Genomic DNA, 71745 nt, shown 5'->3' on the forward strand with positions numbered 1-71745 from the left:
CTCCGGGTGGAACAGTGCCAGGGACACTGGGTCTGTGGTGTAGGATGCTGAGTGTCAGTGGCGTATGCAACCACATCTGCTTGCCGGCCCAAGACCAAGGTAAGAGCGCAAGTCCTGCCTTGCGAATCCTAGACCAACTGAGACTTAGCCCGCCCAGACAATGGCTATCAGGCTCACCTCACAGAGAGAGAGAGAGAGAGAGAGAGAGGGAGAGAAGGCAAGTACAGATGGGGCCAGTGTTAGTCTCTGCTAAAATTAGAAAAGATGCCCCACCTCCCAGGTCCAGGAGACTATGAAGAAACAGAAAAATAGTATCTTGTTTTAGAAGGATTTGTAAAACTTGAAAAAGCTGGAAATAGGGGCACCTGGGTGGCTCAGTTGGTTAAGTGTCTGACTCTTGATTTCACCTCAGGTCATAATCTCACGGTCCATGAGATCCAGTCCCATGTTGGGCTCTGCACTGACAGCACAGAGCCTGCTTGGTATTATCTCTCTCCCTGTCTCTCTGCCCCTCCCCTGCTCACACCCTCTCTTTCAAAATAAATTAAAAACTTAAAAAAAAATAAAAAGCTGAAAACAGTCTTAAAATAAAAATTAAAAATCCTTAAGCTACCAAATTATTCCTCAGCAAGGGCTGGAAAGAACATAAATATGAACGAGTTAGCCTATATCTCACACCCAAACACATGTCCACACTGGTGTGAAACACACAGGTCTATTCATTCACTCCACAAAACCTTTTTTTTTTAATTTCTAATTTGTGGCGCACCTGGGTGGTTCAGTCAGTTAAGGTCTGACTTTGGCTCAGCTCATGATCTCACGGTCAGAAAGTTCGAGCCCCACGTGGGGCTCTATGCTAACAGCTCAGAGCCGGGAGCCTGCTTTGGATTCTGTGTCTCCTTCTCTCTCTGCCCCACCCCCACTTGTGCTCTGTCTCTCTCTGACTCTCAAAAATGAATAAATGTTAAAAAAAATTGATCTTTAATTTGAGGGGAAGGTAGAGAATCCCAACGACACAGGGCTTGATCTCACGAACCATGCGATCGTGACCTGAGCCAAAACTAAGTCGGATGCTTAACCAATTGAGCCACCCAGGTGCCCCTCCACCAATCTTTACACCTGCCCACCTGATTCTTGCCAGCAGTGGCTGAAAGTTGCAATTTTACCACAGAACCTTCAGGCCATGTGTGTGGCCTGAACATTGCCTCACCCTGGAGACCTCTGAGCAGGTCACAGGGAAAAAAAGCTAGCACACCCCAACACGAATGATCTCAGGAGCTAGTAGAGAGGCTGAGGGAGTAGTAGTCTGGAGGATAATGCCCGAGGTACTGACAAATGGATTGTGGTTCTATTCACCATACTGGAGCTCCACAGAGACTGTAAAGAATAGCCTCTTAGTGGGGGACCTGGATGGCCCAGTCAGTTAAGTGTTTGACTCTTGGTTTTGGCTCAGGTCATGATCTCGCGGTTTCATGAATCCAAGCCCCACATTGAGCTCTGCACTGGATGCCCAGAGCTGCTTGGGATTCTCTCTCTCTCCCTCTCTCTCTGCCCCTCCCCCACTTGCACTGTCTCTGTCTCTCTCAAAATAAATAAATAAACATTAAAAATTAAAAAAAAATGAATAGCCTCCTAGCTTTGGGAGTTTAAAACCCAACTGAGGATAAGAAATACATTTAGAAGAGAAGGAAAACATTTTCTATAATATATTATTAGATGTTCGATATTTTCTCTACATTATTTCCTTATCCTTACAATAGCCTCATGAGTGGAGTATTCTGAGCCTCTAATTCTTGATGAAGAAACCTACTCAGCTTAAACTGTCAAGGTCACAGCACCTTGGTAGAGCCTGCTTTTAGAGACAGATCTTTGTGGCTTTAAAACCCCCTTTTTTGCCCTCTACTATACTCCCTCCAAAAATAAAAATTAGCATGTGTATTATCTGGCAATTTAATTCTAGTCAACCACTTTGAAATCAGGTGTGCCATCCACATTCCCATAGAGGGAAGCACTTACAGAATCGGAGCCTTGGGAACAAACCCTGGCGGATTTCCTAACACTTGGTTAGTGACTTGTTACAGGATCTTGATTAACATTTGGGAGGCCAAGAGCTTGAAAGACATGGATCAATTATGCAGTCTCTTTCTGTGCCAAGTTGATTAAACAGTCCCTAAAAGAAAGGCTATGGGTCTTGGGTCTTCCTGACACTTTGAGAGATGAAAAGGGGACTCTAAGTTTGGGTTGTGAGAATAGTACCATCTCACCTGACAGCAGCTTGCAATGTCCCTGAGGTCTAAATGCCACATGATGCTGTCCAGGGAAGCAGCTATTCCTGACTGGTACACTGGGATCTGTGCTATAGAAAATCGCTGATGGCCCAGAAATCCGTGCGTATTTCAAGCTGGTCCAACTCCAAAATATTTGTCACCCTACCCTTCCGCTCTTCTTCACTGAGCTTCACTTTATTAGTCTCATGAAATCCCAGGGCTCACAAATATTCCCTCTGTTACACCAATGCAATGCACAATATTATAGCCCCAAAGTCCTCAAGTCCCACCAGCCTGCAATTAATTAGCTGCTGCAACAAATAAATCCCCAGATCTTACTGGCTTAACTCACTTGAGGTCTATTCCAATCCAGTGTGAAATCCAAAATTGGTATTCTTTTTTTTCAATGTTTATTTATTTTTGAGAGGTGGGGGAGAGTGAGAGAAAGCAGGGGGAGGGGCAGGGGGGGGGGATGGAGGATCCAAAGCTGGCTCTGTGCTGAAAGCAATAAGCCTGATGTGGGGCTTGAACCCACGAACGATGAAATCATGACCTGAACTGAAGTTGGACGCTCAACCAACTGAGACACTCAGGTACCCCCGCCCTCCTAAAATGGGTATTCTTGAACAACAGACAGCTTTCCTCCAAGTAGTAATTTGGGGACCAGGCGCCTCCCATCTTGAGTCACCATTTTCAATACTTGGCTTCCAGGATCATTTATCTATGTGCTTTAGGCTAGCAATTGGAGGGTTGTATGAGGTGGGGAGGGGGTGATTAGGGGCCTCACCCCAGAAGTGGAGCATATCACTTCTGTTCACATTCCATTGCCTAGAACTCCGTCACATGGCCATAGGTAACTGCAGGAGAGGCTGGAAACTGCAATGTACTATTCTCAAGAAGTCCACCTGCTGCTCACATGAAGGCTGGCCTTCTCGATTGTGGCCAAGGTTACATAGGTCCATACCAGCAGTCAAACATTCCACAGAGCCATGCTTGCAAGATGCATGTTCTTCCAAACAGCTTTGCAAAAGGAAACATTAAAACTTATACATAAAAACTGGATCAACATTTCTGAGAACCTATAATAAAAGAAGGCTGGAGGATTAGGTGGAAGAAGGAAAAAAGTTGTAATGCTCAGATGTGGGTTTTTTGTTTTTTTCCTGTGCCTGAACATGGCAAGAGGCTTATTTACCCAAGGAAATCTCTACCTGTTAGTATTTCAGGTAATGTGACTGGATGAGGAATTCTAGGTAGTTCTGTGGAGACTGGGGGGAGAAGTCGAGAAGATGCCAGTCCCATTTCTAGACCAGACCCTGAGCCCTGTAACTTGGATATAAAATCTGGTGAATGGGAGTATGTAAGGAAAAGGCATAGACTGTGTGTGCAGAGTAGAGAGCTTGGGATTTGGATCAGAAGAACCTGAGTAGGAAGTTACTGGGGAGTAACTTCTTTTCATGTGTGTAATGGAGATAACGTTTGAGAGTACTTTTTATTTTTAAAGGGGGTGGAGATAGTGTGTGTGTGTGTGTGTGTGTGTGTATATATATATATATATATATGTTATTTTAAAGATCAATTTATGGGACACCTGGGTGGCTCAGTCCATTAAGTGTCCAACTCTTGATTTCAGCTCAGGTCATGATCTCACCGTTCATGGGATCGAGACCCATGCTGGGCTCTGCAATGGAAATGGAGTCTGCTTGGGATTCTCTCTCTCTTTCTCTCTCTCTCTCTCTCTGACCCTCCTCCCTCACACTCTCTCTTTCTGTAAAAAAATATTAAATTTTTTAATTAAAAAAAGCTCAATTATATATACTATTTAAAGTGTATATATATATACATATATATATAATATCCAATTTTTCTATGTAGTAGAGGTAAAATCTGGTAGTAGAGGTGCTTAATAAATGCTGATTCCTTTTCACCCCACCCCATTTCCCTCTGCCATTCAAAGTGCCCTCTGTTCTTTAGGCAGTCTTGATTATTAGACGGAAGAAACTATTTCACTTGGGCTTGGAGAGCTTATGTGAAGATACACCATTACTCAATATTAAACACGGATCTCTCTAATCCAGAAAGGTCAACTGCCCATCAGGGCTTAAGCTTCCAAATACTTGTGACTTGACCAGGTTCCACACCCCAGCCCAGCTCAGTGGGAGGAAGGGTTTAAACCTCGGCCCATCTCTGCCCATCTGCCTGGTCATCACAGGAGACTCCACACAGCAGCGTGGCATGGGGGTGTCCTCCTCCTTGCTGCCCCCCCCCACTCTCAGCACAGAGTGCAGACTCTCACTTTCAGACTCTCAAGGAGATTGGCAAGTCCAGTCAGCTGCTGCTTGCTAGAGTCAGTGTAAGGAACTAGGTAGAAGGATGTGTGTGCAAAGATGAGGAGGAAGGAGAGAGAATGGGGAAGGCAGGGGCATAAGACATCGCATCTGAAGAGGAAGCATAGGGTGGCATCTAACCCTCCACCTGCACTGTGCTCAGCCCTCCACCTGCACTCCCCTCCCTTCCCATGGTCCTCCTCTATTCCTGCATTCACTGCTGTATCACTGGCGCTCAGTGATACAGAATTCACTTCATGTAAAGGAGAAGCATGAGCCCATGTCTGTGTAAAGGAGAAGTGCTCACATCCGTGGGGTTTCAAAAAAGGTGGAGGAGGGGGGACTTGTGGGCTTCCCACCCTAGCAGCAATCATTAGAGATGAGGAAACCAGTGTCCTGTAAAGACAGCATGACTTATCCAACGTCACACAGTCATGACTCTGAGGCTTAAACTTGGGTGCACTTAGTTGTGAGCAATAATTCCTTTTTATTTTCTTTTACGTTTATTTATATATTTTGAGACAGAGACAGCAGTGAGCAGGAGAGGGGCAGAGAGAGAGGGAAACAGAAGATCCCATGCAGGCTCTGTACTGACAGCATGGAGTCCAAAGTGGGGCTCAAAGTTACAAAAACATGAGACAATGACTGGAGCTGAAACCAAGAGTCTGACACTTAACCAACTGAGCCACCCAGGTGCTCCAAGAATTCCTTTAAAAGATTTTTTTAATGTTTACTTTTATTTTTGAGAGAGAGAGAGAGAGAGAGAGAGAGAGACAGCTTATGAGTGGGGGAGGAGCAGAGAGAGAGGGAGACACAGAATCCCAAGCAGGCTCCAGGCTCTGAGCTGTCAGCACAGAGCCCGATGAGGGGCTGGAACCCACGAACCATGAGATCATGACCTGAGCCCAAGTCAAACGCTCGACTGACTGAACCACCCAGACATCCCAAGAATTCCTTTTTAAATAATACCATCACTGATCCTGAAAACAGCAACCTTTATTGGGTGCTTGCTGTCTTCCAGACATTGTGCTGAATTATGGACATAATTATCTCACCAAATTCTCACCCGACACCATGGGGGCAGGTACTATTCTCATGCTCATTTTACAGGGGAGGAAACCGAGCCTCACAGGGGTTTGGTAACTTGTCCATGGTCACACCGCTACTGAGTGGGAGTCAGGATCTGACCCAGGTGATCCGGCTCCTGAACTCAGACTCTTGCCTGTTGCACGATCTAGATTTGGCACAGCACAGAGAGGTCTATGTGGGAAGGGACATGCTTAACATTCTCCTGGAGACCAGATGTTATCCTCAACCTTGGTCCCACGCTCTAATTTCAGAGCATAGGGAGCAGCAGAGCTGGTATTTGGAGCAGCTGAGTGTTCACTCTTCATTGCTGACCATGGGCTCTTTGTAAGCAAAGGCTCTCATTTGGAGGGGGGACTCTTAGGATGGGGATAGCCCCTTGTAGACAATGGCTATCCTCTTTACTACCTTGTAGAGAAATGATGTAAGATTGTGACTTCGTTGATCCTCCTCTGGCAAATGTCTGTTTAGGCAAAACTTGGTCACATGCTAAGTTTCCTGACCTCTAGACGGGCATCATGAACCCACATACAGTTGTTGAGCCAACAGTAATACCTGCTTAAGCCCTAGAAGTCTCTTCATGGTTCAGCTTATATTTTGCAGCAGAGTAGAATATGGGCAGATTCTGACTTCCCTTTCTTTTGTGATATTTCCTTAATGAACTGATACATTTTTGCATGGACTGTGTATAAGTGCTCTGTTCTAGGGAATAGAAAGGCATACATTCCCTTTCATAGAAATTAATAATGATAGTAGCTGCCAGTTTTGAGGACTCTGCCAGGAATAGATGTGTGTACATATATGTTCATTTAATCTGCCCAACAGGCCATTGAGGTAGGAATTATAATGCCTGCTTTGCAGATGAGGAAGTGAGGCTCAGAAAGGGAAATTAATTTCCCCAAGTTTACACAGCTACCAAGTAGTGGAGCCAGATACAAACCAGATCTGTTGCACCCCAGAGTCCTCACTCTCATGCACTGGGCTATACTCACGTCGGCCTTTGTGAACAGCCAGAAATAAGGGCCATATTGCTCTTCCTCAGCTCTTTTAAAGCCAAAGTTACAGTTTTAGGTGGATGAGCCCTACCTTTAAACTGGTTGGACATCAGAGTCCTCCATAGCAAGCAGCTTAGTACAAAGCAATTGTGTTCTGCTGATGAAATGGTAATACCATGCCTGTTGCTGTGTCCTTAAAAGCCCATTTACCTGTGTCTCAGAGAGAAGTCAAGAACTTGGACCTAGCCTGACAGGAATGTGCACCAGTTAAGAGCAGCCTTTGAGGTTTGATCCTAGTTCTGCCATATTATTTTGGGTTTGTTACTAAACCTCTCTGTGATTTTGTTTTCTCGTCTGTAAAATGGCAATAATAGTGCCTGTCTGTATTGGAAACCATATGGGATGTCTTCCTAATTACAATGGCTCCCTGAATGCCACCCCCACCTCTCTCTCTCTCTCTCTCTCTCTCTCTCTGACACACACACACACACACACACACACACACACACACACACATACCTCAGCAGCTTTGTATTATAGGGTGGGGGGCAGGGAGCATTTGACAATCAAATTCTCTCCTGGAGCATTCCAAATTTGAGGTTGAGAAAATCTAATACTTTCTGGATTGAACTTAAATTTAGGGTTCCAGAATGGTCACATTCCCTCCAACATATGGTTTGAGAAACAGCAAGATCTACAACTGGGAACACTTTGAAGGTTGCCGATTTGGGGGGGGGGGCAGATTAGGAGTACAATCAAGTTTAAATGCAAATGGAACTCCCCTTGGTAGGCCCAGGGTGATGGGGGGGGGGGGCAGATGACATTTGCTTAAAGTTTGTTTGTATGAACAGAATATTTTCTTTGTCTCAGACCAGCAGGGGTGCCATAGAATGTTTACTTCCTCCTTTGTAAGGGCAAGCCCACCTTGTTCATGCCACAGCCCCAGCATTTAGCACAGGGCGTGGTACATAGTCAGAGATCAATAAGGATTTTCCTAAAACCTGAATGCGATTTTTTAATATACTAATGTTAGTACTGGCCCACTCACATCCCCAGGAAGTGACCACATGGAAGGATTCAAACAGAAGTTTATCCAGCTCCAAAGCCGTGTCCTTCCTGTCATTAGTGCCCTTATGGGGCTTCCAATTTGGCAAATAAAGGACACTCTATGGGTCCTGTTCACACCCAATCTCAACCCCATGTCCCCTCTCTCCTGCCCTTCTCTCTGTCCCCACCCATTAGCCAAAACTCCCATTCATTTATCACTGTCTCTACTGTGGGTTCACTTAATAGTTATTGAGCACAATAAATACTTATCATTGAAGCACAGAAGACAAGAGATAAAGAAGACCACTCACCCACCCTAGCCATCAGGATATTCACAGGAGAGAAATGTAAAAATAATAATAATTGCAACACAGTGTGCTAAGTGCTATGACCAGACAAGTATACAGACAACGTTACCTCTCCCAAGGGTGGGGATTGAGGAAAGTTTTGGCGGTGACATTTGTGCTAAGCCTTGTGAGATGTGGTAGAGAAAGAAAGGGAAATGGTGTTCCAAGTTCAAGGAACAGCTTGAACTGAGCATGAAGTACCTGGCAAGGAGCAGCAGCCAGAGCATCCCAGAGTGCCTGAGGGTGAGGAGGAAGACAGGAGGCAGGGAGGCAGGCTAGGGCCCCACTGCCAAGGCTCTGAAGGCCCCACTCAGTTTGGAGTAGCCCAAAGGACAAACAAAGCAGGTTTTTGGGGCACCAGCAAAACAGGGCACCCAAAATAAAATCAGAAAAGAGGACATCTAAAAAGAAACAAGTTTAATTTCAACACACCTTTGAGGTTTGTTGAAATTTCAAAATTATTTCAAAATATGTTTTTATTTCATGGTTAAGCACTTTCTTAAAGTTTGCGGTTACATATAGAGAACATCTCTATCATTTGTTCAGTGTTTAGGGCCTCTTTAAGGTTTCTTTCTGGCTCTGACTCTGTTTCAGAAATTGGACAGCCTCAGCTGTCCCAGCCTCAGCTTTGGGATAGGCAGGGTTGTGTTGAGGCAGTTTTGCAGAATTGCTTCATGAATAACCTATAGTTATTCGTGCACCCCCTAACCTACCCAGGAGTACTAGCAATTTATGAGGTCAGTTGTTGTCCAAAGGACCTCTCCTGGTGGCATTTCAGAAACTGTGAGAAATGAAACAAGGTAGGGAGGGTCTCTTCCTGTATCCCTAGGATTAGAACCCAGGCCCCTGGCGAAATGACAAGGACTCTACTACTCTCTAAAGAGAAGTCAACCATATTGCTAAAGCCATAAGAATCTGCAAACTGGTCCTGCCATGCCCAAGCAGCTGAGTCATCCTTATCCCATGTTAAGTAAGACATCTTATGGGATACGATGTTCATGGCCAGAATGAACACACACCTCTGCCTTCGCCTACTGCCACTGGGGAGGGAAGGAGGACATATTCCTCCAAAAAGCCGAGGGGAGTACAGATTTCAGAAAATCACTTATCTAGCTGAGGAGTGCTTACAAGAAGGGGGAAATGAACTCTCACTCCCCACCTGGTTGGTTACTGCAGCTACCCGGCATCCCCCAATCCCACCGCAGTGCTGTCTGATGAGAGACATCCTGGAAGAGCCTAACACATATATTGAGAGTTAGGGTTCTTGGAAAAGAAGGTGGACAAGATGAAGTGAAACTCTACACCAAGAGAATGACATATATCGTGTCGGCAAAGACCACCACAAGTGCCTAAATCAGACCAAGCCAGGAGACTAAGGTGGCCTCCTTCCCACCAGCAGGTGACCTAGGAGCACCCCTGCTGGTTCTTCTGACTCTCCCTGTCCTCAATACCAAAGGCCCTAGGCCCAGAGCAGACAAGGGAGATGTCAAAGAAGGGGCTGCGCCCTTGCAAACACCAAGTTCCTAGATTGTGATTTCTACAGGGATGTATTCCATGCCTGGCATGTGTCTGGCCCAGAGGAGATGTTTCTTTGTGTTTAAAAAAAAAAAAGGAATGAGTGGATAAAGTACATAATAAAGGCCAGGGCCCACCCCCCACCCCACTCCACCCCTTTCTCTGTCACTCATAGCTTACCTGCTTCAGGAGACTCTTGTCTGCCAGAGGAGGGTGTTCCTTTGGGTCAGAGACTTGCCTAGGCAACAAGGAGGAGTTACCCAGGATACCTACTGGTGTGAGTTCTTCAGAAGTAGTTTCTGGGCAGGGCTTAAGGCTCTCACCTCCCTAGTCCCACCCCTGCCCTTGCATTCTAATTCGGGGGTGGGGGTGGAAGAGTATAAATTTCAGCCGTTCTCTGCCTTGCTGCCTTTCTGCCAGACTTTCTACAGCAACATGAAGGTGGGGGGCTTCCTCCTCCTGGTGATGCTCATCACCCTCAGCTTGGAGGTGCAGGAGCTCCAGGCTGCGGTGAGGCCACTGAAATTGTTGGGTGAGTCCAGGCAGAAGACAGCCCTGTTCTCTGAATGAGGGAGCTGGAAAGTGGGCCAGCAGGGACCGGTGTGTGCAGGGGGAGGAGGGAAGAAAGGAGAAAAGGAAAGATGTTCTAGTCAAGGAGCCATCTTGACCACATAAATCTCTCTCCCTCTGCTTCCACTCTTCCCCCTCCTTTCCTCGGGTCATCCCTTCATCCGGACTCTCCACTCTTCCCTTTTTGCTGCCCCATCATCTCTTCCATCTCCCCCAGCATCTCTCTTCCCATGGGTTTCTTGGCCTTTTGCAACAAATAAATCAGATCACTAGAGAACACATTGTCTTAGTCACATTACACACAAATCATCTCGATCTCGCTTTTCCCTTTACCACCAACATTCTCAAAGGAGCCATCTTAACTCTCTGCCCCTACTTCCCCACAACTCATTCCTTCACACCCTGAAGACTGACTGTCGCCCTTTCTGTCCTTATCAGTCTCCAGAAACTTTGCTCCCAGGATCTGCTGGCAAATCTCTTGACGCTCCTCAGCAGCGAAAGCCTGTAACCTCTGCATCTGACATGGTTTGCTGCCCTGTCAATCCTCAAACTTTCTTCTCTCTTGGATTCTCTTCACTGTAGCTCCTGCTTCTCCCTAAATATTCCTGGGTTCTCACTTACTCCCCTCTCTTCTTTGCTGTCCTCCTCCCCCCTCCATTAAACCAGTTGCCAAATACCGTCCATTCTTTGAAATTGTTTCTTGCATGTGTTCCTTCCTTTCCCCTCCCCATTGCCACACAGCACTTCCAGCCTTGACTACCCCATGCTTGGGCCAGTGCCCAAGTTTCCTGACCGCACCCCCTGGCCCTCTTTCCCTTCTGAGGTTTGCTTGCTCACTGAATCCTGGTCCATTTTATGCCCTCACACCAGAATAATCTTTGTAAGCAAACTGCAGTCATATCCCTCCCTTGGCCTACCAAATGGAATCCAAACTCATCAGGTCCTCAAGATCTGACCCCAGTAACTTTGTCCCCTACCTGTTTGTCCTGCTTGACTTCCAGCTGCTCCCGTGTACTTCTCCAGCCTCACATTTGCCAGTCCTCCTGTATTCCTTGCATTCCAGGCCGAGCAGTGAGGAGAGGAGATGCCTAGAGTGCAATATTGAAGGAGACGTTCACTCTCAGGTTGTGCAAGTGGCTCCTTAAACTTTGTGCCCTGGATGCCTCACATGCCTGCATTTCCCCTTGTGAACTTTTGCTAGTAATTCTTTTCTCTTCTCACAAGACTCCACCACCACCACCGCCCCCCCCCCATGCCCCCGCCCCGTCAAGTCTGTCTTAAAAAGATTCCTGTACTTCAAGACTCACCTTTTGTGGCTAATCTAACTGGAAATAATGTCCTCCCTCCTCTGAGCCCCTTTTCCTTTGGATATACCTCTCTCAGGACACCTGTCACATACTGCTATGTTTTTAGTACTTCATTTTTTAAAAATATTTTAATGTTTGCTTATTTTTGAGAGAAAGAGAGTGGGGAGGGGCAGAGAGAGAGAGGGACAGGGGATCCAAAGTGGGCTCTGTGCTGACAGCACAGCCCAATGTGGGGCTCGAACCCATGAACCAAATTTGGACACTTAACTGACTGAGCCACCCAGGCACCTTGTTGTTAGTACTTTAAACACAAGTCTTATCTCTGTTGTTAGATTCTAAGCTGCTTTAAGATAGTGACTCTACCTGACATCTTTTCTTTTAACTGTTTTTTTTAATGTTTATTTATTTTTGAGAGAGAGAGAGAGAGAGAGGGAGAGAGAGAGGGAGCATGAGGTGGGGAGAAGCAGAGAGAGAGGGAGACACAGAATCTGAAACAGGTTCCAGGCTCTGAGCTGTCAGCACAGAGCCCAACGCAGGGCCCAAACTCACAAACCACGAGATCATGACCTGAGCCAAAGTTGGATGCTCAACCCACTGAGCCACCCAGGCACCCCTTAAATCTTTATATTTTCTGAATAACTTAGCTCTATGCTTCATACATAGCAAAGATCAACAGATTTAAGGAGTGGGGCAAAGTCTTCAACCATCTCACCATATATCAACAACAGCAAACAGAAGCAGGGAGGGATCGTACTGACTTTCTCTGAGGTCTGCAAGTATATTATAGACATCCCACCAGGCTCCCTTCTTATACTCTTAAACATTGCTAGTCATCACAGGATTCTTTTCCTGTTGAGCCTGGACAAGATGCCCCAGCCTTCTCAACGCAGCATTAAGTAGTCATCTCTGTTGATCAGACTTGACACTGGAGAATGAACTTCATTTCCCCTGCTAGATCTAAGAGCTCCATTTTACATATGAGGAAACAAGAGCCCAGAGAAGTCCAGACACAGAATCAGGTAGAGAAACCCCTGAGTAGAAGCAAAAGCACAGCACACATTCGTCCAGAGCTCTGCATACATTTAGCTAGAAGTTCCTGTGGGGTCTTAACCGGCTTCTTGGACCTATTTCATTGGTTCTCAAAGACTGTGAGGCTCTGGGAACCTAGGGGGCCTCCACTCAGGTCAGGAGTGACTCCTTGACATTTGGCAATGTGCACTTCATCTCAGAGTCTGTTTCACCATGTGGGACGGCAGAGGGAACTTGGCCTAGGGGCCAGGCTGGTCTGGGTTCAATTCCATTTCTGTACCTACAGAGGTGGGCAATTCACCTCTGTGCACACCAGTCACCACACTTTTAAGTGAGGTTAATCAGATTCACTGCGCAGGGTGACAGCAAGGCACCCTGGATGGCATTTGCTTAATGTGAGTCTCCTCTTTTCTGCCCTTTTCCCTGCAAAGTAGGGAAGTGAGGACATTTGAGTGGGCTTCTTTGCACTTCCCTTCTGCAAATACAATGATTCTCTTATTTAAAGTAGGCCTTACTTTATTGTGATTATGTGAATGTATTGTCTTTAACTGAAATATATAAGATGTTAAAGAGTATTATTCTGTAATTATTTTAAAATTCCATATTTATTGAATTGAAAGAAGAAAGTGGAACTAGCCGCTTCAGTCAAGGGCTGTCCTCTCTGATACCTGGGCTTAAAACAAGGTGGTCTGTTCTAACATAGGTAGCTGCATTGAGGAATGCAGTGGTGACTGGGATTGTGATCCAGATGAACGCTGTGACAGCAATGGGTGTGGCCACGTCTGTGTTCCAGCCTAAGGACAGGTGAAAACATCAGGCCCTTCCCTGCTTCCTCAAACCTTGTCCAACCTAAGGAGACTGGCTCTGGTGGGACTTTCCAGAGCTGGGTGGAACAGAAGCCTATCATTCTGTGGCCTCTCCCTCTTTACACCCTTCTCAAGAAAAAGAAGCATCCATCACAGGATGGTAGCTTCCAAACCTTTAAAATAATTTCATTATCCAATATATCCAGAAGAGAAATCAGACTATTTATTTGAACAAAAAGAACATTAAAATCAGTCACATTATGCCCCATCCCCAAATGATATCTGCTTAATACTTTGGTGCATATTTTAAACACACACATGCAAATACATAATATACATACATATATATTATATATATATGTACATGTTATATATATTAATATATGTATATATTATATATATATTGAAATGAGATAATTTGTGTCTATTTTTATTTCTTAATTATTTCACTTAGAAAATAGCTATTTTCTAATACAACTTTTAACAATACCAACGTTTCTATACCATCGTCAACAGGCATAAGGCTGTTATACCTTTAACAGCCTTATAAAAAAGTTCATCATATATGTTCATATACTTAGTAACCCCCATTAATACACACTTGATATATTTATTATTCATTTTATTAATACAGTTGTAATGAATACTAAATTGGTATACATGCCCTTATTAACTTCCTTGGGATAAATTCTAAGAATTATAATTTATGGCCCAAGAGTATGTTCATTTTATTTATTTATTTTTCAATATATGAAGTTTATTGTCAAATTGGTTTCCATACAACACCCAGTGCTCATCCCAAAAGGTGCCCTCCTCAATACCCATCACCCACCCTCCCCTCCCTCCCACCCCCCATCAACCCTCAGTTTGTTCTCAGTTTTTAAGAGTCTCTTATGCTTTGGCTCTCTTCCACTCTAACCTCTTTTTTTTTTCCTTCCCCTCCCCCATGTGTTTTTGTTAAGTTTCTTGGGATCCACATAAGAGTGAAACCATATGATATCTGTCTTTCTCTGTATGGCTTATTTCACTTAGCATCACACTCTCCAGTTCCATCCATGTTGCTACAAAGGGCCATATTTCATTTTTTCTCATTGCCACATAGTATTCCATTGTGTATATAAACCACAATTTCTTTATCCATTCATCAGTTGATGGACATTTAGGCTCTTTCCATAATTTGGCTATTGTTGAGAGTGCTGCTATAAACATTGGGGTACAAGTGCCCCTATGCATCAGCACTCCTGTATCCCTTGGGTAAATTCCTAGCAGTGCTATTGCTGGGTCATAGGGTAGGTCTATTTTTAATTTTTTGAGGAACCTCCACACTGTTTTCCAGAGTGGCTGCACCAATTTGTATTCCCACCAACAGTGCAAGAGGGTTCCCGTTTCTCCACATCCTCACCAGAATCTATAGTCTCCTGATTTGTTCATTTTGGCCACGCTGACTCAGAGTATGTTCATTTTAAACCTCTGATGCACATTGCCAGATTAACCCATGAGAACCCCTTTCCTGTAGAAAAATTTCAGGGTCCTCATGTGATATTTTTAGTAGCCATCAAATGAAAAAAAATGCATAATGGAAAGCTACCATGATTCAGTCTTGATTATAAATTAGGTTGTATTTATTAATTAACGTAATAACTAACACAACAGAATCAACATAAACTTCAGAAGTAAGCCATTTGTGTTCAGAGGTTACTATTTGTCCAATCCACCCACAATCCTTGGGATGCTTTTAGCCTTGCTCGCTCTTTTCAGGTGCTTGTTGATTCCCAGAACTGGGAACTGTCACCTCTCAATTGCAGTCTGCAACCCTAGGTCACAAAAACAGCAGGTCTCATGCATAATTTTTTTTGTACATTTTTCAGATGAAGATTTATCTTAAGGGTCATCCTTCTCTAATAATTTCTCATCACTTCCTATCTTCAAAGATGTGACTGGAACTCCTTGCCCTGGAAGACAGATGAAAATGGGGACCTGTGGATGGAGATTACATGTGGTGGGGAAGGAAAAAGAGTCACTTCTTTCAATAAATCATCATTGTTAAAAGTACCCACACTGCTTGAGTTATTTGGTTAGGGGTGATGATGAGGTGGGGGAAACATTTGCTCAGGACTTGGTATGCCACTGTGTTATAGTCTCCACAAGAATCATCTAATTTATCCTTACAACCACCTTGTGACTGCTTATTACCACTACCATTTTACATATAAGGGGGCTGAGGTTTGGAGAGATTAAATAATTTACTCAAACTCATATAGTAGATAAGTGTCAGGACCTTATCGCTAATCTCATGTCAAGCTCCAGGGCCTATGCATTATAGCATTGTAGTTAGGAGCTCTGATTCTGAATTCCAAACCCAGTTCCACCACACAACTGTGTGACCTTCAGCAAGTGTCCTAACCTTTCTGTGCTTTAGTTTTCTGATCTGATTATCAATATATACTTCCTAGAGCTACAAGGATAAAAGAAGTTAGTTCATGTAAAGTGCTTGGCATGCTTGGCATAGTGCCTGACACAGAAAACATTCAATAAATGTTGACTATGATTATGATTATTACCAAATAGATGGGCTGATGGCCCTTAGTCCTAATTTTCTAAGATTCTAGAAGAGAAGCCAAGGCCAATCCTCCTTCCTAGCCTATCCTAGTTGATCTCAATTCTTAGGACCAGCCTCTCTCTTCCGGTTTTCCCCATTACAAAACATGGGTAAAAACAGACTTATAGTTTCTTGTCTCTAGTCTTCACAATCACAACTGGCCTGGGTTGTAGTCTGATTTTGGCCAACTTACTGCCTGTGTGGCCCTTGACAAATCATTTAAACTCTTTATACTTTCTTTTTTTAAGCCATTTAAACTTTTCTTATCTGTAAAAAGGGGGAAGTAACAGTGTCTCCCTCATTTGGATGCTAAGATTTATGGAACTTTATAGTTTACAAAGTATTTTCACAAAGATCCCATTTGATTTTCACAACAAGTAACAAATGGCAAATTGGGGGCTCCAAATAAATAGTGAGTCCATTAATTCTGTCAGCAAGTATTGGTGAGTGTCTTCCATGGTGCAGTTGCTGTGCTAGCATTGATGAACAGCGATAGATGATGCAGACATTGAACAACAGGGAACCAGACAGATGGGATGTGTGCTTTCACAAAGCTCACATTCTAGAAGAGGAAACAGATAAAACCAAGTAAACAAATAACTACACATTATGGTAAAGGTTTTGAAGGAAATAAACAAGGACGTGAATTACAAGGAGAAGGGGGCAAGGTAAAGCCTACTTTAGTTAGGATGATCCACACTCTAATGAGGTAATAAAAATGAAGTCTTGACAGAGTTCCAAAATATGAAAGAGGTGATATTCCAGAGTAAGGCTCCAGACCACTTTATGCAGAACTTACAAAAGGAAATAGCTATGAATATGCTAGCATCCCTTAAAGTCCCAATGCCACTGTAGGATTAAAAAAGATTGAGAGTGAGGAGGAATAAGGATATGTGAGGAGATTTTCTTGGGAGAGATTTTTGCCAAGCTAGGAATTCCACAGTTTGGGGGTTATCATCTAAACACAAGCCAATGAAGTGGGCCTTCAAGTCCTCCCTGAAAGCTTGATATATGTTTCTTCAGTTGGTGATCAGCAAAGGGTAGGAATGTTCATTTCCTTGGAGAAACCACATTGTCATTTGCTAGGGTACATTCCATCAGAACTCAACAGACTGGTATCAGTATACTTTACAATATCTGGGTCATTCAGTCTTGAATAACAGTATGCGTGGGCCACTCAGGTTGCAACCTAAGATGAGCCACACCAAACCCTGATCCTTTCCACAGTCTCTATCACACCACCTCCACTGTGATGATGATCCTTCTAGCCCAGTGTATTGGATATCCCTTGTGCACTGCTTTGAATTCTCTTGGCCTTACACTCTTATTCTTAGTCTAATCATTGCTACAGCAACCAGCTTCTATCCGGCATCTCCTAGCTTAGCACAAGTTAAGGCTTTTATCAGAGCCTTGTCTTGGACTGTATCCCAGTACCCTCCACCTCTCACTTTTGCCTCAGGGCTTCTCTGTGCATCTAGAAACTCCCATAAGAGCCACCACCCACTGATGCATGCTCAGATGAAAAGCACTGGAGAACTGATGCTTGGTGGGGCAATGCTTGAAAACAGAATTCAAAGGCTGGCAGATATATGCTTCCATCTTCCATTCCTCAGGAAGGGGGTTCTGACAGCATTCCATAAAGCTTCTCAGAAAATCTTGAGGATTGAGCAAATACCACCCCTTGCAATGGTTAATTCAATAGCCCATATGCATATTGATTCCCCTTTCTTCCCTGTTCATTCCTGAATAAATCACTCATATAACAACCTCATCTAAGGCTCTGCTTTGGAAGAACTCAGACTAAGACATCTGTGACTCGGCCTCAGCTCCTGATCTTCTCTGAGCAAGTGCTTGAACATCACAAATACACATACATAACATACACATACACACATCACAAGAATAAGCAATAATATACAAGCATAATGAAATCTAAAGTCAAACAAAAAACATTCCTCCCCCAAAAGCCCAAAGTCTTTAGAAAACTAGCTCTTCTAAACCATGCCCCCAATTGCCATTGCTAAACAGAAGTGTTTGTCTCAAGATAAAACATGTATATTCAGGTGCCTTCAAGGTTTTCCCTAAGAACCATTGATGATAATTTGTTTTACATTTGCATAACTCAAAAGGCTTGAGATGACCAAATGTAAATTTCATGCCTTCACTTCTTGGGTGGCTAAAAACTGTTTATAGCATTTCAAATGGCTATTTTCTTTTCCTGTTTCTTGCTTTTAAGGTTACAGGAAATCTTGGGGTGTCCAATCTCAACTAGGTCACCCTCGGGCAGGTTATATTTCACATGGCTTGAGTTTGAACTCCCAAATTACTTTTCTCGTGTGAAGTGCCTCAAGATTCACAAAAGGATGCACAGCTAGCTGCAAGGAATACTGGTTACTATATCCTTTATGAAGGGTGGTTTTGTGCCTGGGAAAAAAGGTAAGAGCCCAAGATGTCGCAGACCTAGCAGTTTCTGCCATTGCCATCTACAACGGCCCCTCCCCAACTCCAGTCCGATTTTGAAACGCTAGTACTAAATAGGCATGTCAGCCCTGCCCAGGAACAAACTTTCTAGGAGGACAAATAAAGTCCCAATTTCAGCCAGGGCTCAAAGCGAAGTGGGCGGCAAGTAAAGCCTCCAAGCCGTTTCTGAAACCCATTCACACAGCAGTGCAAGCAGATGCCAACGTCTAGGAACGCCAGCTCTGGTCTAAAGAAGTTATTTCCGGAGCTGGCCCCCGGAGCCGGGAATGCCCCGGAAGTATTTCCCTGTGGTCCTACGTGGGAAAGATGGCGGCGATGCAAGTGGCCGAGTCGCTGCCGGGCGGGCAGGCGCGAGACGTTCCACGAGAGCCACCGCCCGAGCAGGGCAGTGGGTTCCGCTGCTTATCGGCCAGGCTCTGCGCCCTCCGTCCTGACGACAGCAGCTCCGCCCGCACCGAGATCCACCTGCTCTTCGACCAGCTCATCTCTGAGAACTACGGCGAGGTCGGCGGCGTGGCCCCGGAGGTAGGCGGCCTGCTGGGTCGGGAGGACTCGGGCCACGCCTGCTCGCTCCGGCCCCACCCTCAGAGACCCGGGCTGGCAGCTCTCGCCGGCCTCTCCTGGCCTCTCCTGGCTTCTCTCGGTACCGCTTCGCATTACTTAGTTCCAGGCATGCTTGCTCCCTCCGACTGTGGCAGTCTCTGCCCTCCTCTGTCTGGAAGACCCCGCAATGCTTGGCAAACTCGGCATCTTTCAAAACGCCACTGATGACTTCTGCTCTGGTAACACCGCAGGTGTCATTTGGTCCGCCCCTCGCCTCCGCTCCACTCTGCATACAAAAACACTTTGTATATAAAATTCACGATTACCATTTACTAAGTAATGGAACTCGGACCGTCACGTACTATATACCGCGCACGGTTCTAGGAATCTTACAACGTCGGTAATATTAGGTCTGTTTTACTGTTAAAAATACGGAGGCACATAAAGGTCCAGTGTCATATTGCTGGCGAACGGCAGCGCTAGAATTGGAGCCTAAGTCTGTCACATGGTCCCTGCCATTTTCTGTTCCTCCGTGCTAGCTTTTCCCTCTTTGCCTCCTCTTTAGAAGTACTTTGACTCTGAATAATAATAATATTCACGCACATCGGGCCTTGGAGACTACTTAATGAACTCCTAGAACTCTTGACCCAGTCATGCCACTGCCTACGGTGCTCAGAGGCACCTCAAACCTGACAGTTCTAAAAATGAGTTACATTATCTCGACAGAGACCACTGTATCCCCATCCCGTCCCCTCCCCCCACTCAGGGAAACATGAACAGTCTGCCAAATCACACTGGCACAAACACTGGTGCTTTCCCTTTTCCTCCTCCCGGATCTATCCACTCTGGATTCTTCAGACTCTATTTCATAAATGTTTCTCATCTCGTTTTCTGTGTTCCCTTGCCAGTGCCTTAAGCCTTCGGGGCAAGATGACTTTTTCCTGAACTCTCCTTAAACTTCTGCCTCCAGTCCCGCCCTTCTCCATACCATTCTTTGCTTTGCTGCTAGAGTGCTCTTTTCTTCTGTGGGAAAAAAATCTGACTAGAAAGCAAAGCTCTGATTTGGGATGATCTTCACTACATACTGTAAGTGATCAGAGCAAGTTACAGAACAGTTCATGCATGCAGTGTGACACCAGTATAGGGTGAGGAGCGTGTTTAACAGACTGTGTATATTTATAGATGTAAAGCGTTCACAACAACAAATGGAAGAGTTGACAACAACAAAATAGTGTGTATCACTAGGGAGTGGAGTGGAATTCGGGGAGTACTTGGGAACTTTTGCTCTATTGATGTAATTTGATATTTTTACGTCAAAAATAATGTGCTTTTCCAGTCTCCCATCACTTCTTTTGTGCCCTGTGTGCAGTCATTTAAAACCTGCTCTTCCTCAAGCTTCTACTAGTGTTTCACACCTACTGGTGTTCCAGGTTTTGCACACTCCATTCCCTTTGCTTGCGGTGTCTTTCGTTGCTTTGTATGTCTGGCAGATTTTTAAGTCATCCTTCAGATCATTCCAGGTTATGCTTAAACATCACCTCTGTAAGACCTCCTTAATTACCATTTCCCCATAGAGTTTGTACTTAATTCTTTCAACATTTAATTCACTTTAATGTTTTGTGAGTATTTCTAGATAATGAGCTCTTTGAAGTTCAGGAATATGTTTGTTCACCTTTGGATCCCAAAGATCTAACACATAATAGGTGCTCCAGACTTTTAATTCAGTAAACATCTATAGAGGAATGAATGGTGTGATTTGCAAATAGATTCCCCGCTTTTTTTTTTAGAATTACCTAATTTTACATTAAACTTATACACGTGTCACTCCTGATTTTCCCAGTGGCCTTGAAAATATGGTTTGCTTGCTTTCTGTTTTCTTTTTCAAGATGGGAATGAATGAGTTTTATTTTTTAATTAAAAAAATTAATTCCAGTATGTTAATATACAGTGTTGTATTAGTTTCAGGTGTACAATATAGTGATTCAACAATTCCGTACATCACCCAGTGCTCATCATAACAAGTGCACTCCTTAATCCCCATCACCTATTTCACCCATCCCACCTATTTGCACCTCCCTTCTGGTAACCATTAGTCTATTCTCTATAGTTAAGAATCTGTTTCTTGGTTTGTCTCTCTCTTTTTTTCCCCCTTTGCTTGTTTGTTTTGTTTCTTCAATTCCACAGATGAGTGAAATCATATATTTGTCTTTCTATTATTTTGCTTAGCATTATACTCTGTAGCTCCATCCATCCAGGTCATTGCAAATGGCAAGATTTCATTCTTTTTTATGGCTGAGTAATATTCCACTGTGTGTGTGTGTGTGTGTGTGTGTGTGTGTGTGTGTGTATACACACCACATCTTCTTTATCCATTCATCTGTTGATGGACATGGGCTGCTTTCATACTTTGGCTATTGTAAATAACGCTGCTGTAAACATAGGGGTGCATGTATCCCTTTGAATTAGTGTTTTTGTATCCTTTGGGTAAATACCCACTAGTGCAGTTGCTGGATCTTAGGGTAGTTCTATTTTTAACTTTCTGAAGAGCCTCCATACTGTTTTCCACAGTGGCTGCACCAGTTTGCATTCCCACCAACAGTGCATGAGGGTTCCTTTTCCTTCATATCCTTGCCAACACCTGTTGTTTCTGGTGTTTTTTATTTTAACCATTCTGACAGGTGTGACATGATATCTCATTGTAGTTTTGGTTTGCATTTCCCTGATGGTAAGTGTTGTTGAGCATCTTTTCATGTGTCTGTTTGCTTACTTTTTGGTATTTTTAACTTCGGTGTGTGTTTTTATATTCTGGAAGCCTCTCTTTGGCTATTTAATTGCACTCTCTACATATGTAGAGACTCTGGAGTTTTTAGACTGACAAAAACCATATTGTGTCTTTTCCTTCTTTTTAGCACATCCCATTTCTGTGCTATCATTTAATTTTCTTCCTACTTCCTGCCTCACATTGCATCTTTCCTCATTTTGAGTGTGAACATTGCCTTTCATTTTTCTGTTTGGCTGTGTTTGGGGGACAGAGGTTGCTTCTTTACTTGACTAATAAATAGGCATATCACCTTTCATTGTTTTTTGTTTTTTTGTTTTTTTGTTTTTTTTGGTAGGATGTCAGTGCTCTTCTTGTCCAAGCTTGCCGACTGGTGCCTCTTAATCAGAATCATCTTGTCAGCAAAGTGTCTCAACTTATCCACCATTTACTTAACAGATTACAGGTAATCATGTGCATAACTTTAGAATTTATCATGAATTAAATAAGTACCTTTGAAATGCTACACCTGTGCTAGGTGCAATAGGCTGATCTTTTGAGAAATTAGAAGAAGCACTTCCTTACTAGGGATGATATTAAATATAATTCTGACCAAAAAAATTATTCTGCACAATTCTAGAAGTTTGTCCATTAGAATTACCCCTTTCTGGGGCGCCTGGGTGGCACAGTCGGTTAAGCGTCCGACTTCAGCCAGGTCACGATCTCACGGTCCGTGAGTTCGAGCCCCGCGTCGGGCTCTGGGCTGATGGCTCAGAGCCTGGAGCCTGTTTCCGATTCTGTGTCTCCCTTTCTCTCTGCTCCTCCCCCGTTCATGCTCTGTATCTCTCTGTCCCAAAAATAAAAATAAACATTGAAAAAAAAATTAAAAAAAAAAAAAAAAAGAATTACTCCTTTCTGTTTGGTTCAAGAAAGCAATATCATTGAGTCCCCCAGGTCTTAGAATTTTTCATGGAAGATGTATTTGACCAAGATATATCTAAGAATAAGTTGAAACAATCTACTACTCCTTTCCTACCAATATGTTTTCCCCTTTCCCATTTTTGTGGTCCGCTTTTGATCTTCATAAACATAAGTAGCTTGGGAGCAAGAGGACACTAGATAGAAAGACCCTTGGGGCGCCTGGGTGGCTCAGTCGGTTAGGCATCCGGCTTCGGCTCAGGTCATAATCTCGCAGTCCGTGAGTTCAAGCCCCGCGTCGGGCTCTGTGCTGACCGCTCAGAGCCTGGAGCCTGTTTCAGATTCTGTGTCTCCCTCTCTCTCTGACCCTCCCCTGTTCATGCTCTGTCTCTCCCTGTCTCAAAAATAAATAAACATTAAAAAAAAAATTTTTTTTTAAAAAAGACAGAAAGACCCTTGTTATTTATAACAAGGTCCGTGCTGTAGCTCTCCTTTCTCCAGAATGTTTTCAGTTTGCTAAATAAATCTCATATCTTTTTAGGAACAGTTCAGACATTGAGGCTGTTACCATAAGATGCCACATGAGGATGTGAATGTAGTTAGCACAAAATTTACAATTAGCACCATGTAACCTTTTGGCTGCTTTTGGCTGCAAGAAACAAAAGTCAACCTAGAACAGCTTAAAAACAATTTTTTTTTTTAAAATTATATCATACCACAACCCCCAAGAGAGGCACTCCAGGGGCACTTTATGAGAAACTTCCTGACATTTTTCCATTCTGCTATCGATGTATGGGCTGTCCTCAGCTAGCATCTCTCCTAGTCAAGATGGCTGCCTCAGTTCAGGCATTGCATGCGAAATAAATAAATAACCCCCAGCAGAAGCAAAAAAATGATTTATTTTGTGTCTCTGTAAGAATGAGGCATGTTGTTGGGGCACCTGGGTGGCTCAGTCGGTTGAGCGTCTGATTTCAGCTCAGGTCGTGATCTCACAGTCTGTGAGTTTGAGCCCCGCGTCAGGCTCTGTGCTGACAGCTCAGAGCCCGGGGCCTGCTTCAGATTCTGTGTCTCCCTCTCTCTCTGACCCTCCCCCATTCATGCTCTGTCTCTCTCTGTCTCAAAAATAAATAAACGTTAAAAAAATTAAAAAAAAAAAAGAATGAGGCATGTTGGGGTACCTGGGTGGCTCAGTCGGTTGAGTGTCCAACTTCAGCTCAGGTCATGATCTCACAGTCTGTGAGTTCGAGCCCCACGTCAGGCTTTGTGCTGACAGCTTGGAGCCTGGAGCCTGCTTCAGATTCTGTGTCTCCCTGTCTCTCTGCCCCTCCGCCTTCATGCTCTGTCTCTCTCTCTCTCTCTGTCAAAAATAAATAAACATTAAAAAAAAATTAAAAAAAAAAGAATGAAGCATGTTGTCCCCTCACTCTCCATCAGACCTCCCCTCATATCTGGCTGGGGAGACCTAGGTCTGATCAAGGGAATAGTATTACCATGGGTGACTGAAACCAGGGGTTGACCTTGACTGCACATTAGAATCAACTGCAGGGCTTAAGCTCCCTAGATGATTACACTGTGCAGCTCAACTTTTATATCAGGGTTTCCCAATCTCGACACTTACTGATATTTTGGATTGGGTGATTCTTAGTTGTAGGGCGGCTCTCCTGTGCATTGTAGGATTTTAGCAGCATCCTTGGCTTCTACCTTAGAAGGCAATAGCATCCCTCTGATTGTGACAGTCAAAACTGTCTACAGACATTCCCATTTCCTTGGGAAATAAGATTTCCCCTGGTAGAGAACCAGTATCTTAGCTAATTAGGATTTACTCTCAGGTCCCATGTGCAAGAGGTGAGTACCCAAATAAAATCAATACTCTGCCAGCAGGAGAGAGGAGATGAGTGCTGATAAGTAAGCAGTGTCTGCTACCTGTGACGTCCTAAATGAAATGAGGCTGTTTTCAAGTTCAGAATTTTTCACACTGGTACCATAGCTTCTGAAGGTTTACTGTTCTCAGATGTGTTACCTTTGTAGCACTGGCAATTGGAAAAGTTCCTGATCACAGATGGCACCTACAGCCCTTAATCAACTTTCTAGCTTTTGATGACAGTTTATCTCAGTTATTCATGAATTGTTACTTCGATTAACCTCCTTTGTCCCAACACGATTATAAAGTTGATGACAAGGATATGCAGTCTCTTCCCATTGTGTGCTCCACATCATAGTGAGACATAGCTATTTAACAGGCATTTATATTCATAGTGTGTTTGTTGAGCATTTATGATGTAGAGAAGCCCATTTCAGTGGCTTGAGTCTTACATATCTGTGTATTTACAGCTACCAGTATCTGGTTGGCTCCAGGAAAAGCTGCAGGGACTTTGCCAGGCTCTATTTTGAGTGGAGGGAGTAAAGGGGAGGAAGTGAGCAAGGCCCTGGGACAAGGAGAAGGCCCTGTCTTGATCAGACGTTCAAGGCCTTTAAAGCTGATCTTTCTTGGGGCGCCTGGGTGGCGCAGTCGGTTGGGCGTCCGACTTCAGCCAGGTCACGATCTCGCGGTCCGGGAGTTCGAGCCCCGCGTCGGGCTCTGGGCTGATGATGGCTCAGAGCCTGGAGCCTGTTTCCGATTCTGTGTCTCCCTCTCTCTCTGCCCCTCCCCCGTTCATGCTCTGTCTCTCTCTGTCCCAAAAATAAAATAAACGTTGAAAAAAAAAATTAAAAAAAAAAAACAAAATAAAGCTGATCTTTCTGACACTAAAAAGATGGACACATGTGCCCTTTCTTTCATAGCCTGGTTCAGATGAGCATACATGTCTGAAAAAGATAAAAGTATTTTTTCTTACAAGTTAGATGATGCATATTTTTTCCTGTATTGATAGGTGATTGTTGATGAACAAAACCTGGATTTCCTGTTGGCATATACTATTTCTGCTATTCAGCAGTGTAGTTCCTGGACACACATGGAGATTCTCCAAGCCCTGGCAGCTCTGGTTTACTGCAATGGCTCAAAATGTCAAAAGGTAGTTTAAACTGTGTTCTGCCTTTCCTTCCAAAGGTTAGGAACACAGGCTCTGAACCAATAGACTCGTGCTCAGGTTTCCATCCTGTCATTAATGAGATGTGTGACCTTGGTCAACCCTTACTCAACCCTGAATCTCATTTCTTCGTGTATACGGTAGATCCTTTGAGGATGAGGTGAGACAGTCCTTGTAAAGTGCTTGGCACTTGCTAAACATGAACCTCTATTGTTATCGTCATCCTTCAGTGTGCACCCAAGACTGAAGAGCTTCAGCAGCTACCTGGGCTGAGAGTGATGATCGCTACTGGTATTTCAGGACACATCTTTGCATGCCCATTTGAAAGATTTAGCTAGCAGCTAGTCTTTTGGGACTTAACCACCCATTAGTTAAAAAAAATGACACCCACCTAAAGAGTAATAATTTTCCAAGAAGCCTTTTCTGACGCACGTTAGCTGTTATTTTGTTCTAGTACCTCCCAGACTTGCTCGGCAAGAGCGGGATTTTGATGAAGTTGAGTGACTCGGCTCAGCCCGACCCTGAAGCTAGGAGAGCTGCAGTGCACTGCATGGCAAACTTGTGTCTCAGGTATGTGAGTCTGGCCGCATCTCCTGGCTGTGATGAGACAGGGGCTCTCATGTCTGAAGCCAGAGCCAACTTAGAAAAATAACCTACTTTGTGTTTCCCATGTTCCTTGCTAATAAGATCATCGTATATTGTTTATTTTAGTAGTATTTGTTTAAAAAGGTAAAGTAAAGGAAAAAATAGACTAGGATCTTATCCCTAAAATAGGGAAAGAGCAGTACATATGCAATATGTCAAGGTTTTGTTTTCTGTTGATACAAATTCTAACCATATTAAGTCTTCTAGAAGGATATAGTCATGAATTTAAGCTTTGTTGAGGCCTCTATCAAAGCCAATTTCTTCTAAGAAAATGCAACCAATCCCATCCACCAAATTGTAGATTCGTGCAATGGAAACTGAGGAGCACAGACTTGAACCGATGTATCTTGTCTCCCCATTGCGGTGTTGTCCAGTGGGGAGGAGTCGGGCTCAGCTGTGTGATTCTAGCCAGACAAGACCTGTGTGCATTGTTTCCCTCTACACATTGAAAAGTAGAGTTAAAAAAAGATTTCTTTCTCCATACTTCTTCCACTACAAACTTCTGTAACTTTTCCCTGTGGAAACCCCTCTTCCTTCTTGGTATTCATTCCAGCCATGTGGTATTCCACAGCCGTAGTTACTTACCCAAAGGGCAGTCTTCCTTAATATAGTTTCATCTGAAGGTACATTCCAACTAGTCTGTATTACTGCTATTTTTAATTCTTATTCTTTTGCAAGCCCCATTTCAAAGGAGACTGAGTTTGAGTTACTTTCTCTGTATGTGTTTTAGTGTACCAGGACAGCCATACTTGGAGGAACCCTACCCAAATATCTGCTTCCAGGCTTTCTTGACCACTTTACAGTCTCCAAAATCATCTGATATGGATGATATCACGTTTTGCATGGTAGGTGGGGCTACCACTAATCTTGTGAATGTTACAGATGTGTCTAGAAGCAGTAGTCGAACAGAAGCTGTGACTAAAGAATATAATTTGGTTGTTGAATCAGTTTTGTCTGGAGATAAAGGCATAAGTGAGATATTTATAACCTGCAAAGATGGAAATCATATCTTTCAGGTTTAAATTACAAAACAGTTTCTGTTTGTTTTGTGGTTCTAGATTTTTGAAGAAAAGTATTTTTTCCCCTCCTGACTATAAAAGCAATACAGTTTCAGACTAGTAACAGTCTTTTAGATGGAAGGGAAAGGAGATTTCAACAATATCTGCAGTATAACTTCTTTTTAAAAACTCTGATGCAGATATGGCAATTTGTTAACATGCTTTAAATTCAGAGTGACACATTTCAAAACTTACAGATCTGAGGTAGTGAAAGTTCCCTGTAGTTCCCTGCTCAGATATAACCACCTGGAACAATTTGTTCTACATGCCCCTAGACATTTTTTTCTGTATATAAATGACTATATTTTATAATTTTTCAGTGAGATCATATTAAATATGCTGTTTTTTACCACTGTATCTCTTTTTTAAAGTTAATATTTCTTGGGCATCTTTTCAGTACCTATTAATGTACCTCATGCATTTCTAACTGCTGTAGCTGGGAGACGTTGGGCAAGTTACTTAACTTCTTGAGTCTCCATATACTTTTTCTCTCAAATGAGACGAATGATACAGTTACATGAGCGGTATATGAAATACATCATTTAAAGTGCTTGGCAGATGCTTCCTGTTATCATGATTGAGTTTCCCATGTAGCAGAGGGCTAGCTTCTTACATAATGATTGTCATAACAGATGGACATTGAAGTTTCTTCAGTGTTTCCACTATTTCAGAAAAAGGCTATGTTCCACATCCTCTCTGTGTGGGGAGTGTTTTTTAAGGACAGTATCTTTTTTTTTTAAGTTTTATTTATTTACGTGATCTCTACACACAACATGAGGCTTGAACTCACAATCCTGAGATCAAGGGTTGGATGCTCTACTGACTAAGCCAGCCAGGCACCCAAGGACTATTTCTTAATGAGAATGCTGAGTCAAAAGATCAATCTCGATCAGAATTGCCCTCTAGAAACCTGTTCCCACATACATTCCTTTGACTTTAAGAACTAGTGAGGCTGCTGTATCATAGAGATTCCCCGCTTCCAATCTCTGCTGCCACTTTTCCATCCCTGTCACCTCCTTCCCACTACACACCTCCTGTTTTTTTTTTCCTCCTTGCTCACCATTTGTACATGCTAGCTTATAAACATGTACAGTAAGACCACTCTTTTCAGTGAGAACACTCTGTTTTCTGGAAAATAATTAGTAGTTCATCACATCTCTCCTCTAGATCTTCTTTCTTTTCCCCTGTTGCATGATTTTTTTCATCATTGAGAGACTTCTTCATCCTAGGTGGTGCTAGGAAGCTGACCCCTGGATAACCAAATTTTCTGTACCTTTTAACTTGGCCTCTTTTCTCCCCCAGTTGTTACAAAATGCATTGAAAGGTATACAGTCTCTTCTCAATGGGGGTAAGATGAAACTGACACAGACCGAGGAACTTGGAGCTCTTCTGGCTGTGCTAAAGGTAAGTGCTCATCGCGATGAGTGTCTTCCCTGCTCAGACCCCAGGCATAGGGACCACTTTATGTCATTTCTCTAAAGCTAGCTTTTGGGCAGTATATATTAGGAGATCGTTCAAATGTTCATATGTAGGCATATGTCAAATTAAGAACTGAAAACAGTAAGCTGTGCTTTAAGTAAATTCATCAAAATTCTAAAACTTTACGTATGAATCTTCACTTAGGAAGGGAATAGCTTATGATCTGTAGACAATTTAATTGTAGATCCTCTTAAACCTGTTTGTACTTGAAAGAGGAACCAGGGCTTCTCTTTGGCTCTTGGCCCACATAAGTAGACAGGCCAGTCAGATGGCAATTAGTAGGTTGCCTCCTTTCGTTTCTGAGCCTGCTAGTCGGTGGGAAGGTACCTCTCTGGGGACCCACCTTTCAGGTCAGCCAGGAAGCGGCCTCGGGTCAAAGCCATTTTTAACTTACCTTGATCGTGACTAAAACTTTAAATCTTTCCCTGTCCCATCTCCCATATAGACAGCTAGATGTGGACATGGATAAGTGAAATAAAAATGATAGATTGTTTAAAAAAATCATAGATAAAATAATCGGATAAAACAGGTTGGATAAATTTTTAAACTTAATAAAAATGGTAAGTAAATAAAGTAAAATCAAACTTAAACTCATCTGACCAGACCAGATCCACCCAGATGGGATTAAACTCTTCTGTAAGCCCTAAACCTTCAAGATACCAATTTTCTGTCCCTTTGAATTTCCTCAATAAGATTCTAGACATTAATCGGTTCATCGATGTGATTCAGAACATGGCAAATCATTCTGTTTTATGATTTGTTTTTGTGTGTGCGCTTCCTTCATCATCATCATCAGAAATCTATGTTTCACGGACTCCCGGGACTAAACATAGAGCTGCCCACGGTGTTATATCCCACTCCGCTTCCTCAGTATGACGGGCGGCCACCTGTCAAACCGCAGCAATCCGAATCCAACACTTCTCGACCAACTGTGGTATGCTTGTGTTTACTTAGCACGAAGTTGTGGATTGTTTTTAATATATATTTTCTGTGATTTGCATCCCTACTTGCGCCAAAGGCTGACCTTAAATTTGATTTCAGTTTTGGGTTTTTAGCATAGTAAATGTAAATTCATCAGACTGCTGAAAACACTGGTTAGAGCATCTTATAGTTCTAAGAGGTCTAGGCAGTGTAAGAGCTATAGCAGTGGACATTCACTTTATGCCTGAAGCCGCACATCCTCGTTCCCCAAATGCTCGAGACCACAGGTCAACCCACTTTTTCTACAAAAGGCTAATTGGTAAATATTGTAGGTCTCTGTTACAACTGCCAGGTTTCCCAGCCTGTTCATATAGTTGCCATCTCCCTCATGTTTCCATTGGAGAACCTAGAGCATACAGATATATGGGCCACTGTATTATATCTGGACGTGTATCCGGTATTACTTATAAAATGTTTATAATTCAAAATTCTTCTACTCATTGAGTTACTCAACATTTACTGAATACTTGCTACATCCCAGACATTATGCTAAACATTAAGGATATAGATTCTGTTTTTAGGAGTTTAGGGGAGAAACTCAGAGCCTACTTGGGATTTTCTCTCTCCCTCTGTCTCTGTCCCTCCCCTGCTTGCTCTCTCTCTCTCGCTCTCAAAATAAATAAATAAACTTTTTTTTTTTTTTAAAGAATGAGTAGAGTACAAAAAGGAAGGAAAGTGTTGGTTATTTTTTTCCGCCAGAGGAAACAGAAGGTGCCTAGGCATAGAGGATGAGCATGTGTGCAGCCTATTTGTTAACCAGTAGTCTAGAGTGTCAGGTGTGTGCAGAAGGCTGGGACAAGTAGGTAGCAGAGGCCAAATCATAAGGGTCTTTTATAGTATGCTAAGGAGTTAGTTTTTATCTTACAGGTGGCAGAGATGAAGACTCTTATATAGGGGAGTGATATGATCAGATACACATCTAGGAAACATCACTGTGGTAGCAAGTAAAAGGTGTGAGTCTGGGGCCATGTTAATAATACAAAATAGAAGTGATGAGGACCTTCCTTTCTTAAATTCAGGGGACCTTGAGAATGCAGAGGGAGGCCTAGATTCCAAAGATATTTGGATGTCAGAAAGGAAGCAGGAGAAAAGAAAGAAACTGGCTCTTACTTACTATCTACAAAGCCTCAGTGACCTAAACCGTGCATTGTATATAGTGGATTAACGTCTCTCTTCTACATCTAGAGTGGTGCTAGCTATGGGTCTTATCTGGAAGAACTGAGAAAATTGTCACTCTAATCATTTTCTATAGACTTGAAATCTGTTGCTGCTGAATGCTTTCACAACTGTGCAAGGAAAGTGGCATTAGCCTTATACTCACAGATCAGGAACTTCAAGCTAAGTGGAAGGTGAAATGATTTGCCCACAGTCACAGAGGTAGAATTTAAACCCAGGCTACCAGTATGGCTCTGTTGTACATACGTCATGCCTTGTTTCCTGTAGTCCAGTAGGGTGTGTGTAAGCACTTAGCACAGCACCTGACACACAGAGTATTAAGTAAGTGCCTTTTTTTTCTCCTCTCCTCTTTTCTTCTTTCTTCAGACTACGTGTTGGGGACATATTTAGTAACTATCAAATGAGAAAGTACCAATAGCTCTCATATGTATGTTTTCATTTGCTCCTAAAATCAGAATAAAAAGAAGAAATCAAAAGTAAAATCAAGGAAAATCCAGCAAGAAGAGGAAGAGGAAGAATCCAGTGGTGAAAGAGAAGCAGCCCCCATCACTGGCTCAGGCAAAGAGAACCTGCGTGAGGGGAGCACTCCCTGCTCCTCCTCCCTGGGAGTCCGAAGTTTGCCTGTAGAGGGAAGCAGCATGGCAGGAAGAGACCGAGTCTCCACCCCCTTCCGTTCTGCCAGTTGGAAAAAGGTCAGCAGTAGTGAGTCTGACTATTCGGATGCTGAAGGAGGCATGCAGAGTAAAATGAGGTAGTAGTATTTTGTTATGTTGTTACGCCTTCTAATCTCAGGTGCACATAAGTTAATAACTTTGCTTAAAAACCTGACTGCTACACAAGATTTAATTTGAAGATTCATTTATGCTGGGCTTTGTGTCACTCTACATCTGCCTTGTCCCCTTCATCTGCCTTTGTACATGTTGTTCCTCTGCCTGGAATTTTCTTCCACTTTGTGTGCCTTCTTATTAACCACTACTCCACTTTGGTATGAGCTCAGCAATCATGTCCTCTGAGAAGCCTTTTCTTACTAGCACCCCTGCTCCCCAATTCTGGCTTTGGTGCCTTCTTTGTGACCCTTTGATGTATCTCCACCTTAGCATCGATCAAAATGCCCTGCAGTTATCTCTTTAACTGTCCGTCTGTCTCTGCCCCTCGCAGGCTCCTTGGGGGCAGGGCGGGCTTTATGTCTGCCAGCCTCAGCACAGTGCCTGGCACATACTCACTACTCCTGATGCCAAGCTGTTGCCCTCTTATTTTCTGTCTAGTTGTGTTTTATATTGTTTACTGTATTAACTTGTTATGTAAACAAATTGCTTTAGCATGTTTTGATTGCATTTTGAAAACTATTTTTTCAACTATCACGTTGGCATATTTACTTTTGGGTTTATTCAGAAAGTTGAGTTTCTTAGTGCATCATGTGAGTTGGCTGGAATAAATAGAATTTCATGTTTGTATTTTTTAAAGACTTTTTTTCTTCCTTCTCTTGGATAGGTCTTACCAAGCCAAAGTTCGCCAAGGAGCATTAGCTTGTTTTCTTTCTACTATAAAATCAATAGAAAAAAAAGTTCTTTATGGCTACTGGTCAGCCTTTGTTCCTGATACACCCGAGCTTGGAAGCCCTCAGTCAGTGTCCCTGATGACTCTTACGTTAAAAGATCCTTCTCCAAAGGTAAAAGCACTTAAATTCTGAGCATAATACCAGGAAAGTCTTTTTTGTTTTCCCTGCCTTATCTGGTCTCATCTGAACACAGCTCTCATTACTAACAATCCAACTCCTGACTCGAGAACCACAGGACAGGCAGGAGGACAGAACACGGGCATATGTGAGTAGCAGGCTGAGAACGCTCACACTAGGGGCCCTGCTGCCTAGGGCTTGCTTGGAGCCTGAGCTCACTGACTTGTAGCCTCTGTATCCCTTTGGAGCTGCACTGAGACAGCCGTGGTTCTTTCCCTTTTATGGGAATGTTGATTGCCATGGGATTTATAATAGGAAAAAATCAAAAGCAGTTTAAACACTCAGTGGAATATCTTTGTCCATAATGGTTATGAAGAATACGTAAAGCTTAGAAAAATGTCTATGATAAGAACACATAAGAAAACTTGTGGGTGACCCTTCAAAAGCTCTTACAGGGTGAAAAAAATAAACAGGCCTCAGTTAAGCACAAAAATTTCAAACATCCAATATCCTGAGTAGTTATACCAGCAGGAAATTTTCAGATTAACTGAATCAGTAGCAAATGAGAACCTGCAAGAAAAATGGAAAATAAGGGGTGACAAATAAGTCAGTACTGAAGCCATTCTTGTAAGTGAAAGGAAAAATACTATAAAGGTTAAAAAGTACATATATTTGAAAAGCCTCCCCAAAAAATAAATAAATAAATAAAAAAGAAAAAAGAAAAAAAGAAAAGAAAAGCCTCCGGCTGCGGGGAGCTGCCGGCAGGAGCTGAGGAGATCGTCCTGTGGAGCCAGTGGCAGGCTAGGTAAACCACCCGCACTGCAGCTGCCCAGCCAAGGGGACAGCGAACGTATGAGTTTGGGATATGAGTACAGAGAGGTTATGGAGTCGGATTTCATGAAAGTGGATTGAAATCTGTGTCATGGTGTTTATGTCTTTATAGTTTTTAATGTTTACATTTGCCTTAGAGTGCCATGAGAAATTTTACATGCTGCAAAGTGGTCCTCCTTGATTTGGGTACCTTTTAGATATGGTCTTGCTCTTTAACTTTGATGAATGCAATGCAAGAAATGTGATGAAAAGGAAATGTATAGAACTTCTTTCTGGAGATGTCCTAGCTCCAGGACATGAAGGTCCTGGAGAAATGGAAAAGCAATCATCATTTGTAGGATTTAGAAAGATCAAAGTAATGAGTAGAACTTGTCAGTTCCATGTAATGGCAAGTGAAATGATTGTAGCCAGAAGCTTTGTCACAGATTTTAGGTTAGAAAGGTGTAAAGAAGTGTGATCATGGTCCACGGTGAGCCTTAGTACACACCTCTGCAAACTGTCCCTGTGCACCAAGACACATGCTAGAAGCAAGTGTTGTGGTCGGTGATGTCAGTGAGAGAGACTTTTTTACAAAGACTCCTAGAAAGTTGTGTGCAAAACTTAAAAGTTCACATAAATGCAGTGGAGCAGCAATCGTTGATCAGAGCTAGATTAAAAGGTATAGTCATGTGTAAAAGCTGAGTGGTCAGCTGCTCAAAGGCTTGTTGTAAGTATAGAGTTGGATGCCTGAAGTTTCTCTTAGGATGAAACATGACAGTAGTGCATCTTGCTGAAGTGCACAGTGATGACAGTTTCAAGTTCATGGCAGCTCTGGTATGACCTAGGGTAGATTCAACTGGAAGCACAGTTTTTACTGATATGCTGAGAAACTTTCCAAAGAAAAACGGACAGAAGGAAGGGGACTGGACTCTTCATTCAGAACACTAGCAATAGATTACTTTCGGGAAGTTGCAGTATGAAATGTTAGAGTGATTAATTCCAAAGGAGAAAACTTAGAAATTTCCTTTAGGATTTGGCAGTGGGCAGTACTTGGGAAATGGTCATGTTTTTACATGTTGGAAATGTGCTTCAGAAAGCACATCCTGTATGTTTCCAGATGGCACAGAGCAAATTACCAATAAAAATACCATGACTAATTTATGAATTTCTTCTATAAGATTTCTTTGGGTGTTAAAAAGGTAGATTATGTGGCTATAGCAAGACTTGATCTAGGGAACAAACTATGGGACAAACTTTCTTGGTACCTTGAGAACTATCCCAATTTTAAAATTTCATGATTTTTTATTTCTTTTTTTGGAGAGCTATGAAATGTGGAAACAAATCAAAATCTAGAGTAATAGCCCTATAAGGAAAGAGAGTAAAGCAGGTTTGTAACTATCATGAACTGGTAGGTAGTCGGGTTTTCCCTTATATGGCTGACCAAGAACAGATGGCTTTGGCTTGGATATCTCCAAATCTAGAGACCCCGACACAGTGTTCAAATGCCCCCACCCTAAAGGCAACCAACTTTAGGAGTGTGATCAAATAAAGTTAACCTTGAACATGTGTGCAGAATAATCAGTCCTGGGACAAAGCTAAAGAAGGGAACAACCAAGTACATTGAAACCTCACTGCTACCCACTCCCAGCCATGACTTCTTTATCATCCTCCCAGGAAGATTGAGACCAAACATAAAAAAAGGAAAAACTAAGGACTAACTGAGCTACCTCTGCAAACATTTCTGCCACATCCATAAGTAGAAAAAGGGGAAAGTGTTTTCCTGTTTCATTACCTTTGAACAAGTCTTCATGTCCAAGGAAGTGAAACTACCCCCTGGTGAAACAGAGCACACTGATGTTTATCAGATTGGAAAGTCTTCATCCATCATTGTAAATATTCAGACAATAAAAACTTAACAAAATGAGTTCTCTGGAGAGCTGCCCCTCTTAAGATTTGCTTGCACATCAGTAATTTCTGCTGAAAGTGCTGATCAGAACTGGTAAATAGTATATTAAATATTGATGTAAGAATCAGTGAAGCAGAACTTGAATGATTCAGTGTCATAAGTAGCTTTTTTTTTTTTTTTTAGCAACAGAGATCTATTAAACAAGGTTTAAAGGAAATTAAATCGGACCTATGAGAAATATCATGTGATATAGTAGTATATTTTTCATAGATTTCCTACCTTGGTGATATATTTCAGTGACTTTCCTTTTGTTTTCATTTGTGATGGTCATGGATACTTTTACCTCTTAGGGTACCAAAGTTAATGAGGCTAAAAACTTTTGGCTTCTGAGTATCAGTTCATTTCTTTCCACAAGTTGGTTTTAAATTGCAATTGCTTTGTCACCTGTGGGAATCATGATTTTTTAACTGCCTTATAAAGAAATGGAGGTTCAGCATAGCATACCTTTATTCAGACCCGCCATGTAATCAGGGGTTGGCAAACTATGTTTCTGTATGACCCATGAGCTAAGAATACTTTTATACTTTTAAATTGTTGTTAAAAAAAAAAACTTTTTAAAATGGTATTTCATGCCATGTGAAAATTATATGAAATTCAGATTTCATTGTCCATAAGTAAAATTTTATTGGAATATAATCATATTTATTCTTTATTTAGCATCTGTCTTGTCATGGCTGAGTGGTTGCAACAGAGGCTGTGGCCTACAAAGTCTAAAATATAAAGTAGGTGCTACTGGTCCTTTGCAGAAAAAGTTTGGCAGCCCCTTATCTAAGTTTTTGTTGGGTCAGCTGACTTGTGACTTGAGTTCTTTCTCGCTTGCTGTCTCTCTCACTCTCTCTCTCTCTCTCTCACACCCTCTCACCCATACACACACACACACACACACACACACACACACACAAAATTTCCTAATACATTGTCAGCTTCCTAACCTAAATGATTATGCTTGATTCTGAAGACTTATATTGTCATACTACAAATTTATTCTCAGAGCGGTAAATCTTTAGTTTTTTGTTTGTGAGCCCACTCTACAAAAGATGCGCAAAAATGATTTATTCCTTAGTTACTTGGAGATGATATAGTTGAAGATTTTCTGGAGAACCTTTTTCACACCAAACTCAGATATGCTTCATGGTGAGCAAATATTTAGATTAGAATTATAATGTTGATTCCCCACTTTTAAAATATCTGGAAGTATTTAGTTGGTATTTTGGGGGGCTGGCCAAAGAGGGTACAGTATTATATAACTGGTCCTACATTTATCACCTGCATTCCATTATGGTTAAATTGGCTTTCTTTTTATTTTTTTCTTACCTGATTTTTTGTTTGCTTGCTTTTAATGTTTATTTAATCATTTTGAGAGAGAGTATGTGCAAGCAGGACAGGGGCAGAGAGAAAGGGAGAGAGATGTGGGACTCAGTCCCACAACGGCGAAATCATGACCTGAGCCGAAACCAAGATACGAATGCTTAACTGACTGAGCCACCCAGGCTCCCCTCTTTCCTGATTTTTAATACCACGGAATCACCAGAGTACCAATTGAAAGTAATGCTTTAATCTTATAAACAAAATTTTGCTTCGTTGACACTTTTCCTGACAAGTACAGCAGACCATTGACAAAGGTGCACATATTTTCCTTTCCTTCCATAAGGTTATAGTTAATAGTTTTCCTTTCTTTGATTATCAAAGACTCTCACTACAGGCAGTATTACTTTCTGTACCTAAGACTGTTTCTGAAAAGTTGGATCACTAATGATGCCTGCCAACTTGAATGTGCACAAAGTTCCTAATATACTGTTTAATTAACTTCGAGCACTCATGGACGCTTCAGTGTCGCATGTTTAGTGTGAAACAGACTCTAGACTTGGGTATTTTTTTTCCTACCCCACGAGCTATTTAGTTCTCTCTTTTTACTTGGCCTTATGTTTGAATAAACTAGACTTCTAATCTTTTAAGTTATTCTCATGTTCATGATTTCAGGGTTTTATATTATCATGTAGCTTAGACTTACTCCTTCCTGTAAGAAAACCTAACAGCAATGTGATAGAAGTTTTTTTAAAGTGAGGGTGCAAGTGGCCTAGTTCATGGCTACTTTTAGGACCTGATAGATAATCTTATTGCCTCTAATTTTCTAATTAAAATGATCCTAAATACTTCAAAAATTAAAAACAAAAATAGGAAGAAGGGGATTTGACTCCTGATTATTAACTAATAAAGGTGAATCATTCTGAAATTTCAGACACGTGCGTGTGCTCTGCAAGTTTTATCCGCCATCTTGGAAGGCTCAAAGCAGTTTCTTTCTGTTGCTGAAGACACCAGTGACCACAGAAGGGCTTTTACTCCCTTCTCCGTGATGATCGCATCCAGCATTAGAGAGTTACACAGATGTCTTTTGTTAGCTTTGGTGGCGGAGTCATCCTCACAGACCCTCACTCAGATAATTAAGGTAAGCATGCCAAGTTATCAACGGGTTCTGGATGGGTTTTCTCTGTTTTGATCTTGTATAATGTTTTACATTGTCCAAAAGTAATTTGACTTAAGAATAGAAGTAACAATTTTATTTAAAGTTATCCTATTTGTTTTATTTAAAGCTATTCTATTAAAAAAAAAAAAGCTATCCTATTGTGCCTCCTCGCTTGATCTTACCTATACTCTTTGTATATCCAAATAAATGATTTACTAAAAATACTCCCATATTTTTAGTATTAAGTTGTACCAGTGAGAACACAAGTGCAAGTCCCCTAAAAAAAGGACAAAAAAGAAAAAAACTGATTTTCAAATGAGTCTTCATAGACTTTTCTTTTTTAATTAAATGCTATAACATTTTGTGTCTGTGCTGTGGCTTAATCAGGCCTATTGATGGGCTATTCTTGTCTTTTGCAGTGCCTTGCAAATTTAGTATCAAATTCACCTTACAACCGTCTGAAACTCAGCCTGTTGACCAAAGTCTGGAACCAGATAAAGCCTTATATCCGCCACAAAGGTTGGTGGTAGTTTAAAATCGATTGCTCTTTTGTATCAATCAAATCTAGATTATTAGTTTTAAAAATATTGAGAGCATTTTTACAGCTCTAAGGTATCTCTACTCATTCTCAAGTTTTCAGGGAAAGCAGCTATTGGTAGAAGCCTGCTTTTGACCCCAGAAGCCCCAGTGGACACCTGGAAGAAGTGAGCTGGAGAATTAATTGTAAAGATTAGTGGTTCTTTGCTGCTGCAGTGTAGTGACTTTAGAATTCTTGTTGAGCCAAGTGCAGGGGGCTGGCGCTGGGGGGATAGGGGGGGCAGTGCTCTGGCACACAATACGTAGTTTCTATCCTTAAGGCAGAAGTAAGGATGGGTGGACAATCACATAGACATCATCCTCTTTTTGGAAAGAAAAACTGGAATATAAAACATAACTGCTGTAAGATTATCTCCTCTGCAGTTTAGATAAAATTCCAGAACCTCAACTCCCCCACTTACTACAGAGTCTTATTTCTTGTTATTTCCTGACTTACTCCCACACGTGATATATCTGTGCTATAAACATTTGCCTAGAGAACATTTGTTTTTCTTTTGCTAGCAAGCAGGCAATGAAAGTACTATGTGGTCTGTTATCCAGACCACATTCTGATAAGTTTTTCAGTCAGAGTTCTTGAAGGAGGCAGTGATGTTTCTGTGATGTCATGGGAGGGGTACTAGACCTGGAGTCAGGCTGAGGGTCTGCAGCCCATTCCCATTTCCTCCATCTCATAACTGTGGCTCTGTCAGAACCGTCATTTCCTCCTAACAGGAAGACGTTGACCTACCTCGGAAGATTTTTATAAGGCTTAAAGGAGATGATGATGTATCACTGGACATCACGGTCCAGTTCACTTGTTTCACCAATGTGTAAAATGGGAAAGATAAATCTTGCCTTTGACGTCTCTCATGTCAGTGGCAGAAGTAAGATTGAAACAACTCAAGTCTTTGGGCTCAGTCCCCTGCTCATTCCGCTGCACCAGCTTTTCTTCATCTGTAAACTGAGGAGTGGACCATGTCTCACGTCCCTCCCAAGTGTCTGGCTTTGTCTTTCAGCATTTTCATGAATAAAATGGTCAAACCCTCAGGAACTTGAAAGAATAGTACAGTGAACATGCGCATATCTCTACCTAGACTTAACAGTTATTAACATTTGTCATATTTGTTTTGTCTCTGCATGTATGTATCTGTGTACGTGTGTATACATATGTGTGTATAAATAGGTATATTTTTGAACCATTTGAAAGTAAACTTCTGGGGCACCTGGGTGGCTCAGTCGGTTAAGTGTCAGACTTCGGCTCAGGTCACGATCTCGCCGTTTGTGAATTCGAGCCCCGCATCGGGCTCCGGGCTCACAGCTCACAGCCTGGAGCCTGCTTCAGATTCTCTGTCTCCCTCTCTCTCTGCCCCTCTCCTGCTTGTGCTCTGTCTCTGTCTCTCAAAAATAAATAAATGTTAAAGAAATTTTTTTGTTTTAATAAATTTAAAAAAAGAAAGTAAACTCCAGACATGATATTTCATCCTGAATACCTCAGCATGCATCTTACAAGAACAAAGACAATTTCCTAAAAAACACATCCCCATTGTCACACCTAAGAAATCCACATCAATTCCATAATATTGTTTCATATCTACTCCACATTCACATTTCACCATATGTCTCAAAAAGTCTTCCCTCCCTTTTTGTGAGGACTTGGATTCATTCCTGGTTCATGCATTTCATGTCATTATTATGTCAGTTTAGTCTCTTCTAATCTAGAGTAGTCCCATCACCCTTTTGTTCTTTCACCACGCTGATTTGGGGAAGAGTCCAAGACTGTTGTCTTAAAGCCTGTTTTACCTTCTCAGTTTGCCAGATAGGTTCTTTACAGTGTTGTTTAAATTCTGTTTCTGTGCCATGTATTTCTATAAACTAGAAGTTGGGTCTGGAGGTTTCATTGGATTCAGGTTACACAAGGGCGCCATCATTCTTCATTGTCTGCGGGAATAATTGTGATCCTTGCGATAGCTGTTCCCACAGTGATAGTGATTCCCATCAACTTTGACAGATGTGAATGTTCGAGTGTCAAGCCTCACTCTCTTGGGAGCCATAGTGTCCACTCACGCGCCTCTACCTGAAGTCCAGCTCCTTTTACAACAGCCCTGCTCTTCCGGACTCAGCAATAGCAATTCAGCAACTCCTCACCTCAGCGCTCCTGATTGGTGGAAGAAAGCCCCCTCAGGACCCTTTTTGGAAGAGGCTTCAGTTAGCTCCCCTAAGGGGTCTTCAGAGCCTTGCTGGCTCATCCGACTTTGCATTTCCACTGTTGTATTGCCCAAGGAGGAGTCCTGTTCCAGTAGCGATGCTGGCTGTGCAGCGGGGAGCATCTATGAACCATCCCCCATGCGATTGGAGGCCTTACAGGTAGGAGGTTTCGTTTCCTCATTTCTAGAATGGAAGTAATCAATCTTCTTTCAAAGCATTGATTGATTGTGAGGAGTGAGTCTATGAAAATAACATATAACTGAGCCGCAGGTCAGTGGTGTTAGAGACCTGTGTTTTAGGTGTGAGTGCTTTGTTGTTTTGGTTTTGGCGGCGGTTAGGAGAAGACTTGGTTGTAAATGTCACATTTATTCCTTTTTGTTGCAAGTCACTTTAGTGACCATAGTTTTTATGTGACAGGTTGGGTATGCTGGATTATACAGTAATTCTGAAAGACGTTGTACAGTTAAGCTTTGATTTCTGAGACATTAAATATTTAATTCTCCATAACTTCTCTTCCATCTTCTGTCTGCTTAGAGACAACAGGAAGAAAACAACCCCAGATTAATTTATTCGCTTCTTTGGTACTCAGCTGTGATCTGAGACATGGGTTTGGTCCTGGGCTCTGCTGCTGATTGTGCGGTTGATATTAAACATGTCCTTTAACCTTTAACTTTTTTAGCCTTAGCTTCTTTAGCTGAAATATTCAGTTAGTACCTGCCTCAGAAAATTGTTCCCAGGCTTGAATAGTATTGACAACCTTAATGAAACACATTTCAAAAATTATAAAGCACCGTGAAGTTACATGATAGAGTTAACTGATTTCAGTCATAAAATAAAGATTATGGTTGTTCATTTCATTCAACATCAGATTCCTGCCTACCCCTTGTTAAATGTGAGTGGTTTCTGAAATATGAAAACACTTTTCTGGATATTGCAGCCCTGCATTTAGGTCTTGAGGTTATTCCTCTGTTCTCTTTGCAGGTGTTAGCTCATCTGGCCAAGGGCTACTTTTCAATGGCTCAAGTGTACTTAATGGAGCTTGGAGAGGTGATTTGCAAGTGCATGGGGGAAGCAGATCCGTCTATTCAGCTTCATGGAGCAAAGGTAACTTTGATGAAAAGCCACCTGCTATTTTCTTCTCTTCCTTTATGTTCTTCTCTTCCTCAGTTCTGAGGTTTCTTAAAGGGGTATCAGGTAGGGAAAGTCATACATTCCTTCATTTTCAGCTCGCCAGAGAAACCCAAAGAATTCATTTGGTAATAAATAAACAATCTGTTTCTGGTGGTTTTGCTCCAATGCCTCTGATGTCAGAGTTACTGAAAGAAGAAAGAAAATTCGGTTGGAAACTGTTTTTCCCTTTGATTTGAGGTCGTCTCCAAACAAGTGAGGTTTTCTGCCTCCGTAATTCGGATTATCAAATCTGCTTTGATAATCTATATTTCTTTTGCCTTGGCAGCTTCTGGAAGAACTGGGGACAGGCTTAATACAGCAGTATAAACCAGATTCTACCATAGCTCCTGACCAGAGAGTGCCAGTCACCATGGTAAGTACACGTTGTTCAGTGCTCTCCTAGTGCTGCAGTCAGTTGTGAGGCTTCAGTGATGAAGTGAAGTAAACTGTGTAGTTTCTTCCAGTGTCAAAAACTACAGCTAATGGGGGCGCCTGGGTGGCGCAGTCAGTTAAGCGTCCGACTTCAGCCAGGTCACGATCTCGCGGTCCGTGAGTTCGAGCCCCGCGTCAGGCTCTGGGCTGATGGCTTGGAGCCTGGAGCCTGTTTCCGATTCTGTGTCTCCCTCTCTCTCTGCCCCTCCCCCGTTCATGCTCTGTCTCTCTCTGTCCCAAAAATAAATAAAAACGTTGGAAAAAAAAAATTAAAAAAAAAAAAAAAAAAAACTACAGCTAATGATATGTGATGACAGGAGACTAGCATGAATAAGATTTATTTGCATTTCTGTTTATTTGCAGTTCAGTATGTGGTCGGATTGTGTGTAACGTACAGCCAGCAATTGAAAAACCAGTATTTCTTTCGCATAAAACCTCGTGTGGTTCCTCATCCTGCCCAAGAGGTAGAGTAGAATGGTGGGAAGAGCCAAGGATTTGGAATCCGAAGACATGAGAGCAAATGTAGGGAGCACATTAATGGATGTGTGAGCACAGTTTCCTCATAAAGAGGAATAATAATCTGTAACTAGATTGAATAAAATGTAAGGCTGCTGGCAAATAGTAGGTGCTTGATAGATGTTGATTCCCTTAACTCCCTCACCACCCCGCTCCAGGATTCCTAGTAAATTCCTGTGACCTTAGGTTGTTTCTGTTGTCTCCATACTGCGCCAGTTCTTTGGAGGAGGAACACGTGACCCTACCAAAAAGGGCTTCTACTTGGTGCCAAAAGCAAAGTCAACTCAACATTAGTGGTGTTTTTTACCTTCTGCCCTCCTCATCCTGCCCATTCTTTTCCCTTTGCAATTTCCATCATCCGTGCAAGCAATTAAGAATATCTAGCCCTAGTCCTTTCCTGAGACTGCCACTCAAGCTGAAACATCACCATTCACAGGGAGAGGAGTTGAGCTTTGCTCAGACAAACCTGGGTTTGCACCTGGACTTCTCCCCCTGCTGGTCAAATGACTGTAAGCATCACGTTCAGGTTTTTTCATTTGTAAAAAAGAGATACACTTTCTATATTACTTGTCAGTTGCTGAGTAGTAAATTAGCCAAAACACTTAGCAGGTTACAACAATATGTATTCTCTCACATAGTTTCTGTGGCTCAGAAATTGGGAGTAGCTTAGCTTTGTCCTTCTGAGGCTGCAGTCAAGATGCTGGCAGGGGCTGCAGTCAACTGAACTTGACAGGGGTTTGAGGATCTTCTTCCAACACGGCTCACTCACTTACCTAGCAAGTTAGTGCTGGCTTTTAGCAGTAGGCCTCTCTTACTTCCTTCCCACACGGAACTCTCCAGAGGGCTGCTTGAGTGTCCTTGGATATGGCAGCTGGCTTCCCCCATAGCAAGAGAATCAAGACAGAGCAAGACAGATGCTGTGGTGTTCTTTTTTTTTTTAAAAAAATGTTTATTTATTTTTGACAGAGAGAGAGAGACACAGTGTGAGGGAGGGGAGGGGCCGAGAGAGAGGGAGACACAGAATCCGAAGCAGGCTCCTGGCTCTGAGCTGTCAGCATAGAACCTGACGTGGGGCTCAAACCCACAAACCATGAGATCATGACCTGAGCTGAAATCAGACGCTTAACCGACTGAGCCACCCAGGCACCCCTGTGTTCTTATAACCTCGTTTTGGGTTTTTTTTTTTTAAGTTTATTTATTTATTTTGAGAGAGAGAACACATAAGCAGGGGAGGGGCAGAGAGAGGGGGAGAGAAAATCTCAGGCAAGCTGCACATTATCAATGCGGAGCCTGACTTGGGGCGCGAACTCATGAACTGTGAGATCATGACCTGAACTGAAATCAAGAATTGAACACTTAACCAGCTGAGCCACCCAGGCATCCCACCCTCACTTTGGAAGTTTCACACTGTCATTTCCACAGCACCCTACTGGTTACACAGGTCGGCCTGTACAGGGGCTAGGTGGTGGGCCACCTCCTTAACATTAGGAGGCAAGAATCCGTATGGGCCATCTTGGAGGCTGGCGAGCATACCTGTCTAAAGTCTTCTGGTTTGGGGTGGGGAAGGCCCAGATTGGGTTTCTAGAAACTAGGATTTAGGGGAGGACAGAATTGATGTGTGGGACACATGGCAAAACTTGGGACTAACTTCGTGGGGCAGAAAGTAGAGACTCCAAAACCACAGACAGTTGCAAATGCACCTGAAATCCTAGGATTTTTAGAAAGCATGGGAAGGAAACGGTTCAAGGTACTCTTCAGATGCCTGCCTTGAGAGCTTTAATAAAAGTGAGGTAGGGGCGCCTGGCTGGCCCAGTTGGTTGAGCGTCTGACTTCAGCTAAGGTCATGATCTCACAGTTTGTGAGTTCGAGCCCCACATCAGGTTCTGTGCTGACAGCTCAGAGCCTGGAGCCTGCCTCGGATTCTGTGTCTCCCTCTCTCTCTGCTCCTCCCCTGCTCACACTCTGTCTCTCTCTCTCTCAAAAATAAATAAAGATTTAAAAAAAAAAAGGTAAATCTTCATAGTACCCACAAGAGAGCCCAGTGCTCAATTTAAGAGTCTCCACTGTGCACCTGACACTGTGCAAGGAACTTGACACACAGTGTTACATTTTATTGTCACCAAGACTCTGCCAAGTAGACATCTTCACCCTGTGTTATTGAAGAGGAATCAACACTTAGGTTCAGGGACTTGCCCAAGGTTGCAGAGATGGGAAGCAGCCACTGAAGGATTCAGCCCCAGCTCTGCCTCTGGATCCGGTGCTCTTTAGACTCTGGCACATGGCCTCTGGGCTGTGCAGGGCCCTAATGCCCACTAGCAAGTTACACCATATGTTTGTGCCTCAGTTTCCTTGTGTGAAAATGGAGATAATGACACATACTTCATTTAGTTGTACTGAGGATTGAAATGGGTAGATATGTGTAAAGCTTAGAGTAGTGCCTGGCGTGTGAGAGGCTTTCTGGAAAACACGAGCCATGGCCGCCGTTACCACCATCACCCCCTGCCCCTCCTCATGATCATCATCACTCCCATCACTCCGGCCACCTAGCTGTAGCCAGCTGTTTCCTAGTCCATAAAGTGGAAGGATGCAGTCGTTGTTTTCTTTTTTTTTCTTTTAATTTTTTTAATGTTTACTTATTTTTGAGAGGAGAGAGACAGAGCACAAGCAGGGGAGGGGCAGAGAGAGAGGGAGACACAAAATCCAAAGCAGTCTCCAGGCTCTGAGCTGTCAGCACAGAGCCCGATGTGGGGCTTGAACTCGGGAAAGACAAGATGGTGACCTGAGGCAAAGTTGGCAGCTTAACTGACTGAGCCACCCAGGCCACCCAGGCGCCCCTGCAGTTGTTTTCTAAAGCTCCTTCCCCTGCTGTGCAAGGACTAGCAGAAGCATTGACAAAAGGCTACTGCTTTAAATTTTTTTTTTAACGTTTATTTATTTTTGAGACAGAGACAGAGCATGAACAGGGGAGGGGCAGAGAGAGAGGGAGACACAGAATCCGAAGCCGGCTCCAGGCTCTGAGCCATCAGCCCAGAGCCCGACGCGGGGCTCGAACTCACAGACCACGAGATCGTGACCTGAGTTGAAGTCAGACGCTTAACCAACTGAGCCACCCAGGCACCCCGAAGGCTACTGCTTTAAAGAACGTTGCATTACTAGGGCCACCTGAGGTAGTCTTAGCGGCAAGTTGGTTCTGCTATAGTGTCTGGGGCCACAGCTGTAACTGTGCCCCTGATCCAGGTGGTGATGTTCTGGACAATGATGCTAAACGGCCCTCTGCCCAGAGCCCTGCAGAACTCAGAGCACCCGACCCTGCAGGCGAGCACCTGTGACGCCCTGTCTTCCATCCTGCCCGAAGCCTTCAGCAGCCTGCCGGTAACTCCAGGAGTGTTTTCTCACCTTACGTGGTGCCCCCGAGCAGCAGAGCTTGAGTTTGATTCAGATTCGTTGTCATCTTGAGCCGGTATTCAGCATCATCCCTGGCTTGAGTGTGGGGTGAGGGCGGTGGAAACACTTCAAATCTTAATGTCTCAGGGGACCCTTTCTTCCCTGTCCTCGGAGGGCAGGTGAGGGAGGAGGCTTGGAAGAGACGTTTCAGAAAGACTTCAAAACCAAGAGTTAGGAGGACCTGGGTTTATCTCTTCCACTCCACTCCCTGATTTTCTTAACATCTCTAACCCTGAGTGTTCTCATCTATAAAATGGGCACAATGTGAGTAATAACACAAAGTGTGAGCAGTACTTGGCCATTGCCCACCACATGTATATTCAGGCTGCTCCCCTTCTTTAGTCCTCAGTGGCATTTGCATGAAGTAGCTTTTATAAAGAGGCTGCTTTCAGGAAGTAGGAGAACACGGTGACCTAACTCACACAGTGGGAAAGGTTAATGGTCACAGGTGCTGTGTGTGCCCAGCACCAAGCAGGCACTCACCCAATACCTGGATCCGCGTTGCCCCTCTGCTCTCTGCTAAGGTAGCCTCAAGGTCTCCCTTGTGTTCAGATGCAGACATGTCCCAGTCGCGTGTTGAGGACAGTGGCTCGTGGTTCTTTCTTTCTCACTTTCCCTCCACCCACCTTTCTCACTACAGAGCGACAGGCAGATCCTGTGCATCACCATGCTGCTTGGGCTGAACGACAGCAAGAACCGTCTAGTGAAAGCGGCGACCTCGCGGGCCCTTGGAGTCTATGTGCTTTTCCCCTGTCTCAGACAGGTCAGAGCAAGCCTGCACAGCCCTTCTCTGCCTCTGTGATAGGCCAGGGCAGTGTTGATTTGGGTGCATACAGAGCTTCTGAGTTGGACAGTAAGGGACACCAAATTGCTCTTAGTTTCTTTAATTGCTACTAAAATACGGTAATGCCTGTAAGTTCATTTATTTCTAATTATTTAGCACACTGCCCAGGACCCTAGATTTACATTAATGAATAATTGAAAAAAAAAAGGAAGTGGGATATTGCCATGGGATAATAATAATTTAGAAAGCTGATGTAGAGTTTTGGCTAAGAAGCGAATAAATTTCTTTTTCACTCTTAGTTGTGACATCTCACTGTGAAGTGTGTAATGAATAGGATGTGTTTTAGAAATGCATTTCATTGTTAGTGTCATTTCCCAAGGTGGAAATCAGTCTAAGCACAGAATTCATGGATCACTGTCGCAGACCAGGTTATAAGATGTTCAACAAGAGCAAAATCCATAGGCCCCTCGGGTGTGCATGGCACATACCAAAATCCCAGAAGACCTTCCCCTGGGGTTTTAATGAGTGTCCACATTATAATAAGTAGAATAGTAAATTGAGTAAATAAATTTTGATTTTCAAATAGAAATTGTGGTAAAGGCTTATATCATTGTCTGAAAATAAATTTCAGAATTTCTAAGGCAGCTGTGTGAGCTCCCAAAGTAACTACAGTGTTTTATTTTCTCTTACAGGATGTCATATTTGTTGCAGACACAGCGAATGCAATATTGATGTCACTTCAAGACAAATCTCTGAATGTCCGGGCCAAAGCAGCCTGGTCCCTGGGCAACTTGACAGACACTCTGATTGTCAACATGTAGGTGACTCAGCTCATTTCCCCTGGGTGACTTCTGATGTTGAGGTCCCAGGAGGGTATCTTTGATCTCTACTATAAAAGAATAGTAATTCTCCCATATCGTGTAGTCAGTCTTCCTGCTTTGTTGTGTTTTATTCTCCTTCAAGTAATGAGATTAGTAAGTCGTTCTTTATATATACACGTATGTGTTTGTGTGTGTGTATTTAATACTGTATGCTGATATAAGTAACGTATCCACATTATAGAAAATGTGGAAAATACTAAAGTAGAAATTCAAAACCATAATATAGGTCGCACTACTCTTTATCAAATTTGTAAGTTTTCAGAGTAATAAAAAAAAAATTGAAACAATACAAAAGGGGTCATCAGTATAAAGCCTTCCTCCCTGAGGCAGCTATTGTCCCTCATGTACTAGTGCCCTGCTTATCATTGCTTAGTTCTCCCATACAGCATGTCTAAGCATCCTCCCAACTTCTGCTGGCTTTTTATAAATTGTTCATTACTATTACATAATCACCACTGTGAAGTGATTATTTAACCACTCCGTTACCGAACATGTGCATTATCTTAGGCTTTTCTAAGCAATGAACATTTTTGTACATAAAATCTTTATTTCAAGATACACCTTTTGGTCACATTCCTAGATGTGGACCTACTGGGTCAAAAGGTATAAACTTTTAAGTTCTTGATATAATCGGAACAGATTTGTTGAGCTGTTTTCCCACATTTTTATAGTTCTACTAAGTGAATGCCTCTGTATAGGTATATATTTAACTGAGTTTTAACTTTTAACGTGTTTTGTCTGCTTTGGATGGAACAGGGAAACCCCAGACCCAAGTTTCCAGGAAGAGTTCTCTGGTCTCCTGCTCTTGAAGATGTTGCGATCAGCTATAGAAGCGTCCAGGGATAAAGACAAGGTAGACCCACAGCAAAGCCTGGTATTTCTCCATTAGATACTTAGTGTATTATAGTTGTATCCCCCAAATGTATCCCTGTTGAAAGGAGATCAAGAGAGTACTCAGGTATAATGTGGCCTACTCCACACTTATACAGTTTCCTTCCTGTCTCCTGTCTCATGAAAAATATCAATGCTCTTTGTAATACTGCTCCATGATCTGTCCGTGTTTGTTTTAATATTAGTCTGCTTTTGGTTTTTGTTTTTGTTTTTTTCTAAAAAATCTTTCAGTAGAAGTGACAAGTCAGAAAAATGAACAGCCCTTGGCTTTATATAGCTCCCATTAGAGTAATAAGTAAAAAGCATAGAAATGGGTTTTAGGGTCAGGTAGACATGGTTCAAATCCTGGCTTGCCCTTTAGTAGCCGGGTGACGTTTGGTATATCATTAACTTCTCTGAAGGTCTGTTTCCTCATCTGGAACCTGGAAGTCATTATATCTACCTCAGTGGCCTCAGAGATGCCTTGTGTTAAAGTACCTAGCATGATACCTGACCCATACCGAGTGCTTGATTTAGTACAGTGACTCTGAAAACCTGGGAAGCCCTATGTGGACTAATCTGTTCAGAATTTCTGGGACTAGGGCCTGGGAATTGGTTTTGGAGAAAGAAAGCTCCTCGGATGATTCTAGTGTGCTGCGAAGGTTGAGAGAGACTTTCTAATGGAAAAGTACTGGGCTGGAATTTTGAAACCTCGCCTCTCCTCGTCACCTTGCTGCAAACCAGCTTTGCCCTGTAGCCTCTGGGTCTTCCACACGGTCTCTATAAAACGAGGAAGACAGACCTCTCTGGAGTCTAATCCAAAAATACCAGTGAGGAGCTGTGGAAGACCTCACCTCTCTGATGGCATAGGCTGTTCAGCACATAAGACCTTGCAGAGTTTCAAGAAGCCACACTTTTACAGGCTGCTGTTTTCATTGGCTTTCCGACTTTAAGCTGTCCAAGACCTCCTGTGTTTTTTAAAGCTGAAATGATACTTTCTGTAACATGTCTTTGGCAAAGCAGATTTCGAATGCTTTTTTTTACATTTTATTATAGGTAAAAAGCAACGCAGTGCGGGCCCTTGGAAATTTGCTTCATTTTTTGCAACCGTCTCATATAGAAAAGCCCAGGTTTGCTGAAATCATTGAGGAGTCTATCCAGGCCCTCATCTCTACTGTGCTGAATGAGGCTGCCATGAAAGTCCGATGGAATGCTTGCTACGCAGTGGGGAATGTATTTAAAAATCCTGCTCTTCCATTAGGTAAGAAGGTGTCTCTCTGGTGCAGGGCCTCAGGACAGCACACTCCAGCCTACAGTAGTATTCAAGATGTTCCTCGTAGTTCTACTTATCACATATTAGAAAAAATGGAAATGTTTCGAATGCCCAACTTTAGGGGAATCATAGTATATATCATAGTATGTATATTCAAAGGGATCCTTTAGAATTATGTGTACAAAAAGTTTTTGATAATCTGGGAAAGTACTTCTGATGTTAAGCAAATTAAAACAGGATATGCAGTTGTTTCTATGACATGATCTCAATAAATGGGTGGAAAAAAGAATGAAAGGAAATTAGCCTAATCATTAACGGTGGTTGCCTCTGGAGGGGATGATGAGTAGGACTTTTGTCTGCTTTCATTTTCTATAAGAAAATGTTGTTCTAACAACGGGGGGGAGGGGCGGAGGGCAATGAAGGAGAAAAGCTGGCATGGAAGAAGAGGTACAGATTGGAAATCCCAAATGAGCCCTTGGTACTGAAGCGGGCTGCTGTGTAGGAGGGCATCTCAGTAATGACGTGCCGTGCACCTTGATAGAGCATCAGTGGCTTATAGCTGCTTAGGCATATAGGTCAAAGCCTCCCAATTCCCATTCCCTCTCCTTACCAGCATTTGCCTTATACATTTGTCTCTGTGACAAGATTTGAAACAAGTTATGTTCCTGGAGAGGTAAAACCATTCTGGGCCAGCAGAGCATGCATCAGGTTAGGGAGATCTGGCTCTGCTCCCCTTTATTGCCACGATCTTCCAGCCAGGGGGTGCCTGGCTGGCTCAGTTGGAAGAGCACGTGACTCTTAATCTCAGGGTCATGAGTTTGAGTCCCACGCTGGGGGTAGAGATTGCTTAAATAAATAAATAAATTCAATTAAAAAAAAAAATGCTCCCAACCAAGGGCTAATGGAGAAGTAGCTTCCTGGCGTTTTCTACAGAGGAAATAACCCAAAGTGACCTTTGGAGTTGGAGCTCATTAAGGTGGATGTCTGCCTGCCTGCCTTCAAAGACAGCAAAGAAGTTTGGAAGGGCTGAAAGAGGGAAGATGAATTCTTGTAAAAAAAAAAAAAAAAAAAAAAAAATTTTTTTTTTAATGTTTATTCATTTTTGAGAGAGAAAAAGAGAGAGAGACAGAGCAGGAGTTGGGGTGGGGCAGAGAGAGAGCAGGACACAATCTAAAGCAGGCTCCAGGCTCTGAGTTGTTATCACAGAGCCTGATGCGGGGCTCAAACCCACAAACCATAGTAAGACCTGAGCTGAAGTCAGACACCTAACCGACTGAGCCATCAAGGCGCTCCTAAAAAAATTTTTTTGTAATTAATTTATTTTTGAGAGAGGGCATGAGTGAGTGAGGGGCAGAGAAAGAGAAAGAGAGAAAATCCCACACAGGCTCTGCATTGTCAGCACAGAGCCCGAAGCGGGGTTCAAACTCATGAATTGTGAGATCATGAGCGAGCTGAAGTCAGATGTTTAAACAGATTGAGGGGCGCCTGGGTGGCGCAGTCGGTTGAGCGTCCGACTTCAGCCAGGTCACGATCTCGCGGTCCGTGAGTTCGAGCCCCGCGTCAGGCTCTGGGCTGATGGCTCAGAGCCTGGAGCCTGTTTCCGATTCTGTGTCTCCCTCTCTCTCTGCCCCTCCCCCGTTTATGCTCTGTCTCTCTCTGTCCCAAAATAAATAAATAAAAAAAAAAGTTGAAAAAAAAATTTTAAACAGATTGAGCCACCCAGGCACCCCAGGGAAGCCGAATTCTATTCTACTGTCCATCTTGAGGAATAAGAGCCACCCCAAAATTGAGTGGAGAGTGGTAGTTCTGATGAGGAAGAAAGCAGGCTGATTTCCTGGGACTGACCAACAGGAAGGGAAAGAAGACAGAAACTGGGACATCATCTTCTCAAAATTAGAGAATTGCACCTTTGGTTAATCTGAGTACTCTGTTCCTTAGTCACTGCCTAGATAGTACCTTCTTTTTCTTTGCAATAAAACACATGACTTGCTATGTCCAGAGCAGTGTCTGGATGCTAATCTGGGTGATGAGATATTTTTTTGTCATCATGAACAAGGCTGGGCATACGGTTGTGCAGTGTGTGCACTGCTCAGAAGCAGGCAACTGAGCACAAGTGGCACTACAGTTTAGTCTGAGCTCCTCAAGCCTTACCCCCGTAGGACAGCCTCTTCCCAGAGAAGAAGCCTCTTTCACTGTCGCCAAAGTCCCCATTTAGAGTAGCAGAGGCCCCCATGTGTGCGGCAGACTGTTTAAGGAAATGGGAAGTTTGGGAATCCGTACTCAGCCCCTTCTCTAGAATCCCACAGTGAGTACCGGTCACCCTGATCCTATAGGGTTAGCGTGAGAATTGAATGAAAACCTAGTGTCAGCTGGAGCATAAGTGTGTATTTCCTCCACCCTCTCCACTCCCCTGCTTGTTTCTAAGCCTTCATCTGTTGTAATGCCAGTGGGTTCTTTCTAGGAACAGCCCCGTGGACCTCCCAGGCCTACAACGCCCTGACGTCGGTTGTGACATCATGCAAGAACTTCAAAGTGCGCATCAGATCTGCCACTGCCCTTTCCATCCCGAGCAAGAGAGAGCAGTATGGGTCAGCTGAGCAGTACGTTCAGATCTGGAACGCATTGGTCACTGCCTTACAAAAGAGCGAAGACACCACAGACTTTTTGGAGTTCAAGTACTGTGCCAGCCTACGGACCCAAATCTGCCAGGCACTGATCCACCTCTTGAGTTTGGCCAGTGCCTCAGACCTGCCCTGCATCAGAGAAACCCTTGAATCGAATGGGGACATGGTGCAGTCCTTTATCCTACAGTTTTTAAAATCAGGAGTAGAGGGAGATGATACCGGAGCACCCCACAGCTTGCACGAAAGAGACCAGATGGTCAGAATGGCCCTGGAGCACATAGGCAGCATCCAGGCACTGGCAGGCGACTCAGCCAAAAGGGCCATCATGGACTTTCTAGAAGATACCCTCACCATTTATTTTGATTCCTCTGGATCACAGGTAGCACTCCTGGGACTGACAGATCGGTGAATGGTCTGCCATACCTTCCAGGTGTCGTGGTAATGGAAAGACCCAAGCTTGAGTATCAGATATGCAGGATTCAATTTTAGGGGCAGAAACAACCCATTCAATTTTATTCAGAATGGGCTCACATCTATTTAAATTTTTCCCAAAGGGCTCAACCACTTTAGGGAGTGGTTCCGCTGCATTGGCCACGGTCCAGGTTGTTGGAACCTCTGACCTGTGCAGCCGGGAGCCGGGAAATACGGTCGTAGGGCGGGCTGAGCAGACTGGACGGTTGCGAAGGGTGTTTGGCCTCAGACACCAAGATAAAGACAAAAAAACGAATGAATTTAGGAATCGTTATGTTATATATTGTGTCTCGGAATTGTTTTTCTTTTTGTAATAAACTAATGAAAACTAGCGTGCCCATAACCTTCTCTGTTTTTAGATCAAGTTGCGTTTATAGAAAGCCTCAGGCAGAGCTGATGTTCGCCAGTCTGCACTGGTGTAGCTGCTTCAGTTGCTAAAATCCTGAGAAGTTCCTCACAGGCTGCTAAACAGCTACTGCACTGAGCTTCCCAGGTACGCACCCTGGAAGCCCTCCGTGTGCCTCCCCACGAGCTGCTAGCTAAAGAGCTGCCTCCTGGCACCTGGCTGCCACCCTGGGCCCGCGTCCAGTTCACCGTAGCCGCACCACCCGCTTCCATCTCAGCTTCTAAAGTCCCCAAGGAGAGTGTGGTCCGTACACTAAAGGTATGGTTGTTTCACTACCTTTGCATCTGTGCCTTAGAAAAAGAGTTCTCTAATTTAATTTAGATGGTTATAAAGCTTTTTAAACTATATTTTGATAATGTCTAAGCTGTTATAAAAGTGATTTCTCCCTGAAGAATTATTTACATTTAAATTTTGCATTCCTCTATTAACCACCAACACTTTATGAGAATTGATTTCAGGTAGGAACTTCAATCCACAAAAGAACCAACTAAAATTACTCCATACTTATATTTGATCTCGGATAAATAAAAATCAAGATACGTAGAATGGATTTTGGCAATACATTATTTAACTGTTGTTATTTAGCTTAAAATTCATATTTTAGGGCATACATATGTCCTCAGCATTTCTCATTTGCCCCTGAGTTGCTCTTTTCCCTCTACTATGTTGTTGATTGTTCAGGAAATACTATCCAAGCAGACAGGGGAACAGATTAGTCCGGTAACTGAAGGCCCACTTTTCCATTGGTAGAATGCCAACCAGTTTCCGAACAATTAGACTATGGTACAGTAAAAACACCCATGTAGAACATTCTTTAGGGTTGCTTTTCTTTGGAGATGACTCTGGACACGAATTATTACAGAGGCCTAGGGACTGAGTTGAACCTGTACTGATCCTAATGATGAATCTTGGAACTTCCTTCTCTTTAAGGAATATGTTCTGAGCAGCAGCTTGTTTACTTGTCCCTGTCCTAAAAGTAAAAATGTGGCATAGATACCCACTGTTTGGGGGGCTTTCACTGGTGACCTTCTTGATAAAAATATTTGTGAAATGACTTTGAGTGGTCTGATTTGATGATTTGCTCTTATCCTTTGTTTATCTTGAATAAAACTTCATTTTTTGAAGAAACTTTCACTTCTGTACAGGTTTCCTTGTCTCTGAAAACAGATGTTAGTGTGCTCATATGCAGGGAAAGCCGAAGGGTAAGCACTTTTAGAAACTCCAGGAGCCCGGGGTACAGCTTCTGTCTGGATGGGATGCTGGTTCTCTCCTTGCCGTAGCACTGTGGGTGTACCCCAAGGGCAGGGGCTCCCACACGCCCTGCGCTGGTACCTCAGGAAAGCTGCCATCGTGAAAGGAAGCCTCACAAACAGTAAAGGGTTAGAACTGATTCTGATGCAGAAACAATAGAAAGTCTGGCTCTGATGCAGAATTCTAATTCAGAACGCCAAACTCTGAACTTTCTTTTGATGTTTAAAAGGGAAAAAACCAGGGGCGTCTAGGTGGCTCAGTTGGTTGAGAGGCCAACTTCAGCTTAGGGTCATGAGTTCGTGAGTTCAAGCCCCGCATCGGGCTCTGTGCTTACAGCTCAGAGCCTGGGGCCTGCTTCGGATTCTGTGTCTCCCTCTTTCTCTGCCCCCGCCCCCCATCTTCGCACTCTGTGACTCTCTCTCTCTCTCTCTCTCTCTCTCTCTCTCTCTCTGTTTCTCAAAAATAAATAAACATTTAAAAAAAAGGAAAAAAAACAGGAGAAGGGGCTATCCAGGTACAGATGGCTAGAGCCTCTGTTTAATAAACTGACAGCATGATGACACCTTGCTTACTTTTGAAGTTGTCTGTGACCACTAAAAGCCACTAATTCTGACCCACTTGGAGAACTTGAGGAAGGCACACGCTATAACCTGTTGTATGGTAGTAGTTCATGGTAAAGCAGGGGTCCTATGGTGATTACAGGGCAGCAGAAACCCCCCCCACCGTGGAACACCAGGGCAAGAGCTTCCTTGATTTTGACATCTGTGCATGAACACAGACCCTGAGCTGAACATCACCGTCTTTCCAGCCTAAGAGTTCTGTGAATTCTAGCTACTCGGCTTCATTTGGCCTTCACTTTGTGAATACAGTGCAGTGCTTCAGAGCCCAGGGTTGAACCCTGGCTCTGCTGCTTTCTATCTGTGAACATCTTGTGCCTCAGTTTTCCCATCTGCAAAAGAGGGATAATAGTGCCTACCTCATAAGGATATTATAATGAGTAAATGAGTTAGTATGCGGAGAGTTCTTCAGACAGCTTCTGGCACCCAATAAATGTCAGATACTTTTTTTCCTTGAACTTTCAGAGCACTAGGCAGAAATACGGTCGACATACCATGACCTTTCATGTTGGTAAATAGCTGGAGTCTCCTGACTGCACCCTCAGGTGAGGTGTTACCTGGGATGCCTCGGGAACCTGAATCCAGCAGTATGGGAGAGGCACCACCCCAGGACCTCGGTAGCCTGCCAGATACAGCCCTCCGTCTTGCCCCTACAGGACCCCGTGGACAAGGGAAATGCCTGGATGTGTGGGAGGCCACATACTTAACGGGGCAGTAGTGACCCCTTTCCTAGTTCTGCCTCAGGACGCATCCCCGAGGGCCAGTCAGGAATTAACATCCAGTTTCCACAAGCTTTGAAATTACACCTGGGTTTTGCAGGACAACTCTGCAACTTAATAACCACATCCCTGGGCAAGTTACTTGACCTCTCATCTGTAAAATGGGGATAATAGTACCTCCTAGGGTTTCAGGAGTAGGTCTCATGATATCTGGCTCGGAGCTGGCACAGAGCAAGCACTCAGCAATAAATGGTGCCCTTGTCACACCTCTCTGATGTCCTTCCTGGGCTTGAATGTCTGTCTCTTCACTGAAGAAAGGTCATTGGAGTGGGACCTGCTTTTGGTACACACCTGGAGGCCTCGGGTCACAACTGAAGGGATCCTCAGCTCCAGTGGACAGGGATATTGTATTAGGGTTGGGGTCAGAGGACTAAAGCACTGCCACAGCAGCCCACAGGAATGCGGCCTGCAGGTTTAATTCAAAGCAGCGGCAGCGTATGCCATTTGCAAAAACCTTTCCTTGAAAATTACTGCCCTGTTGGGGCGCCTGGGTGGCTCGGTCGGTTGAGCATCTGACTTTGCTCAGGTCACGTTCTTGTGGTTTGAGTTTGAGCCCCACATCAGTGCAGAGCCCACTTTGGATCCGCTGTCCCCCTCTGCCCCTCTCCCACTTGTGCTCTCTCTCTCAAAAATAAAGCATTTTTAAAAATTAAAAAAAAGAAAGGAAATCACTGCTCTGCCATTGATTCCATGACCAGCTGGTATTTACTGTAGGAATAGGGGCATTTCTTGAATGAGAAGTTCTATTAACAAAATTTATCACATATCAAATAAAAAAAACCCAAATGGTCATTTTTATGAATGCTGAAAGAGCATTTGACAAAGCTCAATGTCCTTTTTTGATGAAAATTATTTTAAAAAAACTAAAGATACATTGTTAACATCATAAAGTATACCTATCTTATCAGTGACTTTCCTTAAAACATCAGAATCAAGACAAGGAACCCTGTCATCACGACTATTACCTAACATACAAGATTTAATGATCAAGGTGATTAAACCAACAATGCAATTAATTTTCCAGAAAGTTTTTTCAAAGAGTTTCCAAATTATGATTATTTGTAGAACACCAGTCTGAGAGACTGAATCCACAAAGCACTATTTGCAGAAAGTCGAGATAAATCAACTCGGCAAATAATAGAACTAATGAAAGTTCTGTAAGGTAGCTGTTTACAAATATGCCCAAATCGCTAGCTCACCAGATGCAGCTATGGAGCCTGGACTAAATGCATGGAGCAGCTATCATGAACAGAAGGAAAAAACAGGAACCTCAGGGAGGGACCAGAGAAGTCAGAGCCCCACCAAACTGGCATGAGGTTTGCCATTTTCCCCCTCTGGCCTCCCCTGGCCTGGACTCCAAGCAGACAGAGACCTGGCCCTGCAGACAAGATGCAGACGGAGAGAAGCTATCTCCTATTCTAGGACAGGGAAGAAGGACCCTGGGGTGGGGTGGGGGGAGTCCTGTGCGTTTGTTGTTGCTTCTCCCTGACACCAGCCCCTTGGCAAGCCCACCGCAGCCCACCGCGGCAGGTGCCTAAAAGTGCAGGGAAGGAACTCCTCTCTGTCCAGTGGAACCGCAGTCCCCTGCTGCAAGGGAGTGATGACCATTGTGAGTGATGACCATTGCTTTCTCTCTCCCTCTCTCCCTCTGGGTTTTCTTATTGGACCTCTTACTGTGATGACATTTTCTTCTTTCTTGCTTGCTTGCTTGCTTATTCATTTTCGAGAGAGAGAGAGAGGGAGAGCGCGAGCAGCAGAGGGGCAGAGAGAAACAGAGACACAGAATTGGAAGCAGGCTCCAGGCTCCGAGCTGTCAGCACAGAGCCCGATGCAGGGCTAGAACTCAAGAGACATGAGATCATGACCTAAGCTGAAGTCAGACACTCAACCGACAGAGACACGCAGGTGCTCCGATGGCATTTTCTTAATAGAACTCTGACACCAAAGGGAAATTTGAAACTTTGGGAATGGAAGAAGAGCAACAGAAATAGGAATTATTTGGGTAAATGTAACCAACTATTTTTTTCATCTTGAGCCCTTTATAATGTGTATAATCGGCAAAAGCAAAATTTACATAACATGGTCTGGTGGGACTTTTAGTAAATGTATATCTACGTGGTAGTAAGATTCCTACACTTCACTTGAAGTGACAAAATATTAATCCTAAATAGACTATGAAAAGTTAAGTGTTTTTTGAAATCCCTAGAGAAACCACATTTAAAAATTACACAAAAATGGGGCACCTGGCTGGCTTAGTCAGTTGAGCACCCGACTCTTGATTTCGGCTCAGCTCATGATCTCCTTCCTGGTTGGTTGTGAGATTGAGCCCCTCACTGGGCACCACCCCACATCCCACGCTGAGAACCTGCTTAAGACCCCCTCATGCCCTCTGCCCCTCCCCCACTGCTCTCTCAAGCGCTCCTGTGCTCTCTCTAAATTAAAAAAATCACACATAAAGATACAGTAAAAAGCTCAATAGACACATTTTTAAAAATGGGATGCAATTTTTAAAAAATGGGATGCAGGGGCGCCTGGGTGGCGCAGTCGGTTAAGCGTCCGACTTCAGCCAGGTCACGATCTCGCAGTCCGTGAGTTCGAGCCCCGCGTCAGGCTCTGGGCTGATGGCTCAGAGGCTGGAGCCTGTTTCCGATTCTGTGTCTCCCTCTCTCTCTGCCCCTCCCCCATTCATGCTCTGTCTCTCTCTGTTCCCAAAATAAATAAAACGTTAAAAAAATAAATAAATAAATAAAAAATGGGATGCAAACAACATTTCAGATAATCTGGAAGAAGACAAGAAAAACAGGAATGAAAAACATAGGGAACAAATAGAAAACAAGTAATAAAAGAGTAGCCCTAAATCCAAACATGTCAACAATTAAATTCAAAAGATCTAAGTTATGCTAGTAAAAAGAGATTGTCAGGATGTTAAAAACAAAAAACCTCAAGACCTATTTATTATTTATTAGAAACCCATTTTAAGTAAATAGTGTAGGTTAAAAATAAAAGGACAAAAAAGAAAACTATAGCATGCAGATACTGATCAAAAGAAAGCTGGAATAGCTACATTAACATCAGACAAAATCAACATCAGAGCAAGGACATTTACCAGCGATAAAGGAGGACATTATAGAAGGTCAACACGCGACGAAGACATAGTAATCCTAAATGGCCATGTACCTAACAACAAATATTTAAACTGTGAAGCAAACACTGCTAGAACTGAAAAGAGAGATGTTGAATCCACATACTATTAGAGGTGGAGACTTCAACACTTACTCCTTCTTCAGTAACCAATAATAGAATGAATAGACCATAGTCTGGATCATAAAATGAATCTCAACAAATTTTGAGGAGTTAAAATCACACAATATGAGCTCTGACCACAAAGGAATTAAACCAGAAATCAATAACTGGAAAAATCTCTAAATCCTTGGAAATGGACATACTTCTAAGTAACCCCTGGTCCAAGGGAAAGTCTCCGAGGACATTAAAAAGTCAGAAAATCATTTAAACTGAACAAAAACAAAAAATACAACACATCAAAATGCATAGGTGCAGCTAAAGCAGGGCTTTGATGGAAATCTGCAGCATTAGAAAAATTAGAAGGGAAGAACAGTCTCAAATCAATAATCTCCATTTCAAACACAAGCTGTAGAAAAATAAGAGAAACCTAAAGCAAGCAGAAGGAAGAAAATTATGCTGAGTGAAGAAAGCCACTCTCAAAATGTTACATACCAGATGATGCTATGTACATGGCATTATGGAAAAGGCAAAACATAGGCAGGAAAAACAAATCTGTGTTTGCTAAAGATTAGGATGGGAGGAAGCATCAAACTGCAGGGAAGCCTGAAGGAGTGTTTTGGGGTTGATGGAATCCTTGTTGTGGTGGTTACATAAATCTATTCAGAGACTCCGGAACATATACTCCCTCAAAAGTCTATAACAATGATAAGTGGGGGAGAGGCAGAAGGAGAGCGAGGGAGAGAACCTGAAGCAGGTTCCACACGATCTCACCAACTGTGAGATCATGACCTGAGCCGAAAATCAAGCTTAACTGACTGAGCCACCAGGTGCCCCAATAATGATAATTTAAAGCATCTTTATCTCTCTCTCTCTCTCTCTCTCTCTCTCTGTCAATGTCTCTCTCAGTCAGTGTACAGAGTGTTCACCTTTAGGTACCCATAGTGGACAGTGTGCCAGGTAGAGTAGCACTAAACGTATCTTTTAAATGGATGAAAAGCATTCATTCTGAAATGACTCACTGTACTCAGGGCGCCTGGGTGGCTCAGTTGGTTAAACCTCTGACTCTTGATTTCAGCTCAGTCAGTGATGTCACAATTCATGAGATCCAGCTCGGAGTCCCAAGCCCACTGTGAAGCCCTGCACTGGCAGCATGGAGGCTGCTTGGGATTCTCTCTCTCCCTCTATCTCTCTGCCCCTCCCCTGCTCACGCTCTCTTTCTCTCTCTCTCTCAAAATAAATAAACTTGCAAAAGAAAGAAATCACTCACTGTACTCAAAATATGGGGGCCAATATTCCTAATAATAATAAGAGCTAACTAACATCTTTTGGCTGCTTTTAATTTACCAAGCACAGAAAAGATCCTGGATGTGTTATCCTACCGCAGTTATAACTTAAACCATCCTATTACATACAGGAATATATTCTGTAGCTATTTTTATTGCTTAAAAATTTCAACTCTTTTTTTGTTCTTTGTTTCTTGAGGCAGACGTTCTTAAAACTATAAAGAAGCATCACCTCTTGTTCAGGTAAATTGTGGCAATGCAGCAGAATGGCCAGCAGATGGAGACAGAGAACATAAAGTCGTTTAGACCGGGGCTTGTGTCTCAGGCTCGGGAGCCCGGGCACCTAGATTTCGCATCGCTCTCAGTAAGTAGAGCACTGAATCTCGAACCTGGAGAAGTTTAAACACTACAGATTCTGAGTTTATCAGCCTGGGGTGCAGTCTTGCCATTAGCAGGTTTAAAATCTGTACCAGCGATTCTAATCACAGCAAAGTTTGAGACCCACTACCTAAGAAGTAGCAAAAGCAGTGGGTCTCAGCTGGCGAGTTTCAGAATCACCTGGAGAACTTGTGAAAAACAGAAACTCGGGCTGTTGGAGTCTTCATTCTTTGGAGAACTAGTGCATACCGAAAGGGTGACATATTGCTATAGTTAAATATATAGACAGGACTAAATCTGATATCATCTTATACTGGATTCTAATATACCAGTAAGTTCAGGCATCAAATGTTTAAGAAAATCTTATAGCAGATAAATTTTAATTGAAAACAACGCTAACCATGAACTTTCCCTTGGGTCAGCTGGGCTATCTTGTAGAACACAGGAGCCAATTCCCTCTCCAGAGAAGCACAAGCTGCTGTCAGGTTCCAAGAGTGTTAATATTTGGCCACTTTGCAGCAGGGGATTAGGAAAAAGTTGAGGTCCTTGGGCAACTGGATTACCAGCCTTCATGAAGTATGTTCCCCAGATTTGTTTTCACTTTCTTTCACCAAAGTATTTAAGTTATTTAATATTAGAGCCTATATAGTTAATTTTCTAAATAACATTTATCTCTTTTCCATATTATAAAAAAATTTTAATATTTATTTTTAAGAGAGAGACAGAGACAGAGTGCAAGGGGGGGAGGGGCAGAGAGAGAGAGGGAGACACAACCCAAAGCAGGCTCTAGGCTCTGAACTGTCAGTGCAGAGCCCAGCGCGGGGCTCGAACCCACGAACCGTGAGATCATGACCTGAGCCGAAGTCGGATGCTCAATCGACTGAGCCACCCAAGCACCCCTCTTTTCCATATTATAAAAGTAATGAATCTATCTTCACTATAGAATTTTTTCAAACAAAAAAACAACAACCAATAAGTATGTGTAAGTAAAAATGACTTGTGATGATTGCTATTACCATTTTGGTATGTTTCATTTTAGACTTAAAATTTTTTTTAAGTTTATTTATTTATTTATTTATTTTTAGAGAGACAGAGACAGGGCGAGTGGGGGTGGGGCAGAGAGAGAGGGAGACAGAGAATCCCAAGCAGGCCCCGTGCTGTCGAACTCCCCAAACTGTGAGATCATGACTTGAGCCAAAACCAAGAGTCAGATGCTTAACCAACTGAGCCACCCAGGCATCCCTTTTTCCTTTTCTTTCTTTTTTTTCTTTTTTTGTTTAAAAATTCTTTTTAAGTTCATTTTAGACTTTTGATGATACATGCATGTGTGAGTATGAGTGTATGCCATCCATGTGGACTCATATGATCACTCTTCGATATATAGGGTGGGAAGTTAGTCTACAAAATTGTGATAATAACCTATGTAGTTTTGGATAGTCTGCTATTTTATTTAATAACCTATGATAGCCTTAAATATTTTCCTAAAACATTATTTTAATGACTTGAGAGTAGTCCACAGTCAATACGTCGTGATTTTAACCAGTTCTCCATTGCTGGACAGTGTTTTCCAATTGTTTGTTGACTTACATGCAGCTCTTTCACAGACATTAGAGTTTTATTTGGATGTGTGATATGAGGCAGAGATGTTGTAACTGTATGCCTCTCCGATCATCTCTGTACCACTGATTTAATAATCACACCATCCTTCCTGGGTTTGACGTGCTTTGTTGCTCAGATGCTACCTGCTTATACTCCCACAGGGCTGTGGTAGGCTTCCCAGTGTATTCAGCCCTCTGCCCCTCTATCCTGGTGCTAGTGCCCAGTGTATTGACAACTGAGATGGCGGGTGGGTCAGTGGTCACTTTGGGAGTGAGACTGATGGTAGGACAGGGGAGAACCTGCAGGCTCTACCTTTCCAGGAGGCTGCCTGGATGCACGATCTCATTAGCTTTCATCACCTTGTACCCACATGGCCACCAGTCCCTAAGCCCGGGCCCTTCCTTCTTCCTGAAACTATGACAACAGCCTCCAAGTGGGTGATCTGCCACTAACAGGTCCGTAGGTCTCCTCCCCTTTCTCACTGCTCCCTGAGCCCTTCACATGGCGTCACTGCCTACCAGCCCCCTCCCCCACCCCAGCCACCAGTGGGCTCCATGCCTGTGCAGGCCTTTGGTCAGTCCAGAGGCTCCCAGCCCTTTGGGCACCATGTCCTCTGGGCCGCCTTCCGTGAGCACCCCTGACATGGGGTATTGTGGTGCTCAGCTCATAGGGTTGTTATAGGATTAAATGAAATGATCAAGCCCCTAGCAGAGAGCCAAGAACTAATAAGACGGAAGTGAATGCTAGCTATTATCACTGTGTCTGTTATGCTCCTTACCATATTGCTCACCACCCTGTATTACAATCACCCTTTTACCTGGCTGTCTTCCTACCAGACTGTGGGCAATCCGAGGGTTAACATCGTGTCTTCTCACCTTTTTATCTCCCCCACCAAGCACTGGGCCAAGCACAGAGCAGGTGCTCAGCAAGTGCCTGCTGAATGCAATGTGAAATATCCCTATTTCACAGATGAGCAAACTGAGTCCCACAGAGGGAAAAATGACTCACCCCTAATGATGCTGCCAGTAAGGGACAGAACAGGAAATGAATTCAGGCCTTGGAGACTCCTTTGTCCAATGCTGTTCTCTCTATACTGCTATTACCTTGAGGCCAGATATAGAAGGAATGAAAATACAAAAAGGAGTGATTTTCAAGCCTATTATTTTTCTTCTGTGTTTTACTCTGGTCTTGCCAGCTTTGGTTTTCCTGATAATTCAGGAGCTCAAGGGAAGACCCTCATTCAGCCTTGCTCTCAGGAGGGCGAGCTGTGACATTAGAGCTGACAGCAGCCTTCTGGGTCATCCAGTCCACCCTCTTTACCCCTTCACCTCAAGGCAAATCAAGACTCTGAGAGGGAAGTCAGTCACCCACAGCCACACAGCAGAGCTGAACTCCCTTTACAGTGCTCCTCTTATCCGTGAGAAGTAAAGTGGTGTCAGCATGGCTGAGCAGCTGAAGGGAGTTCAGTTATTTACAGGGCAAATGTTCCATGGAAGCCTCCAGCACAAGCCGCAGAGCCCTGCATCCTCCAACAGGCCCTCCAGAGATGGCACAGGCCGTGCCAGGGGGCAGGGAGAGGACAGTTCAGCAGGCAGAGAGTGCATGGTCTGGGCCCCACCCAGAGGGACGGGTATAGTCCACACTCTGCCAACTGTTGATGGGCCATTCTCTTTATAGCTTCCTCAAGAGGAAGACGATTACCTTCCCCAGCCTGAAGATTTATGGCTAAAGAAGGGACAAGGGACACTCCACTCCATTCAGGCCCTTTGAAAGTGGACTTATAGGATTATCTCTGGGTTGGGGCACTTTGCCTTTAGCTGCAGAAGGATTGTCACTTGCAGTCCCCGCTTTTCTGCCAACACCTGCTGGCACCAGGGCCGCAGCTAGAGAGACAAAGCACATTTGCCTAGGTAGGGAAATGCGGTTGGAGGTGGCCCAGGTGTGGAAGTGAGGCTGAAACTCCACATTCCAGGTAGTGGTGGTGGGCGGGGCCAGCTGATTGCCCCAGGATTAGTGCTGGGACTTGGAAGAGGCTGGTCAGGCAACTGGTAGGATTACCTACCTGGCTCCAGTCCTTCCAGAGACGAGTAGGCATCCTGTCCTTCACCCATCACCCTCCCCCACCCACCACACAAATCTGCCTGCTGTCAGGCAGCTGCAGGTTGAGGATATAAAGATAGATAATACACTCGCCCTGGCCTTAAGGAGCTCAAAGAGAGGCCAGTAAACACAACGTGACAGTCAGTGTGGAGCCAGCCCCCCTGTGAGAGCAGACAGCAGAGGGACCAGTCTGTCCAAAGGCATGGACAGGGCCAAAGGCAAGGGGCCATGTGAGTCAGGAAGGGGAAGGAGGCAGGATAGGGAGGTAGGTGCATGGAGGTCACAGAGACCATGCGTCCATCCTGGGAGCTCAGATTTTTCAAGGGCCACAGGGAGCCATAAGAGGTTTTAAGAATGCGGGTGACACACTCAGATTTGCACTGAGATGGCAGCATGAAGCTTGGGTTAGAGGTGCTGTGGCTCCCATACTTGGCTGTGCTTGTAATTGCCTAGGAGCTGTAGAAAGACTGATACCTGGGTTCCCCCTCCAGAGAGGCTGCTGTAGTGGGTCTGGGGTGTGGCCTGGGCACTGGGATGTTGAACTCCTCCTCCCTGCCGAGTCCAATGTACAGCAGAGGGTGACCCACTGGAGAGAAATCCCAGTAGGAGGCACTGTGGCCATCTAGGTAAGAAGTGGCCAGGCAGTTTCTGGAGATGCAGGAGGGCACACGTTCAGGGGAGAGAACGACAGCCCACGGTGGGTGGTTGGATGTGGCTTCTTGGAGAAAAGGGAGAGAAAACAGTCTGGAAGTTCTTCAAAAGGTTAAACATTGAGTTACCATGTGTTCCAGCAACTTAGATACATACCCCAGAGCAACAAAAATATACATTCATACAAAAACTCGATCCAAATGTCCATCAACTGATGAATCGAGGTGGAAATTCATGCAATGAAGTGTTATTCAATAAAAAAGAGGAATGCAGTCCTGATACCTGCTACAACATGAATGAACCTCGAAATCGTTACATTAACTGGAAAAAGTCACAAGAGACCACATATTGTATGATTCCACTTATATGAAATGCCCAGAATAGGCCCATGTATCAGACAGAAGGTAGATTATTGGCTGCCTAGGGCTGGGGTGCTGGGCAGATTAGGAGCGGGTGGCTAAGGGCTATGGGGTTTTCGGGGCAGAGGGGTAATGAAAATGGTCTCAAATCACGTGATGGATACCCACCTGATTAGTAAAAGCCACTGAATTGCACACTTTAAGCGGATGAATTGTGAGGTATGTGGGTTGTACCTCAATGACGCTGTTAGAGGGAGAAAGAGAAGTTTCAAGCACGACCCTCGGTTTGCTGATGCGGGTGTCAGCTAGATGGTGGCCTCATGAATCAGGCAGCAGGCGTGGGAAGAGGAGCAAGTTCGGGACAACATGATGTTGATGTAGTCCCTCATTCAGCAAATGGATTCTGAGCACCAGGCAGTGGGGTACAGCAGTGAACAAATCAAATATGCCTTCCCTGTGGATCTTACCCTCTAGGGGGGGAAGAGAAAATAATACAATAACTTAGTGTGTCAGGCCATCAGTGAGGCAGGTGGCCCTATAACCCAGGAGGACGGGGAACACTGGGCCAGGGCTGCAGCTTTAGATGAGGCAGTGGAGAAGCCGTCCAGCAAAGGAGACATTTGAGGAATGTAGGGGCGAGGCTCCGAGGAACAGGGGTAGAGCAGAGAACACGGGCAGAACCCTGAGGGCCCTGCCCTCCCCCTCCCCCGCCCCCTGCGGATACTGGGCTCGCTCTGAGAAGACAGCAGCCTTGGGAGGTCATGAGCGGAGCAGTGCCATGAGCTCACCTACCTTGTGTAAGACTCCCTCTACTTCTGGTTTCTCCGCCTCAACACTATCGACCCCTGGGGCAGGATAATCCCTTGTTCTGGAGCCTACTCTTGGCATGCGGGACCCCTGACCATGCAGCAGCATCTCTGACCTTCGCCAATGCCTCTCTGGGCTCTGTTGCCCTTCCCTACAAAGTGAGTGAATGGTGCCTGGCCTGGCTAACTCTTTCAGGAAGGAAGTGTGAGTTTGCAGAGAAAGCATGGGCTTTCCAGTGTCAGAGCCATTTTCTAATGGGGCTCTTCCATACACTGGCTGTGTGGCCTAGGAAAAATGACTTGGATTCTCTGAGCCTCACGCATAGTCATCTGTCAATTGAAAAGGAAAAAAATACATATGGCATATATAAATGTGCAATGCCTGGCACGTACTAGAGGTGCAACAAATGTGGGATCCCTTCCCTGCTCAAAGGGTGTGTGGGGATTAAAGAGCCCCTTCTCAGGGGGGCGCCTGGGTGGCTCAGTTGGTTGAACGTCCAACATTGGCTCCGGTCATGATCTCACAGTTTGTGAGTTCCAGCCCCATATTGGGCTTGCTGCGGTCAGTGCGGAGCCCGCTTCAGATCTTCTGTTCCCCTCTCTCTTTGTCCCTCCCCTGCTTGCACTCTCACAAAAGTAAATAAAATGTTAAAAAAAAAAAAAGCCCCTTCTCGGTAAGGCTTCCCTGGCCATCCTGATGCAAATGTGAGCCCCCACTGTCCACCCCAACCTTGTTCATGTCCCCTTTTCTTCCTCATTGTTTATCACTATCTAACATGTTACTTATCTGGTTTATTGTCTCCATCCCTCCCTAGAATGACTATGACTCCAGGTAGGGTATTTGTACCTGGATGGTTTACTAATACCTGCCCGAAGCCTAGAACAATACCAGGATGCGAATTTTTGTTGAATGCATGGAAGTTTCTTCGGCTATTATGCTGTTGTGTTATCAGGTTTCATTTCTTCCACACCTCGGAAGTCAGTGTAACGCACCTGTAGTAGGCATGCAGCTGTTAGACAGCAGAGCCCCAGCAGGAAACAGTTTGAGCAGAGACCACAGGGGAGATGGGGAACAAGGAAGAGCCTACAGTGGGAGGCAGGGAGCCATTAAACGCAGTCAAGACTTCCGGGTCAGGGCAGCCTGGATGGTTCAGTCGGTTATTTCTGACTTTGGCCCAGGTCATGATCTCACGATCCGTGGGTTTGAGCCCCACATCGGGCTCTGTGTTGACGGCTCAGAGCCTGGAGCCTGCTTGGGATTCTGTGTCTCCCTCTCTCTCTGCCCCTCCCCTACTTGCTCATTCTCTCTCTGTCTCTCTCTCTCTTTCAAAAATAAAAACATTAAAAAAAAAAAAGCTGCTGGGTAATAAGGCAAGAGTCTTCTGGGCTCTCCCACACCACCACACAACAGATAATGTTCCTTTCTCGATCTCTGGCTTACCCCAGGCACAAGAGAGGATGAAACCTCCTTCCTTAAAAACCAACTGAGTCCATAAGAAAGCGACCCATGAAGTGTTACTACGAGGGCCCCCAGAATCCATCGCCTCTGGCGTCCACTGCTCCATCTTGGCTTTCTGGGCATCTCACTTCCTTGGTTTCTTAAGCTGCATCAGTTTTGATTGACTCTGGCCCCATGACCAATGTCCTCAGTATGGGATCCTCTTTCCAAGCTCTGATCTTGATTTCACGTTCCCCCTCTGGTTTCATGCACCCAACGTTTGGGTAAGAGGCGCCTTGCTCTCTGATCCCCATTCCTTGCTCTGCAGGGGACAGTGGAGCAGAATGAGGGCTTAAGGTCAGGTGGCCTTAGGTTACCAGCTGTGACGCCCTGGTCAACTTACCTGAGCCTCAGTTTATTCATTTGTAAACGACAAGGATCAACATCATCTTGCAAAGTGTTGTCAGCAGTGAGTCTCAAAACGTGTGCTTTGGAATATCAATCAGATGAGGTGTGTGAGAGAGGGTTTTGCTGTTAGGTGAGTCTGGCAAATGTTGAATATCACATCTCCATCTTGGGGATTCCTGACTAATAATAATAATAATTCCTGATTAAGCAAGCTCTGAGAAACCTGTAAAATAATCCATTTAACCTCGATCAACACGGCCTTTGCCAAGCAACAGAATCATTTTTGCAAGGAACACATGTTAGCATCTGCAGAGCTAAGGATCTCTGTAATGCACTTTGGGAAAAGCTGTTGTGGACGATTCAGTGAGATGCTAGACACATGGCTATCAGCAAGCTGCGGCCCATGCACAGAGGACCCCGAGCAAGTATGAGCGCCCTCTACACTTCTTCCCCAAAAGTCACCAGTGTTCATTCAAACCTTTCCTAGCTTGGCCACAAATGAGCATTTTTTAGGCCGTTGCGATAAGTAATTTTCCAGAAAACTGTTGTTGATCCCTTTACACAAAGGGAGAATCACATAAGTTAATGACGTGTGTAACTTTTGAAGCTGAAATACAGGCACTCACAAGCCTAGATGTGAAGAACGCTGCTCTTGGATTCCAGGCAGGTGACGGGTCCCACCTGCACCAGCAGGAGGTGGTGAAGTTGGGTAACTTGCCCAAAGTGGCAGAGGCTGAGCTCTTTCCAGTAACAACCTTGCACACACAAACCAGCGTGCGTCCCATCACACTGGTCCAGATCTAAGTGCCTTCGGGCCCCATCTTTTTGGAAAAAGTCTGTATCTCAAAAGCCTTAAAGATCTTTCTGCCTGGGAATGCCCCTTCTGGAATTACTGTAAGGTGCAGACCAATGCAAAATGCAGACAAAAACAAAATGCATACAAGGTGATAGGTATAAAGATACTCATCACAGAGGCTCCTGAGTGGCTTAGTGGGTTAAGCGTCTGACTCCTGGTCTGGTCACGATCTCAGTTTGTGAGTTCGAGACCCTCATCAGGCAAAGTCTGCTTGGGATTATCTCTCTGCCCCTCCCCTGCTTGCATGTGCACTCTCTCTCTCTCAAAATAAATAAACTTAAAAAAAGTGGGAAGGCGCCTGGGTGGCTCAGTAGGCTAAGCGTCCAACTTCAGCTCAGGTCGTGATCTCAGGGTTTGTGAGTTCAAGCCCTGTATCAGTCTCTGTGCTGACAGCCCAGGGCCTGGAGCCGGCTTCAGATTCTGTCTCCCTCTCTCTCTGCCCCTCCCCCACTCATGCTCTGTCTCTCTTTGTCTCTCAAAAATAAAAATAAGCATTAAAAAATTTTTAAAAAATAAAAAGACACTCATCACAGCATTTTAGTGGACAAAACTGGAAACAACCCAAGTGCCCACTACTTGGAGAATGGTTGGGGCCACTACAGGGCTTTTCTATGTTAAAATAATGTGTATGAAGAGTTTTGAATGATATTGGGACATGCTTATACTATAATATTAGGGAAATAAATTTGGTTACAAAAATAAAATACATATATCATCATAACAGCTGTATTGGTGTACTGAGGAAGAAAAATTTACCAACGTCCTTGGAGTGGTTGTTTCTGAGTAGAGAGACAATGCATGAGTCACTCTCTTTTTTTTTTTTAATTTTTTTTTAACACTTATTTATTATTGAGAGACCGAGAGAGACAGAGCATAAGCATGGGAGGGGCAAGAGACGGGGAGACACAGAATCCGAAGCAGGCTCCAGGCTCCGAGCTGTCAGCACAGGGCCTGACGTGGGGCTTGAACCCAAGAACCGCGAGATCATGATCTGAGCCAAAGTCAGACACTTAACCGACTGAGCCACCCAGGCACCTCTTCACTCTCTTCTGTAGAGGGATTTTTCTATATTTTCTCCTTTTAGTCCGTGTGTTTTTCTGTATTTCCAAGTTTTATACAACAGTGAACAGGAAAAGGTAAACATTTATTTAGAAAGAAAAAAAGAAGGGCGACTTGGTGGTTGACTCCGTTAAGCGTTGGACTTCAGCTCAGGTCATGATCTCACGGTCTGTGAGCTCGAGCCCAGCGTCAGGCTCTGTCTGTGCTGGCAGCTCAGAGTCTGAAACCTGCTTCGGATTCTGTGTCTCCCTCTCTCTCTGCCCCTCCCTGCTCACAATCTGTGTGTATCTCTCAAAAATAAGACACATTTAAAAAATTGTTTTAAAGAAAATAGAGACCTGAAGCTGAGTTACCTACTAGATCTAAATGAAGCACCATTGTGGTATCCAGAGAAACCTCCCCTATTTGTGTTGGGGGAATGCTACCCACCAGTGTTTCTCAAACCCCAGGAAGCATCTGCTCTATGTTGTCACATAGGGCATTACTTTATACATTATTACTTAATATTTTTATAGAAATCAACTCAATTTTTTAAAGTTTAAGTGCGTGTATTTTTTTTTCATTTTTTTAATGTTTTATTTATTTTTGAGACAGAGAGAGACAGAGCGTGAGCAGGGGGCGGGCAGAGAGAGAGCGAGACACAGAATCCGAAGCAGGCTCCAGGCTCTGAGCTGTCAGCACAGAGCCCGACGCGGGGTTCAAACTCACAAACTGCGAAATCATGACCTGAGCCGAAGTCGGACGCCCAACTGACTGAGCCACCCAGGCGCCCCTGCATGTATTTTTTAAGATGAATTTTTCACTACTCTAAATGGGAACATAGTATCACCTTCCATTAATTATCCACAAAAATAAATGCAATACAGCAACACAATATTACCAAATTCTACACTGGCAAGGCTTCTGAGCCTGAGCCCTGTTTTCTCTCTGTTGAATAAAAAGTGGGGGCCAGAAGGAGAATGTCACCAAGGAGGAAGGGACAGATTAGCAAAGGTTTGAATGTTACAAAAATCCCCTAGCCCAACAACAGACCCCTTAAAGGCGTCAGAAAGATTGAAAGATAACTGAACATGATTTTAGGACTAGAGGGTTTGATTTGTGCTTGATGATTTGCCTGTGTAGCGTCCAAACTGCCTCGTATGCCACAAACTGGGGGCACGTGCTGTACATATTCCGAGTACCAGAGGGTCTCCCACCATCTGTGGGCACATGCCCAGCTGGTTTTCCACTCAAGAGCAGATGTTTCTACCATCAATGCCTCTCCTTTGCTCCCGACATTCCAACATCCTGCTCTTGTTCAAGACCTTGGTGTTTCCAAGCAATATTCCTAATGCCTTCATCATTTACTTGCAAAGCATGTTCCAAGGTTTGTAAGGCCATAAACTTGCTGATGT

At 43.7% G+C, this 71745-nt stretch overlaps 1 protein-coding gene and 1 long non-coding RNA gene across 3 annotated transcripts; both read left to right on the forward strand.

The window, feature by feature from the left end:
- The first annotated feature begins 9998 nt into the window (after window positions 1–9998).
- LOC125151667 (uncharacterized) lies at window positions 9999–15345 on the forward strand. The gene is made up of 2 exons (XR_007146906.1): window positions 9999–10113; window positions 15162–15345. It is a non-coding gene; the product is annotated as an uncharacterized LOC125151667 (long non-coding RNA).
- Window positions 15346–18675: 3330 nt separating this feature from the next.
- HEATR6 (HEAT repeat containing 6) lies at window positions 18676–54658 on the forward strand. 2 transcript variants are annotated; one of them, XM_047833279.1, is made up of 20 exons: window positions 18676–18898; window positions 22033–22140; window positions 25463–25603; window positions 26073–26188; window positions 26994–27108; window positions 28624–28725; window positions 29597–29734; window positions 31413–31708; window positions 32449–32626; window positions 37648–37854; window positions 38292–38391; window positions 40457–40812; window positions 41635–41757; window positions 42110–42196; window positions 46009–46143; window positions 46856–46978; window positions 47692–47816; window positions 48637–48733; window positions 49807–50011; window positions 52485–54658. In XM_047833279.1, exons 1-20 carry the CDS (start codon window positions 18680–18682, stop codon window positions 53054–53056), a joined length of 3543 nt encoding a protein of 1180 aa, XP_047689235.1. In that variant the 5' UTR covers window positions 18676–18679; the 3' UTR covers window positions 53057–54658. The 2 variants fall into 2 exon arrangements, with proteins under 2 accessions (XP_047689235.1, XP_047689236.1); XM_047833280.1 differs by lacking the exon at window positions 22033–22140.
- Window positions 54659–71745: the final 17087 nt, after the last annotated feature.

The sequence above is a fragment of the Prionailurus viverrinus genome, chromosome E1 (genome assembly GCF_022837055.1).
Source record: "Prionailurus viverrinus isolate Anna chromosome E1, UM_Priviv_1.0, whole genome shotgun sequence".
In the NCBI taxonomy this organism is placed as follows: Eukaryota; Metazoa; Chordata; class Mammalia; order Carnivora; family Felidae; genus Prionailurus; species Prionailurus viverrinus.

What these genes read in the sequence shown, in the direction of transcription:
- HEATR6 (XM_047833279.1), top strand. Translation starts at nt 18,680, where the DNA reads ATGGCGGCGATGCAAGTGGCCGAGTCGCTGCCGGGCGGGCAGGCGCGA. An exon ending in ATGGCAAACTTGTGTCTCAG is followed by an intron (nt 26,189 to 26,993) that starts GTATGTGAGTCT and finishes TATGTGTTTTAG; the next exon opens with TGTACCAGGACAGCCATACT. An exon ending in TTTTCCCCTGTCTCAGACAG is followed by an intron (nt 46,979 to 47,691) that starts GTCAGAGCAAGC and finishes TTTCTCTTACAG; the next exon opens with GATGTCATATTTGTTGCAGA.